At 44.4% G+C, this 71,228-nt stretch overlaps 5 protein-coding genes across 58 annotated transcripts in view; 4 read left to right on the top strand and 1 right to left on the bottom strand.

The window, feature by feature from the left end:
- Positions 1-18,307: 18,307 nt before the first annotated feature.
- On the bottom strand, positions 18,308-23,534 carry LOC125529664 (serine/threonine-protein kinase Aurora-3). 5 transcript variants are annotated; one of them, XM_087526923.1, is made up of 9 exons: positions 23,230-23,534; positions 22,394-22,448; positions 22,133-22,256; positions 21,788-22,030; positions 20,930-21,025; positions 19,572-19,786; positions 19,408-19,480; positions 19,161-19,296; positions 18,308-18,769 (listed from the first exon to the last, which is right to left on the bottom strand). In XM_087526923.1, the coding sequence occupies exons 3-8, from the start codon at positions 22,226-22,228 to the stop codon at positions 19,186-19,188; spliced, it is 834 nt and encodes a 277-aa protein (XP_087383049.1). In that variant the 5' UTR covers positions 22,229-22,256; positions 22,394-22,448; positions 23,230-23,534; the 3' UTR covers positions 18,308-18,769; positions 19,161-19,185. The 5 variants fall into 5 exon arrangements, with proteins under 5 accessions (XP_087383049.1, XP_087383040.1, XP_087383047.1 ...); XM_087526914.1 differs by having other exon boundaries at positions 22,133-22,253; XM_087526921.1 differs by having other exon boundaries at positions 22,394-22,439.
- A 1,022-nt stretch (positions 23,535-24,556) lies between these two features.
- On the top strand, positions 24,557-39,494 carry LOC125523084 (putative hexosyltransferase MUCI70). Of its 50 annotated transcripts, none has more exons than XR_015607614.1 (11): positions 24,560-25,028; positions 25,644-25,770; positions 26,196-26,441; positions 26,553-26,637; positions 26,755-26,802; positions 27,518-27,580; positions 27,658-27,718; positions 28,547-28,653; positions 38,176-38,279; positions 38,516-38,703; positions 38,781-39,494. XR_015607614.1 is itself a non-coding variant. In XM_087526981.1 (10 exons), exons 7-10 carry the CDS (start codon positions 28,609-28,611, stop codon positions 38,939-38,941), a joined length of 498 nt encoding a protein of 165 aa, XP_087383107.1. In that variant the 5' UTR covers positions 24,565-25,028; positions 25,644-25,770; positions 26,196-26,441; positions 26,546-26,802; positions 27,518-27,580; positions 27,658-27,718; positions 28,547-28,608; the 3' UTR covers positions 38,942-39,433. The 50 variants fall into 50 exon arrangements, 35 of the variants coding, with proteins under 35 accessions (XP_087383088.1, XP_087383086.1, XP_087383066.1 ...); XR_015607613.1 differs by having other exon boundaries at positions 28,544-28,653; XR_015607625.1 differs by having other exon boundaries at positions 26,546-26,637; positions 26,719-26,802; positions 27,658-28,653; positions 38,781-39,433.
- Positions 39,495-59,905: 20,411 nt separating this feature from the next.
- Positions 59,906-62,721, top strand: LOC125523065 (metacaspase-5). The gene is made up of 2 exons (XM_048688116.2): positions 59,906-60,436; positions 61,614-62,721. The coding sequence occupies exons 1-2, from the start codon at positions 60,082-60,084 to the stop codon at positions 62,516-62,518; spliced, it is 1,260 nt and encodes a 419-aa protein (XP_048544073.1). The 5' UTR covers positions 59,906-60,081; the 3' UTR covers positions 62,519-62,721.
- A 103-nt stretch (positions 62,722-62,824) lies between these two features.
- On the top strand, positions 62,825-64,666 carry LOC125523075 (metacaspase-4). The gene is made up of 2 exons (XM_048688125.2): positions 62,825-63,489; positions 63,618-64,666. Exons 1-2 carry the CDS (start codon positions 63,141-63,143, stop codon positions 64,475-64,477), a joined length of 1,209 nt encoding a protein of 402 aa, XP_048544082.1. The 5' UTR covers positions 62,825-63,140; the 3' UTR covers positions 64,478-64,666.
- Positions 64,667-68,461: 3,795 nt separating this feature from the next.
- Positions 68,462-71,228, top strand: part of LOC125523059 (uncharacterized) — a 7,722-nt gene continuing 4,955 nt past the window's right edge. Inside the window, exon 1 of the mRNA XM_048688102.2 lies at positions 68,462-68,844. Within this exon, the coding sequence (XP_048544059.1) occupies positions 68,545-68,844 (300 nt within the window). The 5' untranslated portion in view covers positions 68,462-68,544. The remainder of the gene's footprint in view (positions 68,845-71,228) is intronic.

Here is a 71,228-nt window from a genome sequence, read left to right as displayed (position 1 = left end):
ACGAGCAAGGACAAAGCATAATCGGAGAAGAGCGACGCTGCGTTAACATCGATGATGTAAGGAACCGTACCGGTGGGTTGGCGAGCTGCTTGGCAGCGTGCTAGTATGGAGGCTTGTAAGACTCCGGCCACGGCACCGTCACTACTGTGGGCGCGCCCGTCTGGCGGCGTCCGCCACGGCTTCACTGACCGCCCCGTCCGCCACGACCATCGCCACCACCAGGCCCACCAGTGGCCAAACGCTTCCTCATCTTCTCCTCCTTTCGCCTTGACGCGATGATTCTGCTGCGTCTTCTAGGCGAGTGTGAAGCTTGGATCTTCCGACACCTCCGCCGCCTCCATCTCCGACAAGTTGTCTGATGGTTCCATGCGTCGATGACGGAGGGAAGGAGAGGGTGGGAGAAAAGAGCAGGAATTTGGCGGAGAGCGATGGGGAGTGGAAGACGAGAGTGGGGATTTTGGAGCAGAAACAGTGCGGGATGCTACAAAAGCGCGGGCTCGGCCCTTCTTTTGGGGTGGTCCAGGGGGCGGAGAGCGACGTTTCGCGTGTCCGGACTCCCGCAAACCTCACCCATGTTTGTCTTTGGTTTGTAGGAGAAATCGCGTCCGAACTGCTCCGCGGACCAATACATGTCGGCGTTTGATGGATTCCGCGGTCCAAACAACAAGGTCCGGACGATTGTGGGAGGTTTACGGGTCAGCATTGGAGATACCCTTATACGTCATCCTTTGGGGAGGTGGACGTGTGAGTTAATGTGAGTGTTATTAAATTAGTGGATAAGTTTTTGCTTGAACTGATAGGGGGGCTCCCCACCTAAGTTGATCTCTACAAAAAAATGATCCAGTTTGTAAAGGAAATTGCATCGAAAACCTTAGTAGACCGAGGGGCAATACATCTTGCCGAAGCAACAACACAAAAAACAAAACAATAAACAAGTACATGGTATCGACATAACACAAATAAAAATCTCCGAGGCTAGAGAGTTTAGTGATGCGGTCCAGATTATGTCAGAACCATAATACAAGGTGGATTAGCACATTGAAGGGGTGGAGTGAGGGGCAGACTCCAAAGACACGGTGAGACCTTCGAAACAGTCACTGCCAAGACCACTAGCAAGGAACAATGGTAGTCATCATCGAGGAGTTGCATGATTGCCAACCCCACCAATGCACACACCGGATGGTGGTCATTGCCCAACGTCAAGTGCAAACGGAGACGGGGGTGACTCTGGCTCGTTGAACATGTATGAAGGACGCGCAGATTCTCCATGGGAAGGGTGGACATTGCCCAAGGGTGTGGTGAGTAGAAATGATAAGAAATACATGATCTCAAAGAGTACCACTGATGGAATTATCTCCGTGGGAAGGATTATCTTTGCCCTAGGCAAAGTGTAGATGAAGGCAGTGGCGTAGCTAGGGGGTGACCAGGGTGGTCCATGGACCACCCTGGAATTTCCCCATAGTGTATTAAAAATATATTTCTTTGAAAATAAATAAACTTATGTAAATATTTCTATTGGTGGACCACCCTGACTTATTGGGCTGGCTACGCCACTGGATGAAGGGCACGACACAACAATGAGAAAGACAACAAACATGGACACTAAATGGTGGTAAGGTGTAGATATTGCAGGGAACTCATAAGGATGTTGATTTGCGAAGGAGTTCACCTAAATGGGGGGAAGAGTCGAGCATGAGAGGTGGGAACACATCACTAGCACGACGGGGGAGAAGATGTCAGAGTTGCAATGCCAATAGGCGCCGCCACCAAATCCAACACGAGTGGATAAGTTTGTGCAGTTTTATACTCCTGCCATTTTTCGCATAAATTGACATGGCAACTATGTATTCTTTTTTATTTCTTTGCTTTACTTATTAAATGGATCTTTCTTGAAAAGTTAGGGCGTGTTTGGCTGGGGAATGAAGTGTAATGGAACATCATGGTTCCAATCCATAGCGATGTGTCGTTTTTGTTTCTATGTTTGGTTGAGGACGATGGTAGAATGGAGTGGTGACATTTCAGTGTTTGGTTGGTGAGTTGGAATGTAATGGATTCGGTTCTCCTCATATCTCTTGGTGCGATTACTTCTCAAATGCGTACATACAATATGAACAATTGTAGCTTTATAGGTTTAATAACAAATAAATGGCATTTCGATTGTATTTGTAGCACAAATAATTTATAAACCCACTCACAAGTATACACAAAGTGACCCATATCTCAAAAAATGCATGTCAATTTGCATTTTCCCGGACATTTACACCGAATTGAAGATGAAACAGACACCGATTGCTATGCAGGAAGCATCAAAACATACCTATAAACAAAAAGAAGAACATGATCGTTGGAGACCGCATCGTCCTCCTCCTGCTTGCCACTGAGGTCTGGTTGCCATCGCCCCGGCAAGCGAGGTCGTTGTCGCCCCTCTGGCAGATTAGGCCGTTGCCACCCTCCACGGATCAGTTGACGTGGTCATCGCCATCCATCCCATGGACCAGGTCTCTGTCACACCCCCGACACACATGCTATAGGCAATGGCGACGGGCACGCAGAGGTGGCCGACGTCCTTAGCGGAAGGTCCAACGTTGCCGCCCATCTCCTTCGGGCAGATTTGTGGTCCAATGCTGCTATAACTTCAATAGGGAGAGAGAATGGCAGACATGAGGGCGGTGAGACAACCCCTGTCGTCTGCTTGAGGAAGAGACGTGTGAGGAGAACCTTCGGCCTTGGGAGAGGTGAGAGAGGAGGGGCAACGACCGTGAGGGGGAGGGGTTGAATGAGTGGGTTCCCGTTTGTAACTCAACCAAACACGAGAACGTGGCCCAGGGACAAGTCGGACCCATCACATTCTATTTGATGATTCAAAATTTCAAACCAAAGTGAGAGAACTGAATCGTGCATTGCTGCTACCCAGTGAAAAAAGGCGACCCAAAAACTCATAGGCGATCACGATCTAACGGGAACACTTAGGAGAAAACAAAAGAGACCAACCAACTCATCAGTACTCGGCCCATATCCAAACACACGGCTTGATGACGTGACATCCGGACCATTAATCAGGACGCCTCTATTACAATATTGGACTGCGGTCAAAGTAGTTGTTTTAAGCAAATGATCGAGTTCCGGTTCCCTCTATCGCTGTCACCAGTAGGCAGAGGAGGTCACGCCAGCCTCATGTCGCCAAAAACAATCAGCCGAGCAGCACCAGCACACAGTGCAGCGATCCAGCTCGGAGGAAGGAGTGTGCCCCCAGTATCAACCACTCGCGCTGGCTCTGGATTTTAAGCTTGTTCGTCCGGGCCAGGAGCTAGCGCATGGTACGTGTGGTTAGCGTTAAATAACACGTCGCCGGGCGTAGTGCACGCACACAATGAACTGGCGATGAGCAATGACTGGCGTGGTGAGGAGTGAGTGACCTGTTGAGTACTTAGAAGAGACGCTGAGACGCTGGCCGAATAATGCAATGCGATTGTTTGGGCAAATCATGCCAGCTTGTGTTATTCTTTTGCTCTTGTGGAGTAAAATCATTTCAGCTTGTCGTTATGCGATTTGCTCTGAGCACTCGCTCAGCGTCAGCGCTTCCATCTCTCTCTCTCTCTCTCTCTCCGAGTTTACAATGAAACTTGCGTACTTGAAGTTAAAAAAATGCAGCCTTTTTAGGTAAAAAAAAATGCAGTTTTAAATGTAAAAGTTTTCCTTCAAAAAAACTGTAAAAGTTCCGGTGAGGATGTATAGATGTGTGTACAATGATGTTATTCTAACAACAACACCTAGGATAATTTTGAGTTGGATGAGAGAGAGACAAGAAAAAAAAGAGTTTGCCTTCTCTTAGAAATAAGATAATTTTGCCCATTGTATAAGACTAGAGGCTAACGCGCGCTTCGCCGCGCCGTTCTTCACTTGTGAAGTTCCTCGTGAAGTTAACTTTTTATATCTATAGATTATTGTGATCAGTTGTTTTGTTTTGACTTTATATGTGTTAGCTTTATGTTTTTATTTTTTATTGGTGGTGTTTTTTGTTCGTATATCATGTTGTGCTGTTGTTGGAATATTTTTTTTCAAGAGAAGGGAAGAGTTATTTGATGTGTGGTTGCGAAGTCTTTGAATATTTTGGCCTTGGTGTCAGCCCGGTGGTGATTGTTTGAGCCTGTTGGGAGTTCTCATTTCACGCTAAACCCATGGAATTGATACTGTGATGCTCACATGGGTCAGCACACGAAGCTCTTGCTCACTCAGCTTGGATCCCTGCTCCTCTCGCTTGTTTTTTTTTGCTCACCCCATTGCTAGCTCAGAAAAAAATCGACTATCTTTTTTTATTTGAAATGGTTAGTTAAATTAAATGATGTTTAAGAAACTTTGAAAATATAATGACTTTCAAAAACCATGAATTTTAGAAACATTCATGAATTTAAAATATGTTCATGGTTACAAAAAAGTTCACAAAATAAAAACAAACTTCAAAATTTTAAAATCTTCACAACCTTTCAATGACCGTGAACTTTAAAAATATCCACAAATTTAATCAATATTAACGAATTTGAAGAATTTTATAATATTTATACATTTTTTGAAGTACACAAATTTTAATAAGTGCTCATGAATTAAAAAATAAAGAAAATATAAAAAATATAAAAGAAGAACAAATAAAACTAAACTACACGCACTTACGCGTGGGGCCCTAGTGACCCCCACAACCCTCGAAGCAAGAGAGCTCTTCAAGTCTAGGAAAATTTAATCAATATTAACAAATATGAAGAATTCTAAAATGTGTTTATGTTTTTTAAAGTACACAAATTTTAATAAGTGCTCATGAATTAAAACATGAAAAGAAAAAGAAGAAGAAATAAAACTAAACAACACACACTTACGCATGGGGCCTTAGTGACCCCCACAACCCTCGAAGCACCAGAACGCTTCAATTCGAGGGAGCTTAGTATCTCCATAGATAACTCTAAGAGATAATCCATTGTAGGCTATGCATTTTTGTCTTCTCTAAATACATACATGGTATAAGATATCAATGATTATACATGCCATAAGAATCTTACAAAAAGCCCCAGCTAGCTCTTCATCATTCTTCCGGGGGCAATCCATTCAACAGGCAATCCCCGGGTTCCAGTACATATCCCTCGCCTCTGGTAATGGCCCCGGCATTTGGCAGCGGGCGACCCCTTTTTTGTTTAGTTGTTTGTTGGTCTCTTGCTTTTTCTTTGTCTCGTATCTAGGCGTGACGTCATGGCGATGGAGATGTTATTGCATGAAAATTGGTTCCTCCGACTCCTTTCCGTCATGAAGGCGTCTTCTTTGACATCGATGTGGAGCTATGTTTCTAAGTGTGTAATTTTGTTCTCATCGGTCTGTTCGTAAATATCCTGTGGGTCTTTTGGGTTCAAGAAGTGAAACCTTCTGAGTAGGCAAGTTTCTAATGAGGTGTATAGAGTCTATTTGCAACGGTTTCTGCAAAGAAGATGTTGGTAGCAAGGATCTTGTTTTTTTACATGTTTATATCTGATTGTCATGTATGTTTTGCCTTGACTATTAATGTTTGATACATTTTTTTCCTGAAAAACAAGCCTTAAAATTTTCAAACATATTTCCTCACACACATGTGAGGTTGTATGTTAATTAGCTCTTTATAGGGTTTTCCTACGCGGTTGTGAGAAAGAAATTTAGATATGGGAACTCAAAAATCATGGAGAAAAAACATAACCTCTACAATAGCAAAGAAGGATTCATTAACGTAAAAAATGAACAATAATAGATTTTGACACCATGAGATGTGTGCCATGTCCAAAACAAATAAACAAATCACATGTTTGACTTCAGTAAAGAAATCATACAACTAGGCGTTATTGCACAATGAAGATTTGCATTTTGCGTTTTGTCAAAAATAAATTTTTGGCACAAAACACAATTTTATCATATCTTTGCAAATTATAGTGTCACAAAAGAATAAAAATATCTACACATGTAATAATGCTCAAAGTTACATTGCAAATGAAAAGAACAAATGATGATCAATGTACACCCTACCCCTATAGATTTAGAGGGAATAGGAGATGGATCAGATGGCTAGTCTTCGGGCTAACAACAACAACATGCTGGGATAATGTCCGACATGCTGGGATAATGGGTAGCGAAGGGGCTAGGAGGACATAAATGAAGGAGAATCACGAGGGAGAGGAATTTAACGGTTGTAGGGACAATGGCCGACATGCTGGGATAATGGGTAGCGAAGGGGCTAGGAGGACATAAATGAAGGAGAATCACGAGGGAGAGGAATTTAACCCGGTGCAAGGACAATGAGACAGAGACGTGGCAACCAATAATGAAGATATTAAAGAGCGAGGTTTGTGTTGAAACAAAAAGTGTCCCCATTCACAAGTTAGTCGCCCCACTTGAAAAATCAAAAGGTTTAAGATTAGCTTTTTGAAGCAAATTTCCATGCATCCTTAAATAATGGCATATTTGTAGTACGAATTGCTTTTCAGAATTGGCCTATAGTTGGAGATCTCTTCCGCCCCTTCTTTCTTGGGTAAGAGCACGACATTAGTGGAGTTTAGCTATTGGAGGATTGCCACATGGATGTTGTCAAATAGGTAAAAAAACTCTCATGATGTTATATGTGGCAATGTCCCAACACTCCTTGAAGAAAGCCCCCGTAAAGCAATCCAGCATGGGTGTCTTATCACTGCATATTTAATTGATGTCCGCCCTCACCTATCCATTTAAGGATCCTACAGACCCCTCAAATCTCAAGACTCGAGGTTAAGATCATCCTAGTTGAAGTCATTCGATACAATGGGTTCCCTTTTCCCATTACATTTGGGAATTGGTATTGTATAGTTTCCCACTTTTGGTCATACTCGGTGAACTAACCGTGGTTATGTTTAATCCTATGGATGTGGCTCTTCCTCCTTCTACCATTTATCTTCCATGTGCATCTTCCTCCTTCTACCATTTATCTTCACGTGGAATAATTTGGTGTTAGCATCACTCGCTTTCAAGTTATCCATTCTTACACATGTATTTTCTTAGACCTCTCAAGCACCGCCGAGTCTATAACCCTCCTTTTGAGCATTGCTTTAAGTTTGTGCTCCTTATTGGAGACTTGACGCTCCTCTTAGCCAATGTCAAGGTGTAGAATATGAAGGAAATATGCCCTAGAGGCAATAATAAAGTTGTTATTTATATTTCCTTATGTCATGATAAATGCTTATTATTCATGCTAGAATTGTATTAACCGGAAACTTAGTACATGTGTGAATACATAGACAAACAGAGTGTCCCTAGTATGTCTCTACTTGACTAGCTCGTTAATCAAAGATGGTTAAGTTCCCTAGCCATGGACATGTGTTGTCATTTGATGAACGAGATCACATCATTAGAGAATGATGTGATGGACAAGACCCATCCGTTAGCTTAGCATAATGATCGTTCAGTTTTATTGCTACTACTTTCTTCATAACTTATACATGTTCCTCTGACTATGAGATTATGCAACTCCTGAATACCGGAGGAACACCTTGTGTGCTATCAAACGTCACAAAGTAACTGGGTGATTATAAAAATGCTCTACAGGTGTCTCCGATGGTGTTTGTTGAGTTGGCATAGATCGAGATTAGGATTTTTCACTCCGTGTATCGGAGAGGTATCTCTGGGCCCTCTCGGTAATGCACATCACTATAAGCCTTGCAAGCAATGTGACTAATGAGTTAGTTACGGGATGTTGCATTACAGAACGAGTAAGAGACTTGCTGGTAACGAGATTGAACTAGGTATTGAGACACCGACAATCGAATCTCGGGCAAGTAACATACTGATGACAAAGGGAACAATGTATGTTGTTATGCGGTTTGACCGATAAAGACCTTCGTGGAATATGTAGGAACCAATATGAGCATCCAGGTTCCGCTATTGGTTATTGATCAGAGATGTGTCTCGGTCATGTCTACATAGTTCTCGAACCCGTAGGGTCCACACGCTTAACGTTCTGTGACGATTTGTATTATGCGTTATGTGATTTGATGACCGAGGTTTGTTCGGAGTCCTGTATGAGATCGGGGACATGACGAGGAGTCTCGAAATGGTCGAGCCGTAAAGATCGATATATTGGAAGGCTATATTCGGAAATTGGAAAGGTTCCGAGTGATTCGGGTATTTTTCGAAGTACCGGAGAGTTACGGGAATTCGTATTGGGCCTTAATGGGCCATACGGGAAAGGAGAGAAAGGCCTCAAAGGTGGTCGCTCCCCTTCCCCATGGACTGGTCCGAATTGGACTAGGGAAAGGGGGCGCCCCCTTCCTTCCTTCTCCTTCTGCCTTCCCCTTTTCCTATTCCATGTGGGTGGTGGAATCCTACTAGGACTAGGGAGTCCTAGTAGAACTCCACACTTTGGGCGCACCCTATGATGGCCGGCCTCCTCCTCCCTCCATCCTTTATACACGTGGCCAGGGGGCACCCCATAGACACGCAAGTTGATCATTGATCTCTTAACCATGTGCGGTGCCCCCCTCCACCATAATCCACCTCGGTCATATCATAACGGTGCTTAGGTGAAGCCCTGTTCCGGTAGCATCATCATCACCGTCATCACGCCGTCGTGCTGACGAAGCTCTCCCTCAACACTCTGCTGGATCGTGAGTTCGTGGGACCTCACCGAGCCGAATGTGTGCAGATCGCGGAGGTGTCATACTTTCGTTACTAGGATCGGTCGATCGTGAAGACATACGACTACATCAACCGCGTTGTCATAACGCTTCCGCTTACGGTCTACGAGGGTACATGGACAACACTCTTCCCCTCTCGTTGCTATGCATCACCATGATCTTGCGTGTGCGTAGGAAAAATTTGAAATTACTGCGTTTCCCAATAGTGGCATCCGAGCCAGGTTTATACGTAGATGTTATATGCACGAGTAGAACACAAAGGAGTTATGGGCGTGGGTATATACATATTGCTTGCCTTCACTAGTTGATTCTTGATTCAGCAGTATTGTTGGATGAAGCGGCTCGGACCAACATTACGCGTACACTTACGCGAGACTGGTTCTACCGACGTGCTTCGCACACAGGTGGCTAGTGGGTGCCTGTTTCTCCAACTTTAGTTGAATCGGATTCAATGAACAGGGTTTTTTTTTCTGAAGATCAAAAAGCAATCACTATACCGCGTTGTGGTTTTTAATGCGTAGGTAAAAATGGTTCTTGCTTAGCCCGTAGTAGCCACGTAAAACTTGCAACAACAAAGTAGAGAACGTCTAACTTGTTTTTGCAGCGCATGTTGTGATGTGATATGGTCAAGGCATGATGCTATATATTGTTGTATGAGATGATCATGTTTTGTTAAAGTTATCGGCAACTGGCAGGAGCCTTATGGTTGTCTCTTTATTACATAAGATGCAAGCACCATATAATTGCTTTACTTTATCGCTATGCGATAGCAATAGTTGCAAAAGAAATAGTTGGTGAGATGACCATGTGACCACACATTGATAGATATTAAGATGATGGAGATCATGGTGTCAGGCCGGCGACGATAGAGATCATGACGGTGTTTTGAAGATGGAGATCAAAGGCACAAGATGATGATGGCCATATCATGTCACATATTTTGATTGCATGTGATGTTTATCCTTTATGTATCTTATTTTGCTTAGTTCGACGGTAGCATTATAAGATGATCTCTCACTAAATTTCAAGGTATAAATGTTCTCCCTGAGTATGCACCGTTGCGACAGTTCGTCGTGCCGAGACACCACGTGATGATCGGGTGTGATAAGCTCTACGTTTACATACAACGGGTGCAAGTTAGTTTTGCACATGCGGAATACTCGGTTAAACTTGACGAGCCTAGCATATGCAGATATGGCCTCGGAATACTGGAGACCGAAAGGTCGAGCGTGAATCATATAGTAGATATAATCAACATAGTGTTATTCACCATTGAAAACTACTTCATCTCACGTGATGATCAGACATGGTTTAGTTGATATGGATCACGTGATCACTTAGATGATTAGAGGGATGTCTATATAAGTGGGAGTTCTTAAGTAATATGATTAATTGAACTTAAATTTATCATGAACTTAGTCCTAATAGTATTTGCATATCTATGTTGTAGATCAATTGCTCGCATATAGCTTTCCCGTTTTATTTATGATATGTTCCTAGATAAAACTATGTTGAAAGATGATAGTAGCAATGATGCGGATTGGATCCGTGATCTGAGGATTATCCTCGTTGCTGCATAGAAGAATTATGTCCTTGATGCACCGCTAGGTGACATAACTATTGCAGGAGAAAATGGAGACATTATGAACGTTTGACAAAGCTCGGTATGATGACTACTTGATAGTTTAGTGCACAATGCTTTACGGCTTAGAACCGGGACTTGAAAAACGTTTTGAATGCCACAGAGCATATAAGATGTTCTAAGAGTTGAAATTGGTATTTCATACTCATGCCCGTGTCGAGAGGTAGAAGACCTCTGATAGTACGTTGCCTACAAGATGGAGGAGAATAGCTCAACTAGTGAGCATGTGCTCAGATTGTCTGGGTACTACAATTACCTGAATCAAGTGGGAGTTAATCTTCCAAATAAGATAGTAATTGACAAAGTTCTCTAGTCACTATCACCAAGTTACTAGAACTTAGTGATGAACTATAATATGCAAGGGATAACGAAAGTAATTCCCAAGCTCTTCGCGATGCTGAAATCGGCGAAGGTAGAAATCAAGAAATAGCATCAAGTGTTGATGGTTAACAAGACCACTAGTTTCAAGAAAAAAGGGCAAATGGAAAGAGGAACTTCAAAGAAGAATAGCAAGCAAGTTGCTGCTCCCATGAAGAAGCCCAAATCTAGACCCAAGCCTGGAACTGAGTGCTTCTACTGCAAAGCAAATGGTCACTAGAAGTGGAACTGCCCTAGATACTTGGCGGATAAGAAGGATGGCAAAGTGAACAAAAGTATATTTGATATACATGTTATTGATGTGTACTTTACTAGTGTTTATAGCAACCCCTCAGTATTTGATACCGGTTCAGTTGCTAAGAGTAGTAACTTGAAACGGGAGTTGCAAAATAAACAGAGACTGGTTAAGGGCGAGGTGATGATGTGAGTTGGAAGTGATTCCAAGGTTGATAAGATCACCATCGCACACTCCCTTTACCTTCGAGAATAGTGTTGAACCTAAAATAAATGTTATTTGGTGTTTGCGTTGAGCATAATATGATTGGATCATGTTTATTGCAATACGGTTATTCATTTAAGTCAAAGAATAATTGTTATTCTGTTTACATGAATAAAACCTTCTGAGGTCATACACCCAAGGTGAATGGTTTATTGAATCTCGATCGTAGTGATACACATATTCATAATATTGAAGCCAAAAGATGCAAAGTTAATAATGATAGTGCAACTTATATGTGGCACTGCCGTTTAGGTCATATTGGTGTAAAGTGCATGAAAAAACTCCATGCTGATGGGCTTTTGGAATCACTTGATTATGAATCATTTGATGCTTGCAAACCATGGCTCGTGGGAAAGATGACCAAAACTCCGTTCTCTGGAACAATTGAGCAAGCAACTGACTTATTGGAAATAATACATACTGATGTATGCAATCCGATGAGTGTTGAGGCTCGCAGCGGGTATCGTTATTTTCTGACCTTCACAGATGATTTGAGCAGATATGGGTATATCTACTTGATGAAACATAAGTCTGAAACATTTGAAAAGTTCAAAGAATTTCAGAGTGAAGTGGAAAATCATCGTAACAAGAAAATTAAATTTCTGTGATTTGATCGTGGAGGAGAATATTTGAGTTACGAGTTTGGTATTCATTTGAAATAATGTGGAATAGTTTCGCAACTCACGCCACCTAGAACACCACAGCATAATGGTGTGTCCGAACGTTGTAACTGTACTTTATTAGATATGGTGCAATCTATGATGTCTCTTACAGATTTATCACTATCGTTTTGGGGTTATGCATTAGAGACAGCCGCATTCACATTAAATATGGCACCATCTAAATCCGTTAAGACAACACCATATGAATTGTGGTTTAGCAAGAAACCTAAGCTGTCATTTCTTAAAGTTTGGGGCTATGATGCTTATGTGAAAAAGTTTCAACCTGATAAGCTCGAACCCAAATTAGAGAAATGCGTCTTCATAGGATACCCAAACGAAACTATTGGGTACACCTTCTATCACAGATCCGAAGGCAAGATATTCGTTCCTAAGAATGGATCCTTTCTAGAGAAGAAGTTTCTCTCGAAAGAAGTGATTGGGAGGAATGTAAAACTTGATGAGGTAATTGTACCTTCTCCAGAATTGGAAAGTAGTTCATCACAGAAATCAGTTCTAGTGATTCCTACACCAATTGGTGAGGAAGTTAATGATGATGATCATGAAAATTCAGATCAAGTTACTACCGAACCTCGTAGGTCAACCAGAATATGTTCCGCACCAGAGTGGTACGGTAATCCTATTCTAGAGGTCATGTTACTTGACCATGACGAACCTACGAACTATTAGGAAGCGATGATAAGCCCAGATTCCGTGAAATGGCTTGAAGCCATGAAATCCGAGATGAGATCCATGTATTAGAATAAAGTATGGACTTTGATTGACTTACCCGTTGATCGGTGAGCCATTAAGAATAAATGGATTTTCAAGAGGAAGACGGACACTGGTAGTAGTGTTACTATCTACAAAGCTCGAATTGTTGCAAAAGGTTTTCGACAAGTTCAAGATGTTGACTACGATGAGATTTTCTCACTCGTAGTGATGCTTAAGTCTGTCCGAATCATGTTAGCAATTGCCACATTTTATGAAATCTAGCAAATGGATGTCAAAACTGCATTCCTTAATGGATTTCTTAAAGAAGAGTTGTATGTGATGCAACAAGAAGGTTTTATCAATCCTAAAGGTGCTAACAAAGTGTGCAAGCTCCAGCGATCCATCTATGGACTGGTGCAAGCATCTTGGAGTTGGAATATATACTTCGATAAAGTGATCAAAGCATATGGTTTTATACAGACTTGCGGTGAAGCCTGTATTTACAAGAAAGTGAGTGGGAGCACTACAACATTTCTGATAAGTACATGTGAATGGCATATTGTTGATCGGAAATAATGTAGAATTTTCTAGAAAGCATAAAGGAGTGTTTGAAAAGAGTTTTTCAAAGAAAGACCTCGATGAAGCTACTTGCATATTGAGCATCAAGATCTATAGAGATAGATCAAGACGCTTGGTATATTTTCAATGAGTACATACCTTGACAAGATTTTGAAGTAGTTCAGAATGAAAAAGTCAAAGAAGGAGTTCTTGCCTGTGTTGTAAGGTGTGAAGTTTAGTAAAGACTCAAAACCCGACCATGGCAGAAAAATAGAAAGAGAATGAAAAGTCATTCCCTATGCCTCAGTCATAGGTTCTATAAAGTATGCTATGCTATGTACCAGACCTATTGTGTATCTCACCATAAGTTTGGCAAGAGGGTACAATAGTGATCCAGGAGTGGATCACTGGACAACGGTAAAAAATATCCTTAGTGGAATAAGGAAATGTTTCTCGGTTATGGAGGTGACAAAAAGTTCGTCCTAAAGAGTTACGTCGATGCAAGCTTTGACACCGATCTGGATGACTCTAAGTCTCGATCTAGATACATATCGAAAGTGGGCGCAATTAGCTAGAGTAGCTCCGTGCAAAGCATTGTAGACATAGAAAATTTGCAAAATACATACGAATCTGAATGTGGCAGACCTGTTGACTAAATTTCTCTCACAAGCAAAACATGATCACTCTTTGGGTGTTAATCACGTAGCGATGTGAACTAGATTATTGACTCTAGTAAACCATTTGGGTGTTAGTCACATGGAGATGTGAACTAATCACATAAAGATGTGAACTACTGGTGTTAAATCACATGACGATGTGAACTAGATTATTGACTCTAGTGCAAGTGGGAGACTGAAGGAAATATGCCCTAGAGGCAATAATAAAGTTGTTATTTATATTTCCTAATATCATGATAAATGTTTATTATTCATTCTAGAATTGTATTAACCGGAAACTTAGTACATGTGTGAATACATAGACAAACAGAGTGTCCCTAGTATGCCTCTACTTGACTAGCTCGTTAATCAAAGATGGTTAAGTTTCCTAGCCATGGACATGTGTTGTCATTTGATGAATGAGATCACATCATTAGAGAATGATGTGATGGATAAGACCCGAATACCGCAGGAACCCCTCTGATTATGAGATTATTGCTACTGCTTTCTTCATAACTTATACATGTTCCTCTGACTATGAGATTATGCAAATCCCGAATACCACAGGAACACCTTGTGTGCTATCAAACTTCACAACGTAAATGGGTGATTATAAAGATGCTCTACAAGTGTCTCCGATGGTGTTTGTTGAGTTGGCATAGATCGAGATTAGGATTTGTCACTCCGTGTATCGGAGAGGTATCTTCGGGCCCTCTCGGTAATGCACATCACTATAAGCCTTGCAAAGAATGTGACTAATGAGTTAGTTACAGGATGTTGCATTACTGAATGAGTAAACAGACTTGCCGGTAACGAGATTGAACTAGGTATTGAGATACTGACGATCGAATCTCGGGCAAGTAACATATCGATGACAAAGGGAACAACGTATGTTGTTATGCGGTTTGACTGATAAAGATCTTCGTAGAATATGTAGGAACCAATATGAGCATCCAGGTTCCGCTATTGGTTATTGACCGAAGATGTGTCTCGGTCATGTCTACATAGTTCTTGAACCCGTAGGATCCGCATGCTTAACGTTCTGTGACGATTTGTATTATGAGTTATGTGATTTGATGACCGAAGTTTGTTCGGAGTCCCATATGAGATCGGGGACATGACGAGGAGTCTCGAAATGGTCGAGACGTAAAGATTGATGTATTGGAAGGCTATATTCGGACATCGGAAAGGTTCCGAGTGATTCGGGTATTTTTTGGAGTACCGGAGAGTTGCGGGAATTTGTATTGGGCCTTAATGGGTCATACGGGAAAGGAGAGAAATGCCTCAAGGGTGGCGCCGCCCCTTCCCCATGGACTGGTCCGAATTGGACTAGGGAAAGGGGCGCCCCCTTCCTTCCTTCTCCTTCTCCTTCCCTTTTTCCTATTCCATGTGGGAGGTGGAATCCTACTAGGACTAGGGAGTCCTAGTAGGACTCCACATTTTGGGCGCACCCTATGAGGGCCGGCCACCTCCTCCCTCCATCCTTTATATACGTGGCCAGGGGGCACCCCATCGACACACAAGTTGATCATTGATCTCTTAGCCATGTGTGGTGCCCCCCTCCACCATAATCCACCTCGGTCATATCGTAGCGGTGCTTAGGCGAAGCCCTGTTCCGGTAGCATCATATCACCGCCATCACGTCGTCGTGCTGATGAAGCTCTCCCTAGACACTCTGCTGAATCGTGAGTTCGTGGGACGTCACCGAGCCGAACGTGTGCAGATCGCGGAGGTGCCGTACTTTCAGTACTAGGATCGGTCGATCGTGAAGACGTACGACTACACCAACCGCGTTGTCATAACGCTTCCGCTTACGGTCTACGAGGGTACGTGGACAACACTCTTCCCCTCTCGTTGCTATGCATCACCATGATCTTATGTGTGCGTAGGAAATTTTTGAAATTACTGCGTTTCCCAACAGAATAACCAAAAGGGTAGCATGGAGGTGGAGCTTTGCTTTAGAGAAAATTCCCCACATGTTTTTTTTAATCAATAAGCCTGGCAAAGGCAGCGTATCTGCAAGAGGATGCGGTCGACCCATACACCTAAGTGATGTTGAAGTGAACGTCGGAGTCCCTAATGTGGATCATGGCCAAGAGGAACTATGTGGTGGTGGTGATGCTTGGGATATCCACCATGAGTTCATTCCACATCAAGAGGATCCCCCATCTAGTACCATTGCCGGTCTTTGTGCAAAGCTTCAAAGTCTATTTCCCCGAGGCAGGGTGCAGTAAATTGTTCTACATTGTCAAGTTATGTTTCTTGAAGACAAACAACATGACACGAGGAAGCGGCAATGGTCTCGTTGAGGATTGTGTATCGTCAAGTTTTGTTTCTTTGATTGGCGATTAAAAACAACATCTTGACTAAAGATAATCCATAGGATGGATTAACAGTAAAGTTTGCCCCCTTTGTCCAAAGAAGAAAGCATAGATCATCTCTTATTTGACTGTTTTGTTGCTAGGCTTCTCTGGAGATTATTGCAACGTGCATGTAACATGAGATGTGTGCCAAAAGATCCGAGACAATATTTTGAAAAGTTTGCTGAGAAGTTTTCCAAAGAACTTAAATATTTTAGTTTCTCTGGGATTACTTATGTGTATTGGGTTATTTGGAAGAGCACAAATAATATATGTTTCAGAGGCAATAGAATCAATGATTCTTTGCATTGATTCATCTAACATGTTACTGGATTAACTCTTGGTCGATTTTAGAGAGCAAGCATGAAAATCTAAATGTAGCGACGTGGGGAGCAAAGCTTATAAATCACATAGCAAATGAGATCTTTCGGGCATCAAAGGGATGTCGCTCAGTTGTGATGTGATGGACTGACAAGGGCTTCTTCCATCTCAATCTTGTCATAGCTGAATTTTGGCATCAAACATTTTACCAACAAAACACGTCATTCACTTGTTCTGTAAAAAACATGACATGGCATTCCAATCTATGAGGAATTTGACAAAGGAATCTAAATCTAAAAATTACAATAATCTTGCTAGATTGTTTCCTCCTGGTTATGCCGGCCACTTTGTGGCTGTGTAGTTGACGCAAATGCAAATTATAAACCGTGAACGGTTTTCCGCCTTAAAATAGCCAAGGCACACGTAGTTCTGTCTGGACTCTGGACCTCCGTCCCGCTATAAACCGCTGGTGACACCACGCCCAGTCAGTCGTCCGCCCATGCTCCAGAGCAACCCCTCGCTCCCATTCCGTCGAGCCCACCGAGCAACGCCACCCATGGCCGCTCCACAAGAAGACGCGCCGGTGTCGGCCGAGCCGTCGTCACGGGAAACCAGCGGCAGCCCGCCGCGGGCGCGGGCGCCGCGGCGGCCGGACATGGGCAGCGGATGCGCCGCGCTGTGCTTCCACCTCCCACGCCGCTCCAAGAAGAAGCAGCCCCCGCTGGCGAAGCTGAGCTCCGGCAAGAGCGTGGACGAGGCCGCCGCCGCCGCCGACGCGTCCGCGTCCCAGCGCGTCACCTTCCTGGCGTCGGCGTCGCTCTCCACGTGGTGGCCGTCGTCCCCGACCGCGTCCGGCTCGCCACCCGGCAGCGGAGACGTGGCGTGGAGGAGGTCTTCCTCGTCGGCGCGGGGCGGGAGCGGCGGCGGCGCCGGGAGGAGGGCGCTGTCGTCGTCCTTCTCGTACTGGCGCCGGTCGCAGCACTCGTCGTCCCGCGTCATGCCGCACGGCGGCGGCGCGGCGTCCGCGCGCGTGTCCTTCTCCTTCCCGTCGTCGCCCGTGTCCGTGTCCTCCTGCATGAGCACGCCCAAGATATCGCACGGGTGCGATCAGGAGTAGGCGGCACGCACGCACGAACTCAACGATCCGTTGAGACTCCGTTCCGTTCTGTATCGTACATCGATCTTGTACGCCGGTGTACTACCGTGTTGTACGTACGTAAACTGCTGATCTCTGGATAGTTTCATACGCTGGTGTGCGTCATGATCGTGCGTGAGCTTAAATTTGATTGATCATTTTGGAACTTGCGTCATTATTTCGTGCTACTGTTCTCTGTCTACGGCTCACGAGAAACGGTCAGGCCGTAGTTGGCGTCAGGACTAATCATCGTGGGGAGGTGTTAAGATATTTGGAGCACGTACACTTCATTCTTTTATTTATAATACCAGTATAAGTATATTTTCATGACCTTGGACGCACGTACAAAGGTGGAATCGAATCCATGGACGTGATCTAGCACGACGACCAGCATTATTGCGGGTCTTGACGAAGCTGAGCTGCATAACCTACGCAGATGTAGTCGCTGGCTCGTCGCGCTAAGAAACTCCATTCTTCTTTGTAAACAAGGACAGGAGAGAGATATTCCGTTGCTAAAGAAAATTTCACCGGAGAATTGCGGTCAGACAGTTGCTCTCCAGATTGATCGGCGACCACGTCGTGTATGGCAGCTACCATCGGTACTTGTCCTGGTTGGAAAAAGATTCATTCACAGAGGACAATACAGCTCTTCCTTCATCCAGGAAGAGGAGCAAAGAGAAGAACTGTTTCGCTGGCAACTATAGTGGCCTGACCCATTGCTGAAATTTTGTACATAAACAATCAATGACAAGCTTGTTATATAATTCTCACAGCTACAGATAATATCAGGGCCCAATCCAAGGCACCTGCAAGACAACTCTAACGCATGGAAGACTACAAATGTCCACAACATTGTTAACCTGGCTACCTATCAAAATGTCCGGCATATTGCTTATGAAGAAAATTCTTGCCACTCATTATACGCCTTGCCTCTTGTATATTACTAATAGTGTTACAAAGAAAATGACTAGGGAGTTTTACAACTGGGCAGAACATGACTAGCCATATCAGCAAGGTTGGGAGTTGGGACAAGATTCAACTCTCTCCCAATCTCCTTTGTAATTGTATTTAAGTTTTGAATTCAAACAACAAATAAGAGGAGGCCGCAAAAGACCACACACTAACATCAAATGACATATCCTGCACAGGAACATTGCTCCCAGACGTTATCAAGAAATCTGCAGTATGAATTTAAGGTGGCATCAGAGCATGTTATATAAATTGATTAAATCATGTTGGAACTGTATTTCAGACAGGGTAACCAAGCTGGATATGAAAATGTACTGCGACATACTTGCTGATACACTCTTGAGTTTGCATTTCCGAGTGATTATTCTGGTATAGCAAAACATATGCTACGCTATCAATATAACAGATTTTTTTTCTAGAAATTGATCCCAGAACGTTGAATTTGTTGAAGTGTTCAACAGAATTTACCGCTTAAACTTATCTTGATTAGCAAATGTATTGTATTAAGATTTCTGAGTACAGTACAGGATTATAGGCTGACCAGTAATTCGATTGCAAAATAGCATGCATATTCAGTTAGCCTTTTAGTGAAACACATACGTGAACTTCCCAAGGAGCTTAGGCACTAGTTTTTTTGCTCAATGCAACTCCCTGAAGGTTCTGCATTCTTTACAATCCATGGATGCTTCAAAATATCGTCAAGAGAAATCCTTTTGCTTGAATCCTTCACTAACAGCTGCATACAAAATTCATACTCTCAACTTCATCTCCATAGGATATAAGAACCCATTACCCCCCCCCCCCCCCCCCCCAAAAAAAAAAGAGATACCAATATTTCAAATGTTACCTTGCAAATTAGATCCTTGGCATCTGCAGATATGTCATGAGTTTTAGGGAACAGCAAGTCCACTTTGACTATCCTGCTCAAAATTAATGTTCCAGAGAATGTGTATCAAAGGAAGACCAGGCAAAACACACACACTGTAGCTACAGAAACATTGTAGCTCTTACCTCATCAGGGTATCTTGCTGTTCTGCAGCTTCAAAGGGTGGCGAGCCATACAAAAACTCGTAGCACAGGATTCCTAAAGTCCAGTTGTCAACAGCGTAATCGTGAGCCTTTTTCTCTACCATCTCTGGTGCCAGGTAATCTATTGTGCCACAGAGTGTGTGACGTTTAGCATTTGATCGAACCGCCCATCCAAAGTCTGCAATTTTAAGTCGGCCCTGCAAAATGGAAATTAAGTAACTTTTATAAATAGATTAAAAAAACTCAGCATCTTATGGACAGAGAAAGAGTTAAAAGTGTCAACAGCAATCAGCTCTCACATACCAATGTGGACAGCACAACAAATGATGGTCTTTACTATAGTTTCTTACTCATATGGATGTGGACAGCACAACTAATAAGGTGTCTGACAGTATTTGATAGTCTCTATTGCGACATAAGTAGCTCCTCAGTAATCTCGAGGAAGGTATACAGGACATGCATCTACAAAGTAACCAGGTGTTTACAATCATATATACTACGCAAGTGCAAATCAGCATAATCATGTACGACCAGCAGTATTTACCTGCAAAACGTGTACTATTAGTCAAAGAAAAGAAATGGGGCGCCCATGTACATTGGTGGACAGCGCATTCGAGTTTTAAAACTTTGGGATGTCAAATATTACACTGCACTCTTTCACTTACAAATAATTATAGAGTAAGATACCACGTATCTGCTATTTCGTCTCTGTTATACAGCTAACTGAAAAATACAAGCTATGTCTGCCATAACCTCAAATTTCTCTTCAATTGGATTAATCACCAATAGTCATAAGTTGCAAACACACGAGATGTATAGTGCTTTCACAAATGTATAGCTCCTGAAATTCTCCACATATATCTTCATAAACTTTCAGCCTAAAAGGATATCTTGATAGTTTATGCTTGCAGTAAGGCCAAGGCAAATGGGATCTATTGTCTCTTTTATCTGATCTCACAAGTAATTTTCACATATCGTCCATATCTATAAGTAAAAAAACTAATCACAATGCACAAACATGCATTCCCACTCTTCCAAGAAACATACATGCATTTCATTAGAGCACAAAATGGTACTAAAATTACTGCAGCAATGCATGGGTCCAATTATTGTTTAATCCATCTGTTGGTAGGCATAATTTACTTTCCACAAAAAAAAGGTAGGCTAATTTACAGCAATGATGTAGTTGAATTCCATGTTGTTGATAAACATGGATGGCCAAGAAATAAACAGTACATTTATCACTGGCATATCAAAATATTGCCCTATTTAATTTCTCAAAATAAGCACTCTGATACGATAACACATTGGGTGCAGCAGCTGCATGCAGAAGAACCAACCTCGATATCAAGGAGCAAATTTTCCGGCTTGATGTCCCTGTGAATTACCTGCTTCTTGTGACAGTACGCCAGTGCACCAGCAAGGCTTGCTACATACTAAAGCAAAAGAAAATGAATTGGATTAACAGAAAATCCAGCACAACAATGGTAAGTCAGAAGAAAAGCAACATAGGTCCATCATGTTTGACAGCCTCATGTGCAGTATATCACAAACAGAGTACATGTCATACTAAGCAGACTGTTTGTTTGACTCATTACTGTTCAGAATATAGAAATACGATTTACTGTGTTTGGATCTTCGGGTTGGATGGTTTAGATCTCAGACTGGGTTAGAAGTGTCACTCTTGAGATGGGCTTTGTGTACAGAAAATGACAGATTTTCTCCACTCCATCGTTTATGAAAGAGGGTGGGTGAGGCTTTTGCCTTGTGTTTCTAAAGATGATCTGGAGTTCTTAAGAAGTTCTTCATCTTGCAGTGATGTACAGAGATCCATCATACCGAAATAAAATGAATAACTCATGCCAAAATCCTTAACGATCAGACAGTTTACTAATTTCAACAAGGCATGACTAAACACATAGTATTGTTTTAGAACACCTACTAACAAATATGCTAAGGTAGAGACACTACCCTTTTCATTGATCTTCTCACATGACCTCAATCAAAGTAAATACTTCACCAATGAAATGCTAGACAAAGTCCTCTATCGATTTTATAGGCATTTCTGTGGGGCGGTCAGAGCTCAAAACGTTCAAGCTTCATCGCAGATTGCGAATAACAACTGGGTTGATCGAATCAATAAACGCCGCGCGGCTGGGAGAAAGTAAGACGGCAGGAAAGGGATGGGGAGGGCTCACGGTGGCGGCGGTCCGCTCCGAGAAGTGGCCGACGCTGCGGAGGAGCTTGTAGAGCTCTCCGCGGGCGGCATACTCGAGGACGAGGACGACTCGCTCGGCGTCGTGGAACCAGGCGAAGAGTCGGAGCACGTTGGGGTGGTCAAGGCCATGCTGGATCTCGATCTCCCGCCGCAGGTGCGCGTGGAACCGGTACTTCTGCAGCTTCGCTTTGTATGTCACCTTGAGCGCCACCACGTAGCCGCTCTGGATCGCCGAAGTTTTCCGCCATGTTAGCTCCATCAGAGTTGAAGTATTCTGGGGAAATCCAAGTTTGAAGGTTCGGGGGCTAGGGTTTCAAGGGTCTACCTGCTTCTCGCGGCCGAGATAGACCTTGCCGAACTTGCCCTCGCCGATGAACTTGCCGATCTCGAAGTCGGAGAGCCTCCACTCCGGCCGCTCCATTAGAGGGGCGAGGACGACGGAGGCGCTGCTGGTTGGTGGAGAGACGTTAAATGCAACGATAGGGATACGTAAATTCACCATTTCAGAAAATCGCCCATACGGGGATACATTCTACTTTATTCAGTTCGCAAAAGAAATGTATAAAAGCTAGGAACGGCAGATTACCTCCTTGTTTTCTCTCCAAGCCTCTCCAATTGACAATGTTGATGCCCTGTTCAAACTCCAAGTTCCAAAGGTATAGAATTAGACTTTTAGTAAGTGTAAAATGAATATGGAGCAGCAAATCAAATAATTAGTTAGCTGGACATCTATCATGGCATAATACGAAAGGTGGAACCTGAAGATCAATCAGCTAACATGCAAAAGGGGAAACAATAACTTTAGGTCTAACTGTTAAAATCAACAACACAGTGTAACAGTACCACTGTATTCCCAATCCTAAACAAGATTTGCGACATCTATCATGCCAACAATACCACCAGTACTAATGTGTTAACCAATTTCGGCCAGTATAACCAAGACAAGGCTCCTGCTCTCTCAAAATTGCATCTTACTGCTAAGCTTTGGTTTCAGGTTAAGACGGTGCAGATAAAACAACTTAAGCTTTCCATTGCATATATCGCCAGTCATTGCACGTTCCACCGCTAACATGTTCAAACAACAACATTTTCTCATCTGAAAAAATAAATCAAACTACAATCTGTAAACATTTGCCCCTACAAGCATTATCACAAACACCTGTGAGGCAAAATCCTTCCACATATAAACCTGAGCATGCACTGGAAAAATCATGCAGCAAGTATCCAATATCCAATCTACAGCAAGTATTCATCCGATACAATATCCAATCTACAGAAAGTATTCATCCGATACAATATCCAATCTACAGCAAGTTTTCATCCGATACAAAAAATCAGGAAAAAAAATTGAACAGACAGAGGATGCAAGAGGAAGGAGGGAGGGGGGCGACGGAAGAGGGAGGAAGAAGGAGTGCTGTCTACCTGCCTATGGACTGGTCGCCGGCGTAGCTCCGGGAGGAGGCGTTGCTGGGCGGGAGGCGCTGTTGGTGGGAGCGGCTGCTCGACGGAGGGAGGCGCTGCCGGGCTCCTGTGCCGGCGGCGGGGCAGCGGACGCTTCGGCCGGCTGGGCGCGCCGCGGCGTCGGGCTGGCAGTCGTGGCGGCAGGCCGCCGGCGGCTGGGAACCCCTAGCTGTCGCGGTCGGGAAGGAGGCCTCTCTGGCGTTCGCTCGGGAGGGAGTGCCGGAACTGCTGCACGTACGAAACTTCCATTTCCGATTTGGGTAGATGCAAGATCCAGTGAGGCAGTTTATTTTGAATCGTCGTACAATGGTCGTACGGGTATCAGCACTCAACGGTTTGATACGTGGTGTCGGACAAGGACTGGTATCCAAAAGGTGCATATTTCAACCCGAATTTTTGCTCTAGTCTAATTTACAACTCTGAACTCGAATACCATCTAAATTACAACCCCCAACTCTTAAAACCGGTCATAATTCAACCCTTCTCTCTCTGTTGACCGGTTTTGACCTAGTTGACCGGATTTTGACCCGTTGACTAGTCAACAGTAAATTTTAAAAAATAAAAAATATAAAAATCACAAATAATTTATTTTTTTCACAGGGTGAACAGTAAATTTTAAAAAGTAAAAAAAATTCAAAAAATAATTTTGATTTTTCCTCCGTCTGAACAGTAAATTTAAAAAACAAAAAAAGTTAAAAAAAGAATATTTTTCCATGGAAGATGTATCAATATGTGAGGTCCGTGCCAATTTTCATCGTGTTCGAACATCTAAGTAGCTCTCAGCCAAAAAAACAAAATCAGCCCAAACAATCACGACAGTTAACTGTTTCACAGACTCCACATTTGTCTTTTTTTTGAGAGCTACTCAAATGTCCAAACAAACTAAAAAATTGTAACTTAAAAAAGATACTATTCACCATGTGAAAAAAATAAGAAATAGATTTTTTTTTAATTTACTGTTCACCTAGTCAGCGGGTCAAAACCGGTCAACTTGATCAAAACCGGTCAAGAGGTAGTGAAGGGTTGAATCCTGACCGGTTTTGAGAGTTGGGGGTTGTAATTTAGACGGTATTGAAGTTCGGGGTTGTAAATTAGATTAGGGCAAAAGTTCAGAGTTGAAATATATACTTCTCTTTATCCAAAATAATAAGGTGTGCATCGAGGCCCTTCATTGGGCGTGTCCACGTCGGACTAGCCAGGGACAAAAAACACTGCCGACGACGTGGGATTGGAACGGTGTTCTGTGCGGCTGAGCTGTGATTGGTTAGGAGAGAATGAAATATCTCCCCAGATACACCCTCCCCTCAGGAAGCACGCAATCCCCTTTCCCCTTCCTCGCACGCGACCTCCTCGTCTCCCTCACTCACGCCTCTTCTCCTCGGCCCCCCGCGCGCTGTCCATCGGCGGACGAGGAAGGCCGGTGCCAGCAACGACCGCAGAGAGCTACGTCGGTCGACAGTGGAGGTGCGGCTGCGGCCGATGGGCATAGCAGAGCGAAGCGGCGCGGCGGCCGAGCGCGATCCGTGGACATCGACCTTAGAGACCAAGCTGGGAGGAAGGAGGAGAAGAGGCTGGAACTGGGGGGACTCGGCGGAGGAGTAGAGGCCGCAGCGGTGGATCGGAGTTTGTATCGCGGGACGGCGGTGAGGAAGGCGAGCCGGAGGTGCCCTCGCTGCTGCCCCCACCACTTCGCGTCTGTACAGGTCGTTGCTGCCGCTGCTCTTCTTCCGTTAGGAAGAAAGGTCGATAAATGCAACAAGGTACTTCACCCTCCCAACTCCCTCTGTCGCCGGTCGTTCCTGTTGTTGATTGCTGCTGCTTGCTATTGATGCTCTGCCGCTGCTGCTGATTTTGTCATCACCACTGTCCTAAATCAGTTTCTATTGTTCACCAACTCGATTTGGTTATGATGACATGCTATTAATTAGTGAAGGGGCCATAACACATGATTATGGGAGATACTATCAATGGATGCTTACCTCTTAGTACATGTTTATCACAATACTTTAGAACTTAAGTCCATGTTCTTTTCTTGGGGTTTGATTCCCCAAGTGGCATCGATGCCTGTGGGGTTTCAGTTGGCCCCCTCCTGACACTCCTTATCCCTAGGGTTTCAATTTCTAATCCATGTACAGTCCTAATGGGATATGGGCGTATGGCTCTATATAGGTGGATGTGATGTACATCTATAGAAGAAAATTTTGCAGTACCGTTAGTTGATTGTTTTGGTTGTGCTACTTATGACATTGATATGTGTGTAAAGTGGGAGCGGTTTGCGAAATCGAAAGGTGAACTTGTTATTCTTGCTGGCTTTCTGGGTGTTTTTATTTCAAGTGTATTTGCTTGGACTTAGCATAACATGAACATACCTGCAGGGATTATCAAGTACAAGAAGAAGTGCGTGCATGGGACGAGCAAGCTAATTCCTGGAAGCGGACTTACTGCTATGGTTGTGTTAATGATGACAGAGTGTTCCCATCGTTGAAGCCAAACTGACAGATGGTGAGCAACTTGTCTTTTCTATCTGTGGCTGGTGAATCTTGTTTTGTAACAAGTGTAGTTATTTGTTGGAGCTTTCCCGTGCCAAGTACATATTGCAGTTATCATGAGCTGTGACACAAATGCTTAACAGCCTGCTTGCTTCTGCTTATGTACACCGATTTAGTCCAATGTTCTTTTTAAGCCTCCAATGCTCTTCGCATTTTGAGTAACTGAATCTAGCGAGTAGCAATCATTTCGAGATTTACATAATATTGCAGTCGTGTGTTGTGACACTGACACATATGCTTAACAACCTGCACACTTTTGCTTCAGTAATTTTTTTTCATTTATCACTGACTGGATCTCTTGGGTCTTCATTGTCAGTATAGTTAGTGCAAACATGTTTGCGTTCTGTTACCCTTTTAACTAAGTATGATTTATTACAGAGCCTGGTGTTGATCCTTTTGCTCAAAGGAGGGAAGAGAAGAAGAGCAGCATCGATAAACAAGAAATTAACAGACGTGGGAATTTGAAGAACGGGCCATCGTCGGATTTTCTCCCAGGTGAGGGGAGGCGTTCAGGGGATTGGCTACGAAGGTGCTGGCCACCGAGCGCCGAGCGGCAGCTAGCCTACAACGAAGATCTGCACAAGGGCGCTACAAGATCTGCATGGACGTCCTAGAATCCACCGGGTGAGATGGATTCTTTTTCTCTTTTATTCTCCACTCGTCCTGCTGCAGACCAAATAGATCAGATTTATTGGAAGATATGTTGTGATGTTGATGATTGATTTCAGTCTGTAGTAACATGAGTCCCACGCTCGGCCTCCTGCAAGGGCGACCTTTCCTACTCCCAAAAGCAGACCTGGTTCAAGATCAGAGGCAACAAGTAAGCTCCTACTATGTGTCTATGTTAATCTGTCATCTCAGTATAATTCATCCCCATCCCACTACATTTAGTTTAGTTCAGTTAAGTGATTAGGCATAATGCACGAATGCAAGCAAGGTTGGGAGGAATGGGTCGATGGTGTCATGCCTCGGCGCACGGGACCAGGTAAGGCAACTTGCACTTTGATTTCCAAAGTGGTGGTTTGGACTTTGGACAGTACTATAACCCGATGGTCATCTTCTCGATCTACATCAGTATTCTGTAGAGGCTGTGAACAAGCTTGAGGGACCTGAAAGTTGAGTGATGGTTTTCCTTTTTTTTCAAGTATTTTATAATTTTTTATTCTCCACTCTAAACAGTTCACTTCAATATCTCTTACACAAAAGCAACTCCCAAGGGCGTTCTGAAGCTTACGAAAGTGGAAGGCCTAAACATCTATCATCTAAAGACTCATTTGCAGATACTACTTTAGGGTTATTTCGCCACTTCACTGAAAATGAAACCAAACATCTCTTCTTCTTTTCTTTGTTGAACAGAAGTACCGACACACAAAGTATATTCCATAGATCAAAGAAGAGTAAATGTGTATATCGCACAATTCAAAGGTTAAAATATTGTTCTGCTAAATACCCCCATCATCTCAGTAGTTTGTGGGTCATTACGATCAGCATTTACGATTTGCATCAAAGTTTTCTATGCATGCAAACAAAACTACTCTGATCAAGTTGGTATGGAGTTGGACACCCAGACTTTTTGCGCATCTAAGTGTCGTGACATTGATTGTTTCATCTAATTCTCCATGTGCCAAGTGATGTAAATACTGAAAGGATTACCATTTTATTATATTAACAAAGACAATCGTTTCCTGTAACTACTACAGTATCTTAGACCGATTCCAACTAGATGGAACTGGCTCAATTGTACAAGAAGTACAAGGACCAGGGTATGATCTATCTGCATATGATCAGTCCTTGATTTTCAGTTATGATATATTATGCTTACAATTTGATGCAACCACAGGTTTTGAGTTCCTTACTTTCCCATGCAATCAGTTTGGTGGGCAGGAACCTGGCATTAATGAGTAAATTGTTCAGATTTCTTGCACTCATTTGAAGGCCGAGTATCTGATTTTTGACAAGATAAATATGTGCTTGATACTCCCTCCTCCTTTTTTCTTGGTGGTTCTCTGCTTCAAGCTGAAAGAAACGATTGCATTTGTGTACAATGTACACTATGACTGCTTCCATGAACAATTACTATAATTTGATTGAGGAAACACGATCCAGCCTGTGTACTCTATTTTTATGCAGTCTGAGCGATATAAAATCTGAAACCAATGTTGGTTATTAAAAAATCAGACTTTAGTTGTACCAACTGACTGGGCGTGTCCGTGCTCCTGTGTTCTTGGGGCTACGATAACCTCCTTATGTGCCCCTCAGCATTAATGAGATAATGTTGGTCCAATGCTTATAATTTAATCAGTGGTTCCTACTGAATTTTTAAAAGGTCTATGCCTAATTTGGTGTTGCTTATTCAATTAGCTTCACATGTTGCAACTAATCATGTTTGATGTGCTGCCATGCTCTCAGTATTATCTTGTTCAGTGCTATAAATTTTTTTTTGAGCTTTTGTTCAGTGCTATAATTGGGGCCATGCTCTTAGTATTGTGTTGTTTTTACGCACTCAACACCTACTGCAGGTGATAGACTCGTAAAAAAATCTAAGGTTAATATTTATGCTCAAGGAGAAAAGGAGAAATCTACACATCTTGGTGATGCTGAGATGTGTAGGCTTTCTAATATTGCTTATTCCTGATTGATATGTCATCAAATCAAGTAAAAACGAGTATGCTTTGATCCATGCCACATCCGTTGAATGTAACCTCTTGGTACTTCCTACTTTTCAGTAGATTTTTGAGGGGGGAGATACATGGTCTCAATACTGCATTCGGTCTAGAAGAAGCTGATCTGTATGAGATGCGGCAGTGCCAGGGGACAGTTGCTTCTGCTATTTTTGGTAACTGCATCTTCTTTTCTATGCCAATTATATTTACATGGTGTCATGTTTCCATGTCGGTGCTAATTGCACGTTGTGTGTGAGCTTTCTTATTTGTTTTTCTCAGGGAATTATGATATAATGCAACAATCAGAAAAGATTAGTACATTTTCAAAAGATGTTGTTTGCTTCATGTTTCTGGATGAAGAAACTGAAGCTGCAATAAAGAAGATCATTGATAATACGAAAAGAATCGGGCTGTGGCGGGTGGTTGTTGTGCACAACCTTCCTTATCCTGACCCCACAGCTTTCGTCAAAATTAGCCTAAAATCACTGTGCAGTTCATTGTGAAGAAAATAAATAAAAATACTACTGAATTGACAGAGTTTTGAGGCCGGTTCGCCGTTGCTGCACTGTACATTTAGTTATTTGATTTTCCTAACTGAATCTTTTAGGTGCCAGTTACTTCTTGTTGGGGAATGTAGCAGAATTTTAAAATTTTCTACGCATCACCAAGATCAATCAATGGAGTCATCTATCAACGAGGGAAAGAGGAGTGCATCTACATACCCTTGTAGATCACGAGCGGAAGCGTTCAAGAGAACGGGGTTGATGGAGTCGTACTCGACATGATTCAAATCATCGATGACCAAGGGCCGAACGGACAGCATCTCCGTGTTCAACACACGTACGGTTGGGAAGACGTCTCCTCCAACTTGATCCAGCAAGGGGGAAGGAGATGTTGATGAAGATCCAGCAGCACGACGGCGTGGTGGTGGAAGCAACGGTGATCTCGGCAGGACTTCGCCAAGCGCAAGGGAGATGGAGGAGTGTCACGGGAGGGAGAGGGAGAGGCCAGGGGCTTGGGTGCGTAGCCCTTCCTCCCCCCACTATATATAGGGTGCCTAGGGGGGGCGCCGGCCCTAGGAGATCCAATCTCCTAGGGGGGCGGCCAAGGGGGTGCCTTGCCCCCCAAGGCAAGGGTGGCGCCCCCACCCCTAGGGTTTCTAACCCTAGGCGCAGGGGAGGCCCAAGGGGGGGCGCACCAGCCCATTAGGGGCTGGTTCCCCTCCCACTTCAGCCCATGGGGCCCTCCGGGATAGGTGGCCCCACCCGGTGGACCCGCGGGACCCTTCTGGTGGTGCCGGTACAATACCGGTGACCCCCGAAACCTTTCCGATGGCCGAAACTGGACTTTCTATATATGAATCTTTATCTCCGGACCATTCCGGAACTCCTCTTGACGTTCGGGATCTCATCCGGGACTCCGAACAACTTTCGTGTTACCGTGTGCTAATATCTCTACAACCCTAGCGCCACCGAACCTTAAGTGTGTAGACCCTACGGGTTCGGGAGACATGCAGACATGACCGAGAAGCCTCTCCGGTCAATAACCAATAGCTGGATCTGGATACCCATGTTGGCTCCCACATGCTCCACGATGATCTCATCGGATGAACCATGATGTCGAGGATTCAATCAATCCGTATACAATTCCCTTTGTCAATCGGTACGTTATTTGCCTGAGACTCGATCGTCGGTATCCCAATACCTTGTTCAGTCTCGTTACTGGCAAGTCACTTTACTCGTACCGTAATGCATGATCCCGTGATCAACCACTTGATCACATTGAGCTCATTATGATGATGCATTACCGAGTGGGCCTAGAGATACCTCTCCGTCATACGGAGTGACAAATCCCAGTCTCGATTCGTGCCAACCCAACAGACACTTTCGGAGATATCTGTAATGTACCTTTATAGTCACCCAGTTACGTTGTGACGTTTGGCACACCCAAGGCACTCCTACGGTATCCGGGGGTTGCACAATCTCATGGTCTAAGGAAATGATACTTGACATTCAGAAAAGCTACAGCAAACGAACTACACGATCTTTGAGCTAAGCTTAGAATTGGGTCTTGTCCATCACATCATTCTCCTAATGATGTGATCCCGTTATCAATGACATCCAATGTCCATAGTCAGGAAACCATGACTATCTTTTGATCAACGAGCTAGTCAACTAGAGGCTCACTAGGGACGTGTTGTGGTCTATGTATTCACACATGTATTACGATTTTCGGATAACACAATTATAGCATGAACAATAGACAATTATTATGAACAAAGAAATATAATAATAACCATTTTATTATTGCCTCTCCCACTTGCACTAGAGTCAATATTCTAGTTACATTGTGATGAATCGAACACCCATGCAGTTCTGGTGTTGATCATGTTTTGCTCTAGGGAGAGGTTTAGTCAACGGATCTGCTACATTCAGGTCCGTATGTACTTTACAAACCTCTATGTCTTCATTTTGAACACTTTCACGAATGGAGTTGAAGCGACGCTTGATATGCTTGGTCTTCCTGTGAAACATGGGCTCCTTGGCAAGGGCAATAGCTCCAGTGTTGTCACAGAAGAGAGTCATCGGCCCCGACGCATTGTGTATGACTCCTAGGTTGGTGATGAACTCCTTCACCCAGATTGCTTCTTGTGCTGCATCCGAGGCTGCCATGTATTCTGCTTCACATGTAGATCCCGCCACGACGCTTTGCTTGCAACTGCACCAGCTTACTGCCCCACCATTCAAAATATACACGTATCCGGTTTGTGACTTAGAGTCATCCAGATCTGTGTCGAAGCTAGCGTCGACGTAACCCTTTACGACGAGCTCTTCGCCACCTCCATAAACGAGAAACATATCCTTGGTCCTTTTCAGGTACTTCAGGATATTCTTGACCGCTGTCCAGTGTTCCATGCCGGGATTACTTTGGTACCTTCCTACCAAACTTACGGCAAGGTTTACATCAGGTCTGGTACACAGCATAGCATACATGATAGACCATATGGCCGAGGCATAAGGGACGACACTCATCTTTTCTCTATCTTCTGCCGTGGTTGGGCATTGAGCCATGCTCAATCTCGTACCTTGCAATACAGGCAAGAACCCCTTTTTTGACTGATCCATTTTGAACTTCTTCAATATCTTGTCAAGGTACGTACTCTGTGAAAGACCAATGAGGCGTCTTGATCTATCTCTATAGATCTTGATGCCTAATATATAAGCAGCTTCTCCAAGGTCCTTCATTGAAAAACACTTGTTCAAGTAGGCCTTTATGCTTTCCAAGAATTCTATATCATTTCCCATCAACAGTATGTCATCCACATACAATATGAGAAATGCTATAGAGCTCCCACTCACTTTCTTGTAAATGCAGGCTTCTCCATAAGTCTGCATAAACCCAAACGCTTTGATCATCTCATCAAAGTGAATGTTCCAACTCCGAGATGCTTGCACCAGCCCATAAATCGAGCGTTGGAGCTTGCACACCTTGTCAGCATTCTTAGGATCGACAAAACCTTCCGGCTGCATCATATACAATTCTTCCTTAAGGAAACCATTAAGGAATGCCGTTTTGACGTCCATTTGCCACATCTCATAATCATAGAATGCGGCAATTGCTAACATGATTCGGACGGACTTCAGCTTCGCTACGGGTGAGAAAGTCTCATCATAGTCAACCCCTTGAACTTGTCGATAACCCTTAGCGACAAGCCGAGCTTTATAGATGGTCACATTACCATCCGCGTCTGTCTTCTTCTTAAAGATCCATTTATTTTCTATGGCTCGCTGATCAACGGGCAAGTCAGTCAAAGTCCATACTTCGTTTTCATACATGGATCCTATCTCGGATTTCATGGCTTCCAGCCATTTGTCGGAATCCGGGCCCGCCATCGCTTCTTCATAGTTCGAAGGTTCACCGTTGTCTAACAACATGATTTCCAAGATAGGGTTGCCATACCACTCTGGTGCGGAACGTGTCTTTGTGGACCTACGAAGTTCAGTAGCAACTTGATCTGAAGTTTCATGATCATCATCAATTTCCTCTCTAGTCGGTGCAGGCACCTCAGGAACATTTTCTTGAGCTACGCCATTTACCGGTTCAAGAGGTAATACTTCATCAGGTTCTACTGTCCTCCCACTTATTTCTTTCGAGAGAAACTCTTTCTCTAGAAAGGACCCATTCTTGGCAACAAAGATCTTGCCTTCGGATCTGAGGTAGAAGGTATACCCAACAGTTTCTTTAGGGTATCCTATGAAGACGCATTTTTCCGATTTGGGTTCGAGCTTTTCAGGTTGAAGTTTCTTGACATAAGCATCGCATCCCCAAACTTTTAGAAACGACAACTTAGGTTTCTTCCCAAACCATAATTCATACGGTGTCGTCTCAACGGATTTCGACGGAGCCCTATTTAAAGTGAATGCGGCAGTCTCTAAAGCATAGCCCCAAAATGATAGCGGTAAATCGGTAAGAGACATCATAGATCGCACCATATCTAATAGAGTGCGATTACGACGTTCGAACACACCATTACGCTGAGGTGTTCCAGGCGGCGTTAGTTGTGAAACTATTCCACATTTCCTTAAGTGTGTGCCAAATTCGTGACTCAAGTATTCTCCGCCACGATCTGATCGCAAGAACTTGATTTTCTTGTCACGTTGATTCTCAACCTCACTCTGAAATTCCTTGAACTTTTCAAAGGTCTCAGACTTGTGTTTCATTAAGTAGACATACCCATATCTACTCAAGTCATCAGTGAGGGTGAGAACATAACGATAGCCACCGCGAGCCTCAACACTCATTGGACCGCACACATCAGTATGTATGATTTTCAATAAGTTGGTTGCTCGCTCCATTGTTCCTGAGAACGGAGTCTTGGTCATTTTACCCATGAGGCATGGTTCGCACGTGTCAAATGATTCGTAATCAAGAGATTCTAAAAGTCCATCTGCATGGAGCTTCTTCATGCGTTTGACACCTATGTGACCAAGGCGGCAGTGCCACAAGTATGTGGGACTATCATTATCAACCTTACATCTTTTGGTGTTCACACTATGAATATGTGTAGCATTACGCTCGAGATTCATTAAGAATAAACCATTCACCATCGGAGCATGACCATAAAACATATCTCTCATATAAATAGAACAACCATTATTCTCGGATTTAAATGAGTAGCCATCTCGTATTAAATGAGATCCTGATACAATGTTCATGCTCAAAGCTGGCACTAAATAACAATTATTGAGGTTTAAAACTAATCCCGTAGGTAAATGTAGAGGTAGCGTGCCGACGGCGATCACATCGACCTTGGAACCATTCCCGACGCGCATCGTCACCTCGTCCTTCGCCAGTCTCTGCTTATTCCGCAGCTCCTGCTTTGAGTTACAAATGTGAGCAACCGCACCGGTATCAAATACCCAGGAGCTACTACGAGTACTGGTAAGGTACACATCAATTACATGTATATCACATATACCTTTCGTGATGCCGGCCCTTGTCCGCTAAGTATTTTGGGCAGTTCCGCTTCCAGTGACCACTTCCCTTGCAATAAAAGCACTCAGTCCCGAGCTTGGGTCCATTCTTTGGCTTCTTCCCGGCAGCTTGCTTACCGGGCGCAGCAACTCGCTTGCCGTCCTTCTTGAAGTTCTTCTTACCCTTGCCTTTCTTGAACTTAGTGGTTTTATTCACCATCAACACTTGATGTTCCTTTTTGACTTCTACCTCTGCTGATTTCAGCATTGCAAATACTTCAGGAATGGTCTTTTCCATCCCCTGCATATTGAAGTTCATCACAAAGCTCTTGTAGCTCGGTGGAAGCGACTGAAGGATTCTGTCAATGACCGCGTCATCCGGGAGATTAATTCCCAGCTGAGTCAAGCGGTTATGCAACCCAGACATTTTGAGTATGTGCTCACTGACAGAACTATTTTCCTCCATCTTACAGCTGAAGAACTTGTCGGAGACTTCATATCTCTCGACCCGGGTATGAGCTTGAAAAACCATTTTCAGCTCTTCGAACATCTCATATGCTCCGTGTCTCTCAAAACGCTTTTGGAGCCCCGGTTCTAAGCTGTAAAGCATGCCGCACTGAACGAGGGAGTAATCATCAGCACGTGTCTGCCAAGCATTCATAACGTCTTGGTTCTGTGGGACGGGTGCGTCACCTAGCGGTGCTTCTAGGACATAATCTTTCTTGGCAGCTATGAGGATGATCCTCAGGTTCTGGACCCAGTCCGTATAGTTGCTGTCATCGTCTTTCAGCTTGGTTTTCTCTAGGAACGCGTTGAAGTTGAGGACAACGTTGGCCATTTGATCTACAAGACATATTGTAAAGATTTTAGACTAAGTTCATGATAATTAAGTTCATCTAATCAAATTATTCAATGAACTCCCTCTCAGATAGACATCCCTCTAGTCATCTAAGTATAACATGATCCGAGTTAACTAGGCCGTGTTCGATCATCACGTGAGACGGACTAGTCAACATCGGTGAACATCTTCATGTTGATCGTATCTTCTATACGACTCATGCTCGACCTTTCGGTTTTCTGTGTTCCGAGGCCATGTCTGTACATGCTAGGCTCGTCAAGTCAACCTAAGTGTATTGCGTGTGTAAATCTGTCTTACACCCGTTGTATTCGAACGTTAGAATCTATCACACCCGATCATCACGTGGTGCTTCAAAACAACGAACCTTCACAACGGTGCACAGTTAGGGGGAACACTTTCTTGAAATTTTTTCGAGGGATCATCTTATTTAAGCTACCGTCGTTCTAAGCAAATAAGATGTAAAACATGATAAACATCACATGCAATCAAATAGTGACATGATATGGCCAATATCATTTGCTCCTTTGATCTCCATCTTCGGGGCTTCATGATCATCGTTGTCACCGGCATGACACCATGATCTCCATCATCATGATCTCCATCATCGTGTCTTCTTGAAGTTGTCTCGTCATCTATTACTTCTACTACTATGGCTAACGCTTTAGCAATAAAGTAAAGTAATTACATGACGTTTATGTTGACACGCAGGTCATAAATAAATAAAGACAACTCCTATGGCTCCTGCCGGTTGTCATACTCATCGACATGCAAGTCGTGATTCCTATTACAAGAACATGATCATCTCATACATCACATATATCATTCATCACATCCTTTGGCCATATCACATCACAAAACACTTGCTGCAAAAACAAGTTAGACGTCCTCTAATTGTTGTTGCAAGTTTTTACGTGGCTGCTATAGGTTTCTAGCAAGAACGTTTCTTACCTACGCCAAAACCACAACGTGAATTGCCAATTTCTATTTACCCTTCATAAGGACCCTGTTCATCGAATCCGATCCGACTAAAGTGGGAGAGACAGACACCCGCCAGCCACCTTATGCAACTAGTGCATGTCAGTCGGTGGAACCGGTCTCACATAAGCGTACATGTAAGGTTGGTCTGGGCCGCTTCATCCCACGATGCCGCCGAATCAAGATAAGACTAGTAACGGCAAGATAATTGACAATATCGACGCCCACAACTACTTTGTGTTCTACTCGTGCATAGTAACTACGCATAGACCTAGCTCATGATGCCACTGTTGGGGAACGTAGCAGAATTTTAAAATTTTCTACGCATCACCAAGATCAATCTATGGAGTCATCTATCAACGAGGGAAAGAGGAGTGCATCTACATACCCTTGTAGATCACGAGCGGAAGCGTTCAAGAGAACGGGGTTGATGGAGTCGTACTCGACGTGATTCAAATCACCGATGACAAGTGCCGAACGGACAGCACCTCCGCGTTCAACACACGTACGGTTGGGAAGACGTCTCCTCCAACTTGATCCAGCAAGGGGGAAGGAGAGGTTGATGAAGATCCAGCAGCACGACGGCGTGGTGGTGGAAGCAACGGTGATCTCGGCAGGGCTTCGCCAAGCGCAAGGGAGATGGAGGAGTGTCACGGGAGGGAGAGGGAGAGGCCAGGGGCTTGGGTGCGTAGCCCTTCCTCCCCCCACTATATATAGGGTGCCTAGGGGGGGCGCCGGCCCTAGGAGATCCAATCTCCTAGGGGGGGCGGCGGCCAAGAGGGTGCCTTGCCCCCAAGGCAAGGGTGGCGCCCCCACCCCTAGGGTTTCTAACCCTAGGCGCAGGGGGAGGCCCAAGGGGGGCGCACCAGCCCACTAGGGGCTGGTTCCTCTCCCACTTCAGCCCATGGGGCCCTCTGGGATAGGTGGCCCCACCCGGTGGACCCCCGGGACCCTTCCGGTGGTCCCGGTACAATACCGGTGACCCCCGAAACCTTCCCGATGGCCGAAACTGGACTTCATATATATGAATCTTTACCTCCGGACCATTCCGGAACTCCTCGTGACGTCCGGGATCTCATCCGGGACTCCGAACAACTTTCGGGTTACCGTGTGCTAATATCTCTACAACCCTAGCGTCACCGAACCTTAAGTGTGTAGACCCTACGGGTTCGGGAGACATGCAGACATGACCGAGAAGCCTCTCCGGCCAATAACCAACAGCGGGATCTGGATACCCGTGTTGGCTCCCACATGCTCCACGATGATCTCATTGGATGAACCACGATGTCGAGGATTCAATCAATCCGTATACAATTCCCTTTGTTAATCGGTACGTTACTTTCCCGAGAGATCGTCGGTATCCCAATACCTTGTTCAGTCTCGTTACCGGCAAGTCACTTTACTCGTACCGTAATGCATGATCCCGTGATCAACCACTTGATCACATTGAGCTCATTATGATGATGCATTACCGAGTGGGCCCAGAGATACCTCTCTGTCATACGGAGTGACAAATCCTAGTCTCGATTCGTGCCAACCCAACAGACACTTTCGGAGATACCTGTAATGTACCTTTATAGTCACCTAGTTACGTTGTGACGTTTGGCACACCCATGGCACTCCTACGGTATCCGGGAGTTGCACAATCTCATGGTCTAAGGAAGTGATACTTGACATTCAGAAAAGCTACAGCAAATGAACTACACGATCTTTGAGCTAAGCTTAGGATTGGGTCTTGTCCATCACATCATTCTCCTAATGATGTGATCCCGTTATCAATGACATCCAATGTCCATAGTCAGGAAACCATGACTATCTTTTGATCAACGAGCTAGTCAACTAGAGGCTCACTAGGGACGTGTTGTGGTCTATGTATTCACACATGTATTACGATTTCCGCATAACACAATTATAGCATGAACAATAGACAATTATCATGAACAAAGAAATATAATAATAACCATTTTATTATTGCCTCTAGGGCATATTTCCAACACTTCTGGCATGGAGATTGTGCACAAGCGATGTAAACTAAAAGTTACTTCCTCCGTCCCAAAATATAAGAACGTTTTTGACACTATTGATAGTGTCAAAAACGTTCTTATATTCTGGGACAGAGGGAGTAGTTGTAACGATAATTCTACACAATCTTCTAAAAGCAACATGTGCTCTTATCTAGATAACTGATCCAACATGTTTTCATTCTTTTCTGCATTGGGTCAGTATGTGAAAAGTTTCTCGACTCCACAATCAATTTTCTGTTCTGTTGAAAGGCAAGAGTATGCCATGCTTAATGCGAATCAGCATGAGCGAATTGTTTTCCTAATCGTGTATTTTCCTTGTGATAATTTTTTAACTGAATACCTTGTGATATTTTCCTCAAACAGGTTCCAAAACTATTACTTCATCGACTCTTTCCTGATGTGCGGTATTCACTCTGGATCGATGGGAAACTTAAACTTGTGAAGGATCCTTATCAGTTGTTAGAGAGGTAAACATCACGTTCTCTCACTGACCTCCGTCTGCTACTTATAAACTACTTTGCACACAACTCAATGAAAGCATGCCGTCAAAAAGTAAGTTTGCTTGTTGCCAGTGCCACTTATGCTCTATCTGTTGTATTAAGAGATCCAAGCTGCACCATATTCTTACTTTAATATTAAGTCTACTCTTATCTAGATTTTGACTTCTTATTATTTTGATTTTGTATACACTGTCATGCCGCAGATTCTTGTGGAGGAAAAATGTGCGCTTCGCTATTTCCAGGCATTATAGACTCTTTGATGTCCTTGAGGAAGCTGAGGCCAACAAGGCTGGTGGGAAGTATGATAATGCTTCAATCGATAACCAAATAGAGTTCTACAAGAGAGAGGGTTTAACCCATTATTCATCAGCTAAGTTCCTTATTACAAGCGGTAATGGTTCTTCTCGCTGAATTCTGATATAGAAATATTTCTCCTGAGAACATAAGCGATACATTTTTCTTGAACAGATGTCCCCGAGGGCTGTGTAATTATAGGAGAGCACATACCCATCACCAATCTATTCACATGCCTTTGGTTCAATGAAGTTGATCGTTCCACCTCAAGAGATCAGCTAAGCTTTAGCGCAGCGAGGGATAAAATAAGATCAAGAGTTCTTTTTGACAACTAAATAAGATCAGGAGTTAATTGGACTGTAGACATGTTCCTGGATTGTGGAAGGTGTGATTTTGTTGTTCAGGTACTTTCGAGTTAATGCTTTGTGCGGCACGTCATTCCATTTGCAACCTATAAGTACTACTGCATCTTGGTACCGAGTGCAAACTTGTGAAATTACACAAAAAATCCCGCATAACGATGGATCTTCGCATCGTCATAGGGACTATCTGAAAACAACATCAGTGGACAGATGATTTTTTGGAAAGAACAATGCCAGGATCTTTGACAGAATAGAATTTTATTGGAGTTTGAGGCTATATTATTGATGAGGTATCCTGGAGAGCTGCAAGCTGCCTTTCTTGTTTTGAATCATGTTCCTGTTGTTTTCTCCTTGGTGAGAGTGTATTATGTGGGTAGTGTAATCATCATGATCTCTGAGGCTATGTATAGAGTTGCATCATTGTTTTCTTGAAAATTGACCCTCTAAATTCATGTTCTCTTATAACGTATCCTGTAAAATCTTCTCTGTATTTTAATGAAGTTTGACGTCACGCCATTGGAGATAACAGCAAGTGGAACATTACAAGCCTTATTAATTGCTACTGATGCTACTGATTGTAGTTAAGCTCGTCCATTTTGTTGGAGGCCAACTATGTGCCAAACACACCCAAAAAAAAACAGAAATCGAAATGGTCGGCACCTACATGGCCGGCTCCGGAGAGCTTCCACTCAAGCGGCGCACCAAAGGTGCGCCCCAACCACTAGTGCGGTATGCAAAGTGGTGTATACCATCTATGTGGTCCTTTTTTCTATTAAAAAGCCGTGGTGGCTAGCTTTATACTATTACTCTCGAATACATAAGAGTATCTCCATTCGTTTGTCTCCCCAGGAGCCATTTTTTCAGCCAGTTTAGGTCATGCAAACGAAAAAATTGGCGGGGGGGGGGGGGGGGTCATATGCCCTCCCCCAACACTAGAAGACAAGAGAGATGAGAGGAAAAAGAGATGAAGTGGGCGAGAGGGAGTGAGAGGCTGACAGTGGGCTTGTTGCATGCAAATAATAGCGCCGGTGGACCCCTCCCTGGTTTTGGGTTGGGATCGGCGGATGTTATTTTGGCCAAATCCGGCGCAAAACAAGATAGTGGGGGCGTGATTGGGGTAATTTTCCACTGTCGGCGCTAAAAAAAGCCTATGAGAGGGGCATCCTGGCGGCTGGGTGGAGATGCTCTAACACTTACATCGTCAGCTCAAAATTTGAAAATAAAACTAGGGAAGAGTCCGGCCACAGCGTCAGAGGATAGCGTCTATGTGTTTTGCCGTGAGCTGCTAAGTTAAAAAAAACTAGGGGCATGATTGGGGTAATTTTCCACTGTCGGCGTTAAAAAAAGCCTATGGGAGGGGCATCCTGAGGGGCTGGGTGGAGATGCTCTAACACTTCCATCGTCAGCTCAAAATTTGAAAATAAAACTAGGGAAGAGCCCGACCACAGCGTCAGAGGATAGCGTCTATGTGTTTTGTCGTGAGCTGCTAACGTATTTTGGGCATGCAATGCTTACACGGAGTTAAACGACCCTCTTCGACCACAGAGATGGCTGTTTGAGAAACAACTCGAGGTACAAATTCGAATCCTCGGAACATCTAGCCAATTGCTCTGTGAAGTACAAACCAACCCGCTCCTTTGTGCATTGAACTTCTGAAATTTGTAGAACACCTCAACAACCTTTGTGCATTATATGTTTTCATGTTAGGATGAAAAATGGTATAATGCTATTGTCCCTCTTCTTTTTATTTTTAATTGTTTCCTGGAATCATCAATGTGGTGATGACGAGTGTTTTTTACACTAATTCTACAATTTTTTAAATTGAATAATTCTTGATTTCTGAGAAAATCACCTTGATCTTATTACTAATGACTAATACATACAAAAGATTGCGAATATCATTGTTTAATTTCTTTCCGCGGGAAATAGACAATATAAGGGCAGGAAATGAATCTCGAATAGACGTCCTTCGGCTCCAAACTCGTATCGATGATGCTTGGTGCGGCGTCGCTGAAGACTAAAAGTTTTGCTTCCCGTTGTTCTCCATGGATATTGTTAAAGTTCATGATTTTTTAGAAATGAATTATGAATATTTAAAAAAAATGCAAACATTTTTAAAATTTCTGAACATTTTCATATTGGACTTTTATTTTTAATATGTAAAAGGTCCAACAGCTAGTTTTGTGAGGAAAACCTGTTGAAAATTGAAGAAAAAACTGAGCAAAAAATCACTCTATGGTGAGCCGGCCCATCCAAGCACTCTGTGCATCACCCCTGCCATTGACGCAAAGTGCGTCAAAATTAAGGATTTAAGGGCTCCATGGAGCTCAGTCTCCAAAATGCTCTAGTAAACAATTCCAAATGGAGGCTGAGCTCCACAAAGGACTTAATTTAACAAGTTTAAAACTCAAACTTTTCAATTTGGGAAATTTCTAAAAGATACACATATATCACGAGACATACTGTACATGTGTGAAAATTTTCAGGTCAAAATACATTAAACTAAGAGGTGCACAAAATTTGAAAATAAAACTAGGGAAGAGTCCGGCCACAACTCAGAGGATAGCGTCTATGTGTTTTGCCGTGAGTTGCTAACGTATTTTGGGCATGCAATGCTTACACGGAGTTAAACGACCCTCTTCGACCACGGAGATGGCTGCTTGAGAAATGATGTCTACTACACAACCTTCTTCTTGTAGACATTGTTGGGCCTCCAAGTGCAGAGGTTTGTAGGACAGTAACACGAGAGAGAGAGAGAGAGAGATCAAACACATAGCTACTGGTACATACCCTCAGCCCCGAGGGAGAACTACTCCCTCCTCATCATGGAGAGCACCGGGATGATGAAGATGGCCACCGGTGAGGGATCCCCCCTCTGGCAGGGTGCCGGAACAGGGTCCCGATTGACTTTTGGTGGCTACGGAGGCTTCTGGCGGCGGAACTCCCGATCTATCTTGCGTTCTGGAAGTTTTAGGTCACGTAGGCATATATGGGTGCAGGAGGTATGTCAGGGGAGCCACGAGGGTCCCACGAGACAGGGGCGCGCCCCCACCCTCGTGAGCACCTCGTTCCTTCCTTGACGTGGGGTCCAAGTCCATCAGGTGTGTTTCCTTCCAAAAATAACTTCTCCAGTTGATTTCGTTCCGTTTCGACTCCGTCTGATATTCCTTTTCTTCAAAACACTGAAATAGGCATAAAACAGCAAATCTCGGCTGGGCCTCCGGTTAATAGGTTAGTCCCAAAAATAATATAAAAGTGGAAAATAAAGCCCAATATTGCCTAAAATAGTAGATAATATAGCATGGAGCAATCAAAAATTATAGATACGTTGGAGACGTATCAAGCATCCCCAAGCTTAATTCCTGCTTGTCCTCGAGTAGGTAAATGATAAAAAGATAATTTTTGAAGTTGAATGCTAGTTGGCATAATTTTCATGTAATTCTTATTACTTGTGATATGAATATTCAGATCCGAAAGATTCGAGACAAAAGTTCATATTGACATAAAAATAATAATACTTCAAGCATACTAATAAAGCAATTATGTCTTCTCAAAATATCATGGCCAAAGAAAGCTATCCCTACAAAATCATATAGTCTGGCTATGCTCCATCTTCACCACACAAAATATTTAAATCATGCACAACCCCGATGACAAACCAAGCAATTGTTTCATACTTTTGATATTCTCAAACTTTTTCAATCTTCACGCAATACATGAGCGTGAGCCATGGACATAGCACTATAGGTGGAATAGAATGGTGGTTGTGGAGAAGACAAAAAGGGAGAAGATAGTCTCACATCAACTAGGCGTATCAACGGGCTATGGAGATGCCCATCAATAGATATCAATGTGAGTGAGTAGGGATTGCCATGCAACGGATGCACTAGAGCTATAAATGTATGAAAGCTCAACAAAAGAAACTAGTGGGTGTGCATCCAACTTGCTTGCTCACGAAGACCTAGGGCATTTTGAGGAAGCCCATCATTGGAAGATTCCCACTAGTATATGAAAGTGACAACATATGAGACTCTCTATATGAAGAACATGGTGCTACTTTGAAGCACAATATATGAGACTCGCTATATCATGGTGCTACTTTGAAGCACAAGTGTGGAAAAAGGAATAGTAGCATTGCCCCTTTTATTTATTTATTTATTTTTATTTTGGCCCTTTTTTATGGCCTTTCTCTTTTTTTGGGACAATGCTCTATTGAATGATGATCATCACACTTCTATTTATTTACAACTCAATGATACAACTCGATACTAGAACAAAGTATGACTCTATATGAATGCCTCCGGCGGTGTACCGGGATATGCAATGAATCAAGAGTGACAAGTATGAAAGAATTATGAACAGTGGCTTTGCCACAAATACTATGTCAACTACATGATCATGCTAAGCAATATGACAATAATGAATGTGTCATGATGAACTAGATGGTGGAAAGTTGCATGGCAATATATCTCGGAATGGCTATGGAAATGCCATAATAGGTAGGTATGGTGGCTGTTTTGAGGAAGGTATATGATAGGTGTATGATACCGGCGAAAGGTACGCGGTATTAGCGAGGCTAGCAAAGGTGAGAGTGCGTATAATCCATGGACTCAACATTAGTCATAAAGAACTCATATACTTATTGCAAAAATCTAGAAGTTATCAAAGCAAAGTATTACGCGCATGCTCCTAGGGGGATAGATTGGTAGGAAAAGACCGTCGCTCGTCCCCGACTGCCACTCATAAGGAAGACAATCAATAAATAAATCATGCTCTGACTTCGTCACATAACGGTTCACCATACGTGCATGCTACGGGAATCATAAACTTCAACACAAGTATTTCTCAAATTCACAACTACCCAACTAGCATGACTCTAATATCACCATCTCCATATCTCAAAACAATTATCAAGTATCAAACTTCTCCTAGTATTCAACACACTCATAAGAGAATTTTTATTATTCTTGAATACCTAGCATATTAGGATTTTAAGCAAATTACCATGCTATTTAAGACTCTCAAAATAATATAAGTGAAGCATGAGAGTTCATCTATTTCTTCAAAATAAAACTACCACCATGCTCTAAGAGATATAAGTGAAGCACTAGAGCAAATGACAAACTACTCCGAAGGATATAAGTGAAGGTCAATGAGTAGTTGAATAATTATGCAACTATGTGAAGACTCTCTAACATTTAATAATTTCAGATCTTGGTATTTTATTCAAACAGCAAGCAAAGCAAAAGAAAATGACATTCTAAGAATGGCAAACATCATGTGAAGAAGCAAAAACTTAGGATCAACCGGTACTAACCGATAGTTGTTGAAGAAGAAAGGTGGGATGCCAATCGGGGCATCCCCAAGCTTAGACGCTTGAGACTTCTTGAAATATTATCTTGTGGGGCCTTGGGCATCCCCAAGATTGAGCTTTTGTGTCTCCTTAATTCCTCTCATATCATGGTCTCCCTAAATCTCAAAAGCTTCATCCACACAAAACTCAACAAGGACTCGTGAGATAAGTTAGTATAAACCATTGCAAAAACCTTATAATACTCTACTGTAGCAAATCACTAAAATTATTATTCTACATTGCATACTAAATGCCTCTTCATAATAGTCCTATCCTCAAATAGAATCATTAAAGACGCAAACATATGCAAACAACGCAAACATAACAGTAATCTGCCTAAACAGGATAGTCTGTAAAGAATGCTGCAACATCCATACTTCCCTAGCTTCAAAAATTATGATATAAAATTCCCACTGTAGTAAATTTATCAGAGCTTAATATGCAAAAGGTTTCAACATTTTATCACATTCTGACTTTTCTAGGGAATTATTTCAACAGCGGTAAACTTTCTGTTTTCAAACAGCAACATGTATACTTGTAACATAGGCATAGTAAAGGCTATCAATGCCACTTTTATTGAAATAAAAGATGCAAAAAAAATTTCTAAATAACAGCAAGCAAATCCTAACAAAATAAATTGACTCTCCAAGCAAAACACATATCATGTGGTGAATAAAAATATAGCTCCAAGTAAAGTTACCGATGAACGAAGACGAAAGAGGGGGTGCCTTCCGGGGCATCCCCAAGCTTAGGATCTTGGCTATCCTTGAATATTACCTTGGGGTGACTTGGGCATACCCAAGCTTAGGCTCTTTCCACTCCTTATTCCATAGTCCATCGAATCTTTACCCAAAACTTGAAAACTTCACAACACAAAACTTAACAGAAAACTCGTAAGCTCCGTTAGTATAAGAAAATAAATCACCACTTCAAGGTACTGTAATGAACTCATTCTTTATTTATATTGGTGTTAAACCTACTGTATTCCAACTTCTCTATGGTTTATAAACTATTTTACTAGCCATAGATTCATCAAAATAAGTAAACAACACATGAAAAACAGAATCTGTCAAAAACAGAACAGTCTGTAGTAATCTGGATCAAACGTATATTTCTGGAACTCATAAAATTCTCAAATAAATTGATGGACCTGAGGAATTTATCTATTAATAATCTTCAAAAAGAACTAACTAAATAGCACTCTCCAAATAAAAATGACAGCAGTTCTCGTGAGCGCTAAAGTTTTTGTCTTTGACAGCATGATCAACAAGACTTTCCCCAAGTCTTCCAAAAGGTTCTACTTGGAACAAACACTAATTAAACACATAAAACCACATCTAAAAAGAGGCTAGATGAATTATTTATTACTAAAACAGTAACAAAAGCAAGGAACAAAAATTAAATTGGGTTGCCTCCCAACAAGCGTTATCGTTTAATGCCCCTAGCTAGGCATGATGATTTCAATGATGCTCACATAAAAGATAAGAATCGAAACATAAAGAGAGCATCTTGAAAAATATGACTAGCACATTTAAGCCTAACCCACTTCCTATGCATAGGGATTTTGTGAGCAAACAACTTGTGGGGACAAGAATCAACTTGCATAGGAAGGTAAAACAAGCATAACTTCAAAACTTTAAGCACATAGAGAGGAAACTTGATATTATTGCAATTCCTACAAGCATATATTCCTCCCTCATAATAATTTTCAGTAGCATCATGAATGAATTCAACAATATAACCAGCACCTAAAGCATTCTTTTCATGATCTACAAGCATAGAAATTTTACTACTCTCCACACAAGCAAGATTCTTCTCATGAATAATAGTGGGAGTATCATAAGAGACTCGAATACTATAAATTGTTTCCACGTTAAAGGAGTAATGTTCAGAGAAAGGGTACTCATAATCATGACAAGTTTTATAAATATAATCATCACTACTCTTTATAGCATAAGTTTTATCACAATAATCATCATAAGTAGCAACTTTGTTCTCATCATAATCACTTTGCATATCAAAACATGGAAGGCTAAAAATATCATCATTATTAAACATAGCATCCCCAAGCTTGGGGCAAACATAAATCGCAGCAAATATATTCTCAAATATGTCATCCTCATCAAACATAGCTTCCCCAAGCTTGGGCCTTTTCGTATCATAAGCATAATCACTCTCATCATTAATAATATGGATAACACCAATAGTATAGCAAACATTATTATCATATTATTCCAAGCAAGTACCAAAAATATTTTCAAGATCATAAGAATTATCATTATCTTCCCAATCATAATCATCACAACAAGCAATAGGCATAACGAGATCATCATAAAGTGTATCATCTTCATTTTCATGAGGCACAACAATAATAGGAGCAACTTTATTTGGGAGAGATATCTTTTTACCTCTCTTCCTTTTTCTTTTCTTCTTCTTCACCACATCATGTGTGGGTTCAATCCTCTTTTTGGAGCTCCTTATTAATGAGATTGGTTGAATAGGAGGCTCCTCCTCGTTACCTGATTCATCATAAGAAATAATAGGAGGGTATTGGGAAGTCTCTTCCCTTTCATTAGTATTCTCTTCATCTTCTATTTGTTTTCTTTTCTTTATGTAATTGGCAATATAAGGATTTTCAATGCAATTCACCGCACAATACATATAAATCTTTTCTAGATCAAAATGAAGAACTTTATCAAGATTAAACTTTGGAATACCCTCAGTTATACGTTTCATTTCTTCATAATCCAAAAGAAGGCTAAGCTCTTTATGATGCTCAAGGGTAATCAAATTATCACAATGTTTGGACACGACTTGATCATGAAACAAATAGCATTGGAGCTCTAAATGACCATGTTCATTGCAAAGTTCACAAGGGGCACGAAAAATATTGAATTTTTCAGCACATTCATCTAGCTCTTCTTGCAACAATTTGGTTTCTAAGTACTTATGCCTCTTGCAATATCTACCTTCCCTATTTGGTGTGTACTTGCAAACCCAGTCTACTCCACAAAAATTGACATGTTTATAAGAGACATTTTCATCATAACTAGTGCAATCATCATTAGCATCATGGATATTGAAAGAATTCGTACTAACAACATTGCAATCATGCTCATCATTCAAATATTTAGCGCCAAACATTTTATAGATTTCTTCTTCTAGCACTTGAGCACAATTATCCTTTCCATCATACTCACGAAAGATATTAAAAAGATGAAGCGTATGAGGCAAACTTAATTCCATTTTTTTGTAATTTTCTTTTATAAACTAAATTAGTGATAAAACAAGAAACTAAAAGACTCGATTGCAAGATCTAAAGATATACCTTCAAGCACTCACCTCCCCGGCAACGGCGCCAGAAAAGAACTTGATGTCTACTACACGACCTTCTTCTTGTAGACGTTGTTGGGCCTCCAAGTGCAGAGGTTTGTAGGATAGTAGCAAATTTCCCTCAAGTGGATGACCTAAGGTTTATCAATCCGTAGGAGGCGTAGGATGAAGATGGTCTCTCTCAAGCAACCCTGCAACCAAATAACAAAGAGTCTCTTGTGTCCCCAACACACCCAATACAATGGTAAATTGTATAGGTGCACTAGTTCGGCGAAGAGATGGTGATACAAGTGGTATATGGATAGTAGATAATAGTTTTTGTAATCTGAAATAATAAAAACAGCAAGGTAGCAAGTGATAAAAGTGAGTGTAAACGGTATTGCAATGCTAGGAAACAAGGCCTAGGGTTCATACTTTCGCTAGTGTAAGTTCCCTCAACAATACTAACATAATTGGATCACATAACTATCCCTCAACATGCAACAAAGAGTCACTCCAAAGTCACTAATAGCGGAGAACAAACGAAGAGATTATGGTAGGGTACAAAACCACCTCAAAGTTATTATTTCCAATCAATCCGGTGGGCTATTCCTATAAGTGTCACAAACAGCCCTAGAGTTCGTACTAGAATAACACCTTAAGACACAAATCAACCAAAACCCTAATGTCACCTAGATACTCCAATGTCACCTCAAGTATCCATGGGTATGATTATACGATATGCATCACACAATCTCAGATTCATCTATTCAACAAACACATAGAACCTCATAGAGTGCCCCAAAGTTCTACCGGAGAATCATGACAAAAACGTGTGTCAACCCCTATGCATAGGTTCCCAATGTCACGAAACCCGCAAGTTGATCACCTTAACATACATCAAGTGGCACGTGGTATCCCATTGTCACCACAGATATCCACGGCAAGACATACATCAAGTGTTCTCAAGTCTTTAAAGACTCAATCCGATAAGATTACTTCAAAGAGGAAACTCAATTCATTACAAGAGAGAAGAGGGGGAGGAGAAACATAAGATCCAACTATAATAGAAAAGCTCGCGATACATCAAGATCGTATCGTCTCAAGAACACGAGAGAGAGAGAGAGAGATCAAACACATAGCTACTGGTACATACCCTCAGCCCCGAGGGAGAACTACTCCTGTTGGAAATATGCCCTAGAGGCAATAATAAAATGGTTATTATTATATTTCTTTGTTCATGATAATTGTCTATTGTTCATGCTATAATTGTGTTATCCGGAAATCGTAATACATCTGTGAATACATAGACCACAACACGTCCCTAGTGAGCCTCTAGTTGACTAGCCCGTTGATCAAAAGATAGTCATGGTTTCCTGACTATGGACATTGGATGTCATTGATAACGGGATCACATCATTAGGAGAATGATGTGATGGACAAGACCCAATCCTAAGCATAGCTTAAAGATCGTGTAGTTCGTTTGCTATAGCTTTTCCGAATGTCAAGTATCATTTCCTTAGACCATGAGATTGTGCAACTCCCGGATACCGTAGGATTGCTTTGGGTGTGCCAAACGTCACAACGTAACTGGGTGACTATAAAGGTACACTACGGGTATCTCCGAAAGTGTCTGCTGGGTTGGCACGAATCGAGACTGGGATTTGTCACTCCGTATGACGGAGAGGTATCTCTGGGCCCACTCGGTAATGCATCATCATAATGAGCTCAATGTGACCAAGTGGTTGATCACGGGATCATGCATTACGGTACAAGTAAAGTGACTTGCCGGTAACGAGATTGAACAAGGTATTGGGATACCGACAATCGAGTCTCGGGCAAGTAACGTACCGATTGACAAAGGGAATTGTATACGGGATTGATTGAATCCTCGATATCGTGGTTCATCCGATGAGATCATCAAGGAGCATGTGGGAGCCAACATGGGTATCCAGATACCGATGTTGGTTATTGATCGGAGAGTCGTCTCGGTCATGTCTGCGTGACTCCCGAACCCGTAGGGTCTACACACTTAAGGTTCGGTGACGCTAGGGTTTGTGAGATATTAGTATACGGTAACCCGAAAGTTGTTCGGAGTCCCGGATGAGATCCCGGACGTCACGAGGAGTTCCGGAATGGTCCGGAGGTGAAGATTTATATATAGGAAGTCAAGTTTCGGCCATCGAGAAGGTTTCGGGGGTAATCGGTATTGTACCGGGACCACCGGGTGGGGCCACCTATCCCGGAGGGCCCCATGGGCTAAAGTGGGAGGGGAACCAGCCCCTAGTGGGCTGGTGCGCCCCCCTTGGGCCTTCCCCTGCGCCTAGGGTTGGAAACCCTAGGGGTGGGGGGCGCCCCACTTGGCTTGGGGGGCACTCCACCCCCCTTGGCCGGCGCCCCCCTTGGAGATTGCATCTCCTAGGGCCGGCGCCCCCCTAGGGGTCCTATATATAGTGGGGGTGAGGGAGGGCAGCCGCACCCTAGCCCCTGGCGCCTCCCTCTCCCTCCCGTGACACTCCTCCCTCTCCCTGAGCTTGGCGAAGCCCTGCCGAGATCACCGTTGCTTCCACCACCACGCCGCCGTGCTGCTGGATCTTCATCAACCTCTCCTCCCCCTTGCTGGATCAAGTTGGAGGAGACGTCTTCCCAACCGTACGTGTGTTGAACGCGGAGGTGCCGTCCCGTTCGGCGCTAGGTCATCGGTGATTTGGATCACGACGAGTACGACTCCATCAACCCCGTTCTCTTGAACGCTTCCGCGCGCGATCTACAAGGGTATGTAGATGCACTCCACTTTCCCTCGTTGCTAGATGACTCCATAGATTGATCTTGATGATGCGTAGAAAATTTTAAAATTCTGCTACGTTCCCCAACAACTCCCTCCTCGTCATGGAGAGCACCGGGATGATGAAGATGGCCACCGGTGAGGGATCCCCCCTCCGGCAGGGTGCCGGAACAGGGTCCCGATTGACTTTTGGTGGCTACGGAGGCTTCTGGCGGCGGAACTCCTGATCTATCTTGTGTTCTGGAAGTTTTAGGTCACGTAGGTATATATGGGTGCAGGAGGTACGTCAGGGGAGCCACGAGGGTCCCACGAGACAGGGGGCGCGCCCTAGGGGGTGCGCCCCCACCCTCGTGGGCACCTCGTTCCTTCCTTGATGTGGGGTCCAAGTCCATCATGTGTGTTTCCTTCCAAAAATAACTTCTCCAATTGATTTCGTTCCATTTCGACTCCGTCTGATATTTCTTTTCTTCAAAACACTGAAATAGGCATAAAACAGCAAATCTGGGCTGGGCCTCCGGTTAATAGATTAGTCCCAAAAATAATATAAAAGTGGAAAATAAAGCCCAATATTGCCTAAAACAGTAGATAATATAGCATGGAGCAATCAAAAATTATAGATATGTTGGAGACGTATCAAGAAACAACTCGAGGTACACATTCGAATCCTCGGAACATCTAGACTCTGTGAAGTACAAACCAACCCGCTCCTTTGTGCATTGAACTTCTGAAATTTGTAGAACACCTCAACAACATTTGTGCATTATATGTTTTCACGTGAGGATGAAAAATAGTATAATGGTATTGCCCCTCTTCCTTTTATTTTTAATTGTTTCCTGGAATCGTCAATGCGGTGAAGATGAGTGTATTTTTTACACTAATTCTACAAATTTTTAAACTGAATGATTCCAGACATTCCGAGAAAATCACCCGATCTTATTACTAATTTCTAATAAATGCAAAAGATTGCGAATCTCATTGTTTAATTTCTTTCCACGGGAAATAGACAATATAAATCTAGAATAGACGTCCTCCAGCTCCAACCTCGTATCGATGATGCTTGGTGCGGCGTTGCTGAAGACTAAAAGTTTTTATTCCTGTTGTTCTCCATGGATATATTTTAAATTCATGTTTTTTATAAATGAATTATGAATAATTTTAAAAATTGTATTTTTAAAAAAATTTCTGAACATTTCCATATTGGATTTTTTATTTTAATTATGTAAAAGGTCTAGCAGCTAGTTTTGTGAGGAAAACCAGTTGAAAATTGAAGAAAAAACTGAGCAAAAAAATCACTCTGTGGTGGGCCGGCCCATCCAAGCACTCTGCCATTGACGCGAAGTGCGTCAAAATTAAGGATTTAAGGGCTTCATGGAGCTCAGTCTCCAAAATGCCCTACTCCTCTCTAGTAAAAAAAAATCCCAAATGAAGGCCGAGCTCCACAGAGGACTTAATTTGAAAGCTACAAAAATCAAACTTTTCAGTTTGAAAAAATTCTAAAAAGTACACATATACAAAGAGACATACTGTACACGTGTGTAAATTTTCATGTCAAAATCCGTTAAACCGAGAGCTACACAAAAAAAAACTAATTTGGGGCTGTTTAGCATATGCACTCTTCATCCTCAAAGTCCATGATATTGTTTTATTTTGTGCAGCTCGCAATTGAAGGTATTCCATCCTGAAATTTAACACACACACACACACGTTACATCCTTGTATACATGTGTATTTTATTCAAAAGTTTTTGAAACCGAAAAGTTTGAAATTAATTTTTATGTTTTCAAAATTAAGGGCTCCACGGAGCTCGGTGTGCAAAATGCCCTGCTCCTCTCTGGTTCGCCTCCGTCACCTGAAAAAAACTAGTTGTATGCCCGTGCGTTGCCACGGAACAACGAACCTATACATAGTGATGTGCATGTCATATGTTGTTTATGACTTTGTAGCAACAATGGAGTCTGCTCTTTGTGCTTTATCTTTTTGACCACGTGAGCACGAAATTGGTGAGCTCTGTGTCTCTCAGTAGCCTCATCCGCGGTCTTTTCTAGCCCCACCCGCCCAAAGCTACCTGTTTCTGGGTCACCCTCAAGCACTTGCATCACCCAAAACTGAAGCAGCCTCGCACCCTTGCTTTCCAACCCATGGAAAAGTCCTCCCTGTCGCTGCCATTCATTTTTTGAGCCACTCATCATGTTGAGCTTGCTTCTTTTTTTTGACAATTGTATTGAGCTTGCTTTATTGTGCTTGTTGTCTAGAAGTGAATCGATCGTGATAAGGTCAATTAGCAATACTTAGTTGCAAGAAAACGTTCTTCACATACATGTGGTTTGTGCTTCAAGTGAACCGATCTAGTTTTCACAAATTCCTACAACCTGGTAAAGGTGTCCTCCATTGGTCCCAAATGAGTAAGGAGGACAATGATCAAAGGATAACCAAATATTGAAGATGATAACACAAAAGGAGGGCAAGGATACAAACTTGGTCGTGTTATATAATTGAAAATGAAAAACATAATTTCTCTATCATTTTATCGTCCATCATGAGCACAACTACAAATTTTTCTTCTTTTGTGCTACATTATGACTGATTGCAAGGCATACTCCGTTCGATCCTTGATTGCTTTCTAGCCTTGAAAAAAATCTTGTTAAATTTCCAAAAATATTCAAATGGAGCATCAAACAAGCAGACATGTCGTTTCAGGTTTCGCACAAACTTCACATTGAAAATGCTAGAAATATACATCATCTCAAAAAGGTAACACAACATCTAAATACAGGAAGTACTATATTAAAGCTTGATAAATTTCAATAGTGATGTTCCCTTCAATGACCACAAAGTCTTCAAATATCTGACAAGGCATACACATAATAGTATCCCTATTTTACTAAGGATATGTCTTATGTAAATTAGCACCAGCAAATGGGGAAGTATTACAAGTACATATTATGGTAAAACAAGTTTCAACTGTGAAAGACATGTCTCAGTAAACACGATTGCTATGACCAGCATGAATCAAAAATATATTGTGTGCAAAAGATGGAGAACACAACTACATTTTACTCCCTCCAGACCTTAATACAAGACGTTTTTTGACAGTATGAGTGTGAAAAAAAGTCTTATATTAAGTTACAGAAGGAGTACCTATGGAAGACTTCTAACTAAAAAAACAATGGGAAACACAAAACAATAGTCCTAGTTACAAAGGAGCAGTGCAAGTGGAGCTCCCTTAAATATTCATTTGATGTCATCCTGTGTATTTTTCTCGTCAGATAATTGTTTCCTGGAACATATATAGGCAGATTATGTTTATGCTTACTATATAAAAAATAATTTCTAGAAGTAGACATAGCACATCATAAACCAACTTCACAGCAAGAACTTAGATTTAGAAGAAACATTGCTAAATCAAGTTAGGAGAAAGTACTACAGTATCGAACTATCTGCCACCTGCTCTGAAACAAGTCAAGGTTCTATTTTCAGTTTTAACAATAGAAGACAATGTCAGTAATTGATTAAAACCTGAACTGTGAGTTACTAAGAAATGAAACATTTGTACAATGAGGGATAATAGCATCTACAGCCGGAGGTTGCAAATTTGGACCCTCAAACGCCCGCGGACATGCCCGCGGAAAGTAATCGGGCGTACCTCAAAATTTACAATTTACAACCACATATTCTATTTTTAAAACATCTATTACATGCAGGGCCATGCACGTCGATCATCATATCCGTCTTGGGCCGGCTGGGCACCAAAAATTGCTCATACTTAACGTTTTCACACCCATATTAGTCCCACCTTGCTGACTGATGAGCTAGTCGACCAACTTAAATAACCAGGTTGTCCAGAAGGGATAAGCTTCTAGCATCATTGCATTCTTTGTTAAGGATATGGACTCTTACTATGAATCTTCTATCTTTATCACATAGAAGATTCATAGTGTCTTTTTTTGAATCACTATGTGTCCATGCATCAAAATAAAATAAAAATCTACTGTCATTGTAGTAGAGGTATCAACATATATGATCGAGACAAACTTGACACTCGATGAACAATCATCAGTCAATGAAATGCAGTCTAGTGTCAAATTTATCACGATCACACATGCGAGAATTGATAGACCTATACAACAACAACCAAGCTTGCCGCCATCCGCTAGTGCAGCTATTTAAGTCGAGCGGCGTCCGCCTCGCCCGGCGATGTGGGACTAAAATTTGATTGCACCCATGAGAGATGGAGGAGGTTCAGCCACTGTAGGTGGGAGCGGGAGGAGCTTCGGTCGCTGCAGGTGGGACCGGTACGACCTGCAGCGGGGTCGGCGGGCGTGCCTGGGCGCCCCCATATCCGCCTCATATTTGGGCTGGATATGAGGGGTGCCGGTTAGTCCAGGCGTTTGAGACCCGTTTGAGGTGTCCGTCTGAGTCAGATTTTCACGACCGGGCGGCCCACCCGGACGTATGAGTCGCGTTTGAGAGGTCCGGTTGTAGATGCTCTAATATTTATGAAAATAACACAGCTACTACGCTTTCATAATAGAAATATGATAATTTTTGAGACAACATAAGGGTTGTTTAACACACACATACTTCAGTAGCCAAAATATGCTTATTTTTTAGACTATTCGTGTTCGGGAGAAAAATTATTACCGAGTGAAAAACAATGGATCCTCTTTATCTGATTAAGTTTAATGTACTTGCCAAAAAAATCAAGTCATGTGCTCCCTCTGTAAAGAAATATAAGAGCGTTTAGACCACTACTTTAGTGATCTAAACGCTCTTATATTTCTTTACGGAGGGAGTATGACATATCAATCCAAGATTACCAACTTCCAATCCATATGGCGTCGTCATTCTTTTGATGTGAATTGATACGTGTAGAGTTGTTTTCAGAGTTTTTTTAACTTTAATAGGACATGGTAGGTACCAACGTGATTTGATGCTTTGGTTTCAGAATATAATAGCACACATATTTTTATCAAAACTAACAAAGTGGAGTTTCTAACATATAGCAATCAGAATTGATCTGTCGCTGCATGATAAATTAGGAGTTGATAAGTTCATATAGCTTACATTTTCTCATGAGACATCACCGACTAACTATATATGCTATACTTGGTCTTCAATGTGTGCTGTCATAAACGTCCCATGCAAGTGAGCTACATAGAAAGTCAGCACGATTTTGATTAGAATACTCCATTATCCAAGAAGTAATGAAAAAATCAATCCTAATACATTGATCAGGGCATATATATTATTACAGAGAAACCATGGTTATCTATATTGATTTTCCCAAGAAAACAACATGTTTCAGTGGCAACATGAAGATAAATTCAGCGAGCTAGAAACCTATTAAGAGGCAAATCAATTCCATGCCCACAGAAGTAACGAGTCAAGTTGTACCTGCAATGTGTGATCATACTGAAACTGGAGGTAGCTAAAACTATTTACAGGTTCGAGATAAATAATATAGATCTTATTTGTGATATGCATATAGCAATATAAGGTTACTACTCATTACTAAAATAATATGAAAATCACAAAAAGGACACTCAATATCACAACTGAAACTACCTTGTGATATTTATCAAGTGAGAGCTCTAAAATCAATAAATTAGAACGCAAAGGAAATATCATTGCATATTATTTGAAAGAAACCAGCAAACTATAGATTTTGTGGTTGCAATTGCAGGAAATTTAGTTTTTCCTGTACATAAAAAAATTAGTACTTTTTTCTATTGATATAGGCAGCAGAGCTACTATTCCTTCAATGAAAAATGCAGGAAAATTTCATATGGATGTCTTATATTGCAAAATCATTGATATGGATTCTTTTTGGAATACAAGAAAGAATTCATGAGTAACCAGAGTGCCGCATACAATCTGCAGTCAGAGAGCTTACATTTAGCGTGGGTAACAACTAACAACTTGCTAGAATGATGGTGATTTGAACAAATCAGTCCATGGGTTGTTGACTGGAGTGATCAAGGAGATGTTGAGTACCATGAAGGAGCACAAAGTCACGATGTATATCAAACAGAGCGGCACATATCCTAGCGAAAGAGCCTGGACCTTGTTACTGTTAGACCTTGGTTTCTTTATATGAAATCGGAGAGGGCGAGCCTCTCTTTTGCTCCAAAAAAAAAATTCCTAGCAAAAGAGGAATGTGGTAATCAGCTTTGTAAAGCATGGTTGCGTATACCACCAGAATGTGTATCAGACGTTGTAGTAGCTAAACGCCATTGATAAAGAACCACAAAGCCCTTCTGAAAAACAACTTAATTCCTGTCTAAGAAAACTTTGCAGCAATAATCTGTATCAACAAAAATAGTACAAGACATAACCAAGATATCGGGATCGAACTTGAGCTCTCTATTCATATCCAGACCAAGAACCCGAAAAAATTTAAGAGAGAGAGAAGAGGAGGAGCTTACGGGGTGGTTGCGCTCCCAATCCAGACGAAGAGGGAGAAGTCGAGGCTGTGGACCAGTAGTAGAAGGCCTCGATGGCAAAAGGGTTCTCTTGTCTGGAGCTCGATTTTGAGCAGCGACAGGAAAGAGACGTCCGCCGTGCTGCTCGGAGACGAAATCCTCGCACACCTCCGCCGATGAGGGGTCAATGGCATAGGATGATATGCACATGCCTGGCCGCAGGAGAAGAAGAGGTGGATGTCAAGTGTACCGACGTGGAGGAGGACCTGCAGAAGGACACACTGCCGCCTCCTTTATGCCTCTACACAAGGAGCCCCGTTGTCCTAGCAGCAGCAGTACTGTGGTGCCGCCCCACCACCACTCTTCCTCTATGGCGCTAAGGGCATCTCCAGCCGCGCCCCCAACAGGGCCCTCCAAGCCACTTTTTCAGCGCCGGCGCCGAAAAAACGGCTCAGTCGCGCCCCAGGACGCCGAAAATCGCCGGTTCGGACCTTTTTCTGCCCGGCGGTCACAGGCCGAACCCGGCGCGCTGGGGAGCAGTTGGGGGCTCCGGCGCTAGGGAAAAGCACGCCTGGCCCACACCGACAGCGGAAAAGTCAAGGTTTTTTCCCCCGACTCGCCTCGCACCCCCCGCGCCCTCGGTCACCACTAGCTATATCCCGGCGACGGCCGCCGCCCTACTCCGCTAGATAGCCATTCCCAGCCGGAAAATAGCAGCGCTTCGCCGCGGCAGCCCCTCCCACAGCAGCTGGGCGTTTCCGGCCGCGGAGGCGCGGTTTAACGGCGGGTACACGCCCACCGAGCGCAAGGTGTTTGGCGTTTTGCCTGCCTCGGCGATGGACTCGGATGAGGAGGAAGAGTTCGCCGCGCTGCTGGAGGAGGAAGCCGCGGCCGATGTCCAGGAAGAAGAGCATCTCATGGTGCTCGCCGCCCTCGGCCAGCTGCTGGCGAGCAATGAAAAGCCGCGGCGAGGTGGCTCGGCGCCGGGGCGGATGAAAGCAAAGAACCGGCATCGTCTCCAAGGCTACTGCATGCTCTACTCCGACTACTTCACCGATGCTCCACTTCATGGCGAGAGAACATTTCGGCGCCGTTATCGGATGAGCCGAAAGCTCTTCCTCGGGATTGTGAATTCCATCCAGGAGTTCGACAACTACTTCAAGTGCAAGATGGATTGCACTGGCGCTCTTGGATTCACCTCCATCCAGAAGTGCACGACAGCGATGAGGATGCTTGCATATGGAGCTCCCAGTGATTCACTTGACGACTATGGGCGCATGGCCGAGTCCACCAGCATAGAGTGTTTCTACAAGTTCTGTCGGGCAGTGGTGGCAGTGTTTGGGCCACAATACTTGAGAACACCCAATGCGGAAGACACTGCTCGGATCATAGCCCAGAATGCAGCAAGAGGATTTCCTGGGATGCTTGGAAGCATCGACTGTATGCATTGGAAATGGAAGAATTGCCCATTTGGTTGGCAGGGGATGTACAAAGGCGCCAAAGGCGGTTGCAGTGTGGTGCTTGAGGCGGTAGACACACAGGACCTTTGTATTTGGCACTCCTTCTTTGGTATGCCAGGAACTCACAATGACATCAACGTGCTGCAGTGCTCTCCTGTTTTTGCCAAGCTCGTTGAGGGCCATTCTCCTCCGGTGAACTTCGAGATCAATGGGAACCAATACAACAAGGGGTACTACCTAGCAGATGGCATCTATCCGAGATGGTCGACATTTGTGAAGACGATCTCAAACCCTGCGGCAGGAGGCAAGAACGCCTGGTTTGCGAAAGTTCAGGAGGCTTGCAGGAAGGATGTCGAGCGGGCATTTGGTGTGCTCCAATCTCGATTCGCTGTTGTTCGGTACCCCGCTCAGACCTGGTCCAAAGATCAAATGTGGGAGATTATGACTTGCTGTGTCATCTTGCACAACATGATCATCGAGAGCGAGCAAGAAGACCCAGTGTTTGACACTGAACCATACTACAGGCAGGGTCCTCTAGCCAAAGTTGATCACCAGCTACCGGCAACTTGGACTGCCTATCTTAGTATGCGTCAGGAGATCCAAGACCCACAGGTGCATCATCAACTGCAGAAAGATCTGATTGAGCACCTATGGAGGCTCAAGGGGGACTCCGTGTGATGAAATACGAGTTTTTATTTGTTGAACTATATAATTTGTATCGAACTATTTGTTGTTGTACTATTTTGTTGAAGTATTTGATTTTTCTGTGATGAAATATGTGATAAGAAATAATTGTGTTGATAATTGAACGCCGAGACACGGCGAAACCACGTCGAATATGGGCCTATTCTCGCCCATATGGGCCCTTTATTCGCCGAAATTGGGCTGCAAAGTGGGCCAATTTCGGCGCCTGGGGGCGAGCTGGGGGCGACGACTAGGCGCAAAACCGCCCCCAGCGCCGATTGTATCGCCGGCTCGCCCCCAGGGGGCAATTTTTATGCGTCCTGGGGGGGCCAACGGCTGGAGATGCCCTAAGGGCAAGTCCGCCGCCGCGCTCCTTCCTCTCTCTCTCTCTCTGCTATCTCTATCGCTTCGACGACGGGCGGAAGGGACGGGATGTAAGGCATCCCCTTCCCTAGATCCAGACGGCACGGGACATCGGGTCATGATGCAGCGCATGGGATTGATGGCGAGCACAGGCGGCGATGCTTTTCTCCGACAGAGACGGGATCGGGAGCGAGGGGGCTTGGGGAGAGATGGGGGCGTGCGACGTGTGTGTGCGCGTGTGGCGGCAGTTTTTTTGACGATGGGTGGTGGGAGCATGCGTTGGTTTTTGTCTTCATGCGATGGAGGGGGATGACGAAGGGAGGTGGGGATCGAAGGAGGTCGAACCATCACGACGTTCGATCTCCTTTAATAGTATTTAATAGTAGAGACCATGGAATATTTGGACCGAGGGGGGAGGGAGATGACTGAATGGGCCATGGCCCGTGGGTTTGGGTGCGCATACGAACACAGTGTTATTATCGGCCGCCGCGTCGCTGACCAACCCAGCACAAAGCGACGACCGGGTCGCACACGGCCACCAACCACCCAGCAGCTGCCAGATCGGAAACGCCAGCAGACAGCCGGCGCCAACCCAAAACAAAACAAAAAGCCCCAGCAGCAAACCCCACCAAATCCACGCCATTTCCATCCATCGGACTCCCCGAGGCCCGCCGCCTCGCCTCGCCGCACCACCGCCAACGCCGTCGCCGACGACCGCCGAGCCGAACCCAAGGATGGGGCGGAAGCGCGCGGTGCTGGTGGGCATCAACTACGCGGGCACCAAGGCGGAGCTCAAGGGCTGCCACAACGACGTGGCCCGCATGCGCCGCTGCCTCGTCGACCGCTTCGGCTTCGAAGACGCCGGCATCCGCGTCCTCTCCGACGCCGACCGGGCCGCGCCGCAGCAGCAGCCCACGGGCGCCAACATCCGCCGCGAGCTCGCGCGCCTCGTCGCCGACGCGCGCCCCGGGGACTCCCTCTTCTTCCACTACAGCGGCCACGGCACGCGCCTGCCGGCCGAGACCGGCCAGGACGACGACACCGGCTTCGACGAGTGCATCGTCCCCTCCGACATGAACCTCATCACAGGTGCGCAGCGCAGATCCGGAGACGCCATTTCCGTTTTCGTTTTGTCTCGTGCCATGTTGCTCCTGTACTTGTTCTGAATCGAACTACCGGTTAGTGAATCGAGTGTGGTTGGTGAGATCTGAGAGGGACGTTATTTGATTCATTGTCACGTTTACGACTTAATTATCGGATTTAGCGCTGTGGTAATTTCTGCATTTCTGATTGGATTAGTTTTTAGGTGACTATGATTTCAGATAGTACATTGTGGTAACACTGATTGCAGACTTTTCACCACATAGCACAAATATTTCGATATACAATCAACTGTCTTAAACCATGCTATTTACGTAAGATTTTTTTCTGCCAAAATTCGTAATGTAAATACAATTTGGCCTCATTTATTTTGCTACCAAGGCCCCATTCTGAATGCTACCAAAATTTGCAAGTCACAGAAATTTGGTTTGTTTTGGCAGTAACAAGAGTTTGTTGCATCTGTTTTGTACCAATCCAAACATGCAAACGCCAAGCCAGCAGAAACATGTTGCTGTACCAGCAGGACCTAGGCTCCACACTCCTAACCTAAGTTGCATTACCAAATTCTGTCATGAAGCAGGTCAGAAAGTGCATTCCTTAAACCAGTTTAGTCCTAGACATGCAGAGGGTACCAAGTTAATTTAAACCTGTAGTGGAAAAGCATCAATCAAACTGTGTCAAAAGTGATCAGGGTCCATTTTTGAAACCAAAAAGAAGTTCACAGAAGATCTGAATGTCAGCAACCAGGTGATGTTTGAATCTGCCACTTGTTGGCTTGCCTGATTCATGTTTTTTCTTTTCCTGCAATAGAATGTTCTGAGCCTGCTTCAACTCATAGGCAGTTAAGCTGATGGGTGATGGCTATCTGCAGATAATATTCTAGTGCTTCGGTAATCCTCAGCTTTCAGATATTACCTACTACTCCCTCCGTTCCAAAATAGATGACTCAACTCTGTACTAAAGTTAGTACAAAGTTGGGTCATATATTTTGGAATGGATGACTCAACTCTGTACTAAAGTTAGTACAAAGTTGGGTCATATATTTTGGAACGGAGGGAGTATATCGAGAAGGCAGCCAATACATAGAAGTAGAGCGGTCAATAACCAGTAACATCTTGCATCCCTTCCTGTCAATGGCATTCTAATTTTCTTCTTTGCACTGCAGACCAAGATTTCACAGAGCTCGTGCAGAAAGTCCCAGACGGCTGCCTGTTCACCATAGTCTCTGACTCTTGCCACAGCGGTGGCCTGCTTGACAAGGCCAAGGAGCAGATTGGCCACAGCACAAAGCAGAACAAGGCGCAGCAAGGCAAACGGGAAGAGCGGTCTGATTCCGGCTCGGGCGGCTTCCGGTCGTTCCTCAAACAGACCGTCCGGGACGCGTTCGAGTCCGAAGGAGTCCACCTCCCTCGCCGCGGCGGCCAGCAGAGCAGCTACGACGACGACGACGCTGAGGCCGAGGCGCCGAGCCTGGACTCAGGCACAGACGGGCACGTGAAGAACCGGTCGCTGCCCCTCTCGACATTCATCGAGATGCTCAAGGAGAAGACGGGGAAGGAGGACATCGAGGTGGGGTCGATCCGGATGACGCTGTTCAACGTCTTCGGCGAGGACGCGAGCCCCAAGATCAAGAAGTTCATGAAGGTGATGCTGGAGAAGCTGCAGCAGGGGCAGCACGGCGGCGTGGTGGGCCTGGTGGGCGCGCTGGCACAGGAGCTGCTGAGGGCCAAGCTGCAGGGCAAGCAGGAGGAGCTGAAGCCGGCCATGGAGCAGGAGGTGCACGGCGTGGAGGAGGTGTACGCCGGGACGGCGGCGAGGGCGCCCCACAACGGCGTCCTCATCAGCGGGTGCCAGACCGACCAGACCTCGGCGGACGCGACGACCGCCAAGGGCCTGTCCTACGGCGCGCTCAGCAACGCCATCCAGGCCATCCTCGCGGAGAAGGACGGCAAGGTGAGCAACAAGGAGCTGGTGCTGAGGGCGCGCGGGCTGCTGTCCAAGCAGGGGTACAAGCAGCAGCCTGGGCTCTACTGCAGCGACAGGCACACCGAGGTGGCTTTCATATGCTGAGAGCGTGAAACATCATCCGTTTGTCTTTGTCCGTCGATGAGAGAGAACGTTTTCTCCTCGTGTGTCAAAACTGTCTGCTATTGTCTGTGGACTGTGGTTTTGGAGACCCGGACGCCATGTGTTGCTAAGATTGGACTGTTTGATGTTTCATCTCAGAATAACAATCACATGCTCTCAGGTAATAATATACCTATAATATATTACTCCATGTTTCCCAAAAGCAGAAAAAATTGATAAAATTATGGGAGAACTGGTAAAGCCATCCCCACTATCTTTATACCATATACAAACCTGCCATTACATTATCTGTATGTATCATACTTCCACTCTGCTACCTTTTATGGTTAGTGGCAACTGATATGTATGTACTCATGGAGTATCTTACAAGTAGTGCCGCAACTATCATGGAGTAGCAGTGTGGAGTAGTATAATGAGATCATACATGGTGAAGGCAATGCAAACGGAAAAGCTAGCAGTGGCAGCGATGATCATCTCGAGCTCCACCAACCCACCAGCCCCGTACTAGTGCCTGCCAGATCGGACCGCTCTGCCAACACACAGCTCGCCACCCCACCAGCCTAGCCGCGTCCGGCAGCGCCCACCGGAGCGCGCCGGCTCAACGATGGGGCGGAAGCGCGCGGTGCTGGTGGGCATCAACTACCCGGGCACGGAGGGGGAGCTCAAGGGCTGCCTCAACGACGTGGCCCGCATGCGCCGCTGCCTCGTCGACCGCTTCGGCTTCGACGGCGCCGACATCCGCGTCCTCGCCGACGCCGACCCGGCCACGCCGCCGCCCACGGGCGCCAACATCCGGCTCGAGCTGGAGCGGCTCGTCGGCGGCGCGCGGCCCGGGGACTCCCTCTTCTTCCACTACAGCGGCCACGGCCTGCAGCTGCCCGCCGAGACCGGCGAGGACGACGACACCGGCTACGACGAGTGCATCGTGCCCTGCGACACCAACCTCATCAAAGGTACGTACATGTAGGATTGGACATTCGGATTGGTTCATCCATTGATTGTTGGCTGGGATGTTCGAGAGATTGTCAGAGCGACAAGCTCCGTTGCTTGACTGACGACTGAAGGAGCTCCTTTGCCGCAGACCAAGATTTCACGGAGCTGGTGCGGAAAGTGCCCGATGGCTGCCTCTTCACCATGGTATCCGATTCGTGCCACAGCGGCGGCCTCATCGACAAGACCAAGGAGCAGATCGGGAACAGCACCAAGCAGAGCAAGGCCCAGCAGCAGCGGCCTCCGTCCGCCGGCGCCAACCTGTGCGCCTCGCTCCTCGGGGCCGTCCGGGGCGCGCTCGAGTACGTTGGCATCCGCCTCGGCCGCCGCGCCAAACAGGCGGGCTCGCCGGCCGGCACCGCCACGACGAGCCGGTCGCTGCCCCTGTCGACGTACATCCGGATGCTCAAGGAGCAGACCGGCAAGGACGACGTCGGCGTGGGCTCCATCCGGACGACGCTGTTCCACCACTTCGGCGACGACGCCACGCCCAAGATCAAGAAGTTCGTCAAGGCCGTGGTGGGCGGCAACGGCAAGCTCCGGCATGGCGCTGATCAGGCCGCCACGGTCACGGAGCTGATCCCGAAGGCCAAGCCGGAGGGCGGGGGTCAGGCCGGCGCGCTCGGGCCAGCCATGGAGCAGGAGGTGCGGAGCGTCGAGGAGGTGTACGCGGGGGCCACGGCGAAGGTGCCGCCGCCACGCAACGGCGTCCTGATCAGCGGGTGCCAGACGGACGAGTCCTCGGCGGACCTGACCACGGCCAGCGGCGTGTCCTACGGCGCGCTCAGCAATGCCATCCAGGCCGTCCTCGCGGAGGAGAAGCGCGGGAAGAAGGTGACCAACAGGGAGCTCGTGCAGAGAGCGCGCGGGCTGCTGGCCAAGCAGGGCTACGTCCAGCAGCCTGGCCTCTACTGCAGTGATGAGCACGCTGATGCTGCCTTCATTTGCTGATTGGTGAAGCACCACATCGGTCGTGCTGTGATGTGTGTCGACTAACCGTGTATTTGCGCATTTGCGCCGTGTGCTGATTGCTTTTTGTGCTGCGGCAATGGTTCAAATTTTGGTTTCCCTCATATTTGGGCACCTTTGACATGACATGGAATTTTCATACTTATGAAAATGGATTGGTCTTTTTTTAAATACAACGTAGACGGTCACATAGATGCACATATACTCACACAAATGAATGCACACACGTATACTCTGCCACTGCCTCTATGAACACCTTCGAGAGATTGAGACGTCGAATCTTGAGATTGACAAAGTTACCACCTCTTACTTACAAGCTATTCCGTCTTTATATAAGATACACAAGTGTGTTTGATCCCTGGTTGACCAGTACACATTCAACCATAGGTTGGTTCGCTACTTACAAAACTAGAGTTAATGGCGAGATTCCCCCCCCCCCCCTCGTGCCGCCCCACCCGGGTGAATCGGGAGCAATCACCCCCTCCATCCTCGCCACCATAGGAGGCTGGCCCTGGGCAAGCCTGCGGCGCAACCGAGGAATGTGGCGGCGGGGCCTGTGCTGCTCCTGCACGATGGCGGAGAGCCCTGGATCTGGGGTGGGGGCCTTCGACATGCCCCTGTTCTACAGTGAGCGGCGGGGGTGGCATGGTGCTTAGCGTTCTGGTCGGGCGGCCGACGGACCACTGGTGGATTAGCATCATGGCCTAGCTGCCTTGGAGCCATATCTGGTCGTTGCTCGTCCTCCCTGCTTGGTGTGCTTCCCTTCCCCTGGTTCTTGGCCTCGCTGGCTAGTTGGTTGGTCCTCAGGCTACGTGCGGAGCTGGTAGGGATTTGGATCGAGAGAAATCCCTGGTCGGCTCCAGTCGGCCGTGACGGCGACAACGCCCGAGGGCGCTGGTTTTCTTCACGAAGACATCGGCCAGGTCCGCCCTACCTCTTCCCACCTCCCTCCCTCTCGGGTGAAAATCCTAACTACGATGGGCGGCGATGGTGCTCTCGGCACTGTGTCCTTCTTGAAGGCGCCACCTTGAGAGTTCCATGGTGGTGGGCAGCGGCAGCAGCAGATGACGTGCCCTTCTGCATCCAAACTTGTGCTTTTCCTCCAGCATGTTCTAGTCGTGGGTTGTGTGGCATTCATCATGTTCTTGGAGAGCTTCGACACATTTGGTGTGCGCTGATCCGCTCTAAGTGACCACTCGGTGGCATCCATCCTTGTTCTTGGAGAACTTTCCATTCTTTCGATGGTGCGGCGCCTTGCGATCCAGACGATGAGGTTGTGGCCTCTTTCTGGATTGATGTGTCGTGCCGAGGCCCTTAGTGTTTGGTGATGACATACCTTGACAGTGCATCTTCACTCCCTCTCCGGATTTGGCATGCTTCCTTGTTTTATGTTCAGTCACGGTAGAGGACCTCGATGTCTTCAGCCAATGGCGAATCTAGGAAACAACGGAGGGCAGGCTCAAAATTAACGATCGAACGATTCTGGATGAGTACAGGCTGGATCATGACTATGTGGGCTTGTGGGCTGGGCCTAATACTAGTAGTAAAGAAATAAATTGAATCCTTGGAGGGGAAGGGGGCTCGAGCCTATTAAAGCCTCCCCCAGTAGATTCATCCTGTCTTCAGTTATATGTTCATGTGTATATCATTCCAGCGTGAAGTGTTTGAGGCTTAGTAAGCTGCTTTCCGGCGCCATTTTATATCTCTCCGTCTTTTCTGTTGTTCTTGTTTTATGTTGGTTGTTGCAACTGTATCCTGGCCGGTTGATGGCTTTCTTAATTCAAAATAGAACAAAGCTAGAGCCTTTTTGCGCGCTCTGTTGCATCTTTTCTTAAAAAAAACTAGTGTTAGTGGTCATCCATTCAATCATCTTTCAATATTCATTTTCTCGGTTCTAACATGTGGGGTCATGCAAACCTACAAGGTAGGTATAGGATTGTAATCAGTTTGACTATATTTTGGAATTTCTATTCCCAACACATTAAATAATAGTCATAGTTGTGTGAAACTCTTCACAAAATCCAAAGTTCTCTAAAAACTAGGAACAAATTCATGTTGTATTAGAAAAGTCAGAGGATATGTTGTATTTTAAACAAGTTCAAAATTCATAAATATGAACAGATTCATGCATCATACAAATTCAAAAGGGGACAAAGTGTGGAATTATTCACCAAAATGGACCCATCAGTATCATTTTCCTTGTCGGAGTAGAATTGTTCCTCGTCGGAGCAGTCAGACGTTACCGACCACTAGCCACTATCGTGGAAGTCGTAGCGCCTTAGCAACCATGACCACATGTCCACACCCAACCTCATAACTGCACACAGATGGACAACGCCGGGGCATCCGACCTGTTGATGGTAGCCGAAGGCACAAGGAGGAAGGGGAAGGCATTAACACATGAGAAGTCACTTCCATCATTGTTCGATGCGGCACATCTTCAAGTTCCCGCTCTTGCATAAGAGTCATGGGGAGGAGGTCGCCAGCGCCGAAGTCTCTCATTGTCCTCTTGGCATGGCATGGAGGTTCGCTGGTGGAGGCACTCCGATGGTGGTGGAGATGAGGCACCGAGGATAGCAACGTGAAGGAGGAGAAGCAAGGCGAGGTCAAGGAGTAGAAGAGGCGTGCTAGCCGCAAGCAATGAGGAGGGAGAGCCAATTACGTGGAGGACCGACGTATGGAGATAGGGCGCCTCCCTCCTTATTCGCTAGTGGTTAGCATTGGGGTAGGGAGGGGAATCAGTGAGGATGGGTCGGGACTTGAAGGCGGTTGAGCATGAGGGTGATTAGGGGGGGGGTAACTTTTAGTTTTCTTTTCATCTTTAGCCAATGACAGCTAGGTCCCACGTGGCATGACATATATGTAGTTGGGTATATATATATATATATATATATATATATATATATATATATATATATATATATATGCACGTACGAGTTCAGCCCTTTAGTACGCGTATATACAACTCTATGTGATGGGTACCACTATTTTACCGTTTATATACTCATCGGCATTTATTTTTCACATACCTTGTTCTAATGAAGTTTTTTTCCTGCTAGGCATACTACAATGTTGAGGAAATCATTAACTGGTAGCTGCTCGCTCGGCTTGGGAGTAGCGACTAATCGCTGATTCAACTTATTAACTAGATTAATCAATCGATGGATTTATGAACTCACTAGGCGCAGTTTTTGTATAGAGAATTTTGTTCAATAGAACTTGAATGCTATTAAAAAAATCTACATTGCAAATATGAAGCAAAATGCGCCGCTTTCTTTTCTCAGTAGATAAATCATCAACCAGCATCCATTGGAAGAAGGGGGGGGGGGTAGTGGCGCACAGAGGGAGGAGAAGAAGCAGTGACACGTTGAGGACCTGGCCAACCACCATCTAGGTCGGGTGGGGATGAGAGAAGCGGGAGGGGGTGGGAGGAGGGCCATTCCCTAGCTATTTAGGAGCAGGAGGGGTTGGGAGGGGTTACAGGCCAAATAATTGGGCTTTGTTTGCCCACTCTATATCGGGCCATCAACAATTAATCGGCCTGACAACTAATTAATTGGTCTGACAGGCCATTTAATCGGCCGGCAAGTTAACGCGATGAGTAGGTGCTATTCGAGTCGGCCACCCTACGAGTAGCGATTAACTGTCCCATTACCTAAATAATCGGACGAATAATTGAACAACGCTTGTATCGAGTACCCATTGCTCACCGAGATCATAGTCGCGTGCTGCAAACCCGGTGCTCCAGGCGACGCCCCACTGTATGGTGAGCCATCCGTGACGGGGATGAGACGACGAAGCTGCAACTGAGGGTTGGTGGAGCTGCGAGCCGGACGCGACCGAGATGAGGGGGTGGGAAAAGCCGATCCAATGGTGTAGAGAAGCCTGATCGTACGGCTGGCTGGGGTGGCCGCCCCCAAGCTGCGATCGACCGACCGACGAAGAGCATCGACCCGTGTGGTAATTTCTTTCCCCAGACGTGCCATCTCATCACCGGAGAGAGCAGCTGAACTGCCCAACACGAATCGGACCCCCTCCGGCGCCCGGCGATGGAGATCCCCACCGCCACCATCCATCGCCTCCTATCCTCCATTCGGGAGGGCACCACGGCCGCGCCCCCTGCCCCTCCCTTCCCCTCCGTCGCCGACGCCGTCGCTGCCTTCGACCCCGATGCCTCACCGGAGCTCCTGTGCGGGCGCTGCGGCGCGGCGGGTGGCCTCCTCCGCGGCGCGCAGTCCGCCGTCTGCGTCTACTGCGGGTCCCCTAGGCGTGGGGAGGGCGATGACATCGCCTTCCGAGGCAGTGCGGCCTACCAGTGGCTCCTCGGCTCGCTCCGGCTTGATGGATCTGTGAGCTCCTTTTCTGGCTTCGTTTGTTTCCATCGATCTGTTATTGTTGTACCAGTGGAATGCCGTTCCTTCGTAGTGGAAAGCCGTAGATTTGGCATTTCGGTCTCTTCCCTTAAGATCTCTAGTGGCAGGGTTCATGTGGAAATAGGGAAGCACTAAGTCGAAATAATGGGATGCTTGTTTATAAAGCTGAACCATGGAAATGAGGCTTTCTTTTATGTGGATGTAATAAGATGGAAAATTTGGCAGAATTGCGAGTGCCATTTGAGTTTAGAGACGTTTGCTGTTTCTTTTTCTTCCAAAGAAGGAACTAGAAGTTTAAAAGAGAAATGGAGGAACTGCAAACAAGTCTTTGTTTGTAGCAGAAGATGTGGCTTGGACCTGTGGAATTGGATTTCCCAATTTAGTCATGAAAGAAATTCTCGTCTAGGCCACTAGGATTATATAACTAAAAAGAAAGTGATGTCATACTATCAAGCACAGGACATGTTCTCCAACATGCGTATTGTAGTTAAATCTGAGTCTTTTCAACTGCAATGCAATTCCTCTTTTTCAGAGTTATTAGCTTATTATGTAGGATATTTTTTTGTTGTTGTGAAGAAAGTGTAATGTACAGAATGCATTTGAAATTAATCATTTTATGGTCTAATAGGAAAACGTTGCCAGGTCACCAATTTCCAGTTTCTTTTTCAATACAACCATTCCTTATGTTAATACTCCCTCCGATCCATATAATAGGAGTAACCTTTTTTGCATGTTTCTTCCACAAAATAATTCATAGAATTGAAAAACTGTTTGCTTCACAGGGCTGTAGCAACGGTATCTTAGCAATCCTTCCCTAACTCGGTTTATTCATGATGCGACGGTTGAGCCTCCCACTGGATTTTAGTACCCGTTCTGTGCAATTTATTTTTGTGTGATCTGAGTAGCCTAATTGGAAATTTCTTGCTTGATTCCGCTCTCCTAGAAGACAACTGCATTACTTTAGGTGAATTATTGATCTAGAAGTTCCATAGTCCTTCTTATGATATATACCTTATGTGTTTGGAAACAATGGGATGAGGTACAATATATAAAAGTAAAGAAAAAAACCAGAAGCTTCTAGATGCTTCTACCCCATTCTAGATAAATTGGTCGTTAAGTCATATGTTGTTTTATTTGTTTGTTTTCTTAACCTTTAAATAATGGTTTCGGAGTGTTCTAGCTGCGAGTAGAAGCTGAACCTTAAGTAATGTTTTCTCGGATCTTCTATTTATGAGTTTAAGTTGAGATGTGAAGGCTTCACAAAGCCTATAAATAGAGGTCCTCACTTCTAGTTTGTAACTCAGCCCATGTACCCACTACCTATGAACCTGGTGTTCTTATCTAAGATCTTCTATTATTACTTGTGTTCTAGGAGTTTTGGAGTGAACTCCTGCTGCAGTATCGGCCTATATTTGCCTCTAGAGCGATATCTTATCTAGCGCATCACGTCGAAGTAGTTCCTTCAACACTAGTGCTGTACACTTTGTAGCAGCAAGGTGGAGTTGTTCCTCCACAACCTTGTGCTGCTTCACAATGACCTTATAACAGCATATTCTCAAGAATGTGAGAAACCTCAGTTACATCAAGTTGGAAACTAGAAGCTTTTCTTATTAAGCCGCAGCTTAAATTGGAGAGCTGTTGAGAAACTGTTTTCCGCAGCTTCAGTTCCCTAAAGTAGATGCATGTCTAGTATCTAATTAGTCTTGGTCCTGCCGTATTTACTAACCTGGGGTTTAGCACTTGATGATTTGTAGACCCAAAGATCGTCCAAGGGAGGAGCCTATGCCTCTCAGATATGATTGCTTGACCATTACAACAAGTTCTGCCTTATACTAGACCAATGGAGAAGCATTTTCTCTCCTTTTATTTTTTTTGGTAAAAGCAACAGGGAAGCTGCCCTACAAAGCTTCCTCATACATGCCCTAGGGCACATATTTTCTGACCAAGAAGCTGAAACGATATAGATTTATCTCCATTGTGGCCTAAGCGAATCTGTCTTATCACATATTTCTCAAAGTTAATAAATCTAGATCTATATAGATTTATTAAGATTTATAACATATAACAGTGGTTCAATTGACACAGTGTTTGATGTCACGCCCGATGTTGAATGACACAAATGTTTAGGAACCATGCATTAGTTGTCTCAAATGCTGTCTAAAGTATGATTCGTATTTTAGTAAATCTGACAACATGCTTATCTAGATGTATTGTGACTAATATAGCTATATACCATGTAGTTGTTTGGGTGCTTACTCGGTCACTCACCACATGGACGATTTAAAGCCATTTCTAGAGCATGTGCTGCATGTGCCATCGAGAGCATGGCTCTTACTTACCATTGTAATACTGGAATCTGC

The sequence above is a fragment of the Triticum urartu genome, chromosome 1A (assembly GCF_056163025.1).
Source record: "Triticum urartu cultivar PI428250 chromosome 1A, HENAU_Tu73, whole genome shotgun sequence".
Classification (NCBI taxonomy): domain Eukaryota; kingdom Viridiplantae; phylum Streptophyta; class Magnoliopsida; order Poales; family Poaceae; genus Triticum; species Triticum urartu.
Note: the sequence above shows the minus strand (reverse complement) of the source record. Positions and strands in the feature narration are given on the sequence as shown.

Excerpts from the sequence above, each read along its gene's own strand:
- LOC125523084 (XM_087526940.1), top strand. The coding sequence starts at position 26,744 with ATGCAAGCAAGGTTGGGAGGAATGGGTCGATGGTGTCATGCCTCGGCG. Across the intron at positions 26,803-27,517 it reads GCCTCGGCGCACGGGACCAG|TATCTTAGACCGATTCCAAC; the intron begins GTAAGGCAACTT and ends TAACTACTACAG. Across the intron at positions 27,719-28,543 it reads CAGGAACCTGGCATTAATGA|TAGATTTTTGAGGGGGGAGA; the intron begins GTAAATTGTTCA and ends CCTACTTTTCAG.
- LOC125523065 (XM_048688116.2), top strand. The coding sequence starts at position 60,082 with ATGGGGCGGAAGCGCGCGGTGCTGGTGGGCATCAACTACGCGGGCACC. Across the intron at positions 60,437-61,613 it reads CGACATGAACCTCATCACAG|ACCAAGATTTCACAGAGCTC; the intron begins GTGCGCAGCGCA and ends TTTGCACTGCAG.
- LOC125523075 (XM_048688125.2), top strand. The coding sequence starts at position 63,141 with ATGGGGCGGAAGCGCGCGGTGCTGGTGGGCATCAACTACCCGGGCACG. Across the intron at positions 63,490-63,617 it reads CGACACCAACCTCATCAAAG|ACCAAGATTTCACGGAGCTG; the intron begins GTACGTACATGT and ends CCTTTGCCGCAG.
- LOC125529664 (XM_048694085.2), bottom strand. The coding sequence starts at position 22,309 with ATGGTGAATTTACGTATCCCTATCGTTGCATTTAACGTCTCTCCACCA. Across the intron at positions 21,026-21,787 it reads CGGAGCGGACCGCCGCCACC|TATGTAGCAAGCCTTGCTGG; the intron begins GTGAGCCCTCCC and ends CTTTTGCTTTAG. Across the intron at positions 19,481-19,571 it reads CAGCAAGATACCCTGATGAG|GATAGTCAAAGTGGACTTGC; the intron begins GTAAGAGCTACA and ends AATTTTGAGCAG.